This window comes from Carex rostrata, chromosome 2, assembly GCF_964058835.1.
Source record: "Carex rostrata chromosome 2, lpCarRost1.2, whole genome shotgun sequence".
Lineage (NCBI taxonomy): Eukaryota > Viridiplantae > Streptophyta > Magnoliopsida > Poales > Cyperaceae > Carex > Carex rostrata.
In genome coordinates, this window is record NC_135919.1 from 15,871,518 (window position 1) to 15,942,302 (window position 70,785).

General features: G+C 32.9%; 7 protein-coding genes, 1 long non-coding RNA gene and 2 other non-coding genes across 14 annotated transcripts in view; 6 read left to right on the plus strand and 4 right to left on the minus strand.

The window, feature by feature from the left end:
* Positions 1-10,779: 10,779 nt before the first annotated feature.
* LOC144545288 (NAD(P)-binding Rossmann-fold superfamily protein) lies at positions 10,780-14,734 on the plus strand. 3 transcript variants are annotated; one of them, XM_078293878.1, is made up of 12 exons: positions 10,780-10,925; positions 11,033-11,088; positions 11,201-11,234; positions 11,607-11,705; positions 12,551-12,699; positions 12,802-12,840; positions 12,928-13,020; positions 13,283-13,381; positions 13,764-13,841; positions 13,971-14,054; positions 14,334-14,399; positions 14,485-14,734. In XM_078293878.1, the coding sequence occupies exons 1-12, from the start codon at positions 10,850-10,852 to the stop codon at positions 14,569-14,571; spliced, it is 960 nt and encodes a 319-aa protein (XP_078150004.1). In that variant the 5' UTR covers positions 10,780-10,849; the 3' UTR covers positions 14,572-14,734. The 3 variants fall into 3 exon arrangements, with proteins under 3 accessions (XP_078150004.1, XP_078150011.1, XP_078150018.1); XM_078293885.1 differs by having other exon boundaries at positions 13,974-14,054; XM_078293892.1 differs by lacking the exons at positions 12,802-12,840; positions 12,928-13,020.
* A 1,347-nt stretch (positions 14,735-16,081) lies between these two features.
* On the minus strand, positions 16,082-20,188 carry LOC144545308 (uncharacterized). Of its 2 annotated transcripts, none has more exons than XM_078293910.1 (11): positions 19,895-20,188; positions 19,611-19,807; positions 19,183-19,243; positions 18,933-18,981; positions 18,771-18,825; positions 18,250-18,337; positions 17,827-17,945; positions 17,545-17,670; positions 17,161-17,254; positions 16,477-16,631; positions 16,082-16,345 (listed from the first exon to the last, which is right to left on the minus strand). In XM_078293910.1, the coding sequence occupies exons 1-11, from the start codon at positions 20,100-20,102 to the stop codon at positions 16,286-16,288; spliced, it is 1,212 nt and encodes a 403-aa protein (XP_078150036.1). In that variant the 5' UTR covers positions 20,103-20,188; the 3' UTR covers positions 16,082-16,285. The 2 variants fall into 2 exon arrangements, with proteins under 2 accessions (XP_078150036.1, XP_078150029.1); XM_078293903.1 differs by having other exon boundaries at positions 17,155-17,254.
* A 489-nt stretch (positions 20,189-20,677) lies between these two features.
* LOC144550721 (small nucleolar RNA snoR86) lies at positions 20,678-20,801 on the plus strand. Its single transcript, XR_013510563.1, has one exon. It is a non-coding gene; the product is annotated as a small nucleolar RNA snoR86 (small nucleolar RNA).
* Positions 20,802-20,950: 149 nt separating this feature from the next.
* Positions 20,951-21,074, plus strand: LOC144550722 (small nucleolar RNA snoR86). The gene has a single exon (XR_013510564.1). It is a non-coding gene; the product is annotated as a small nucleolar RNA snoR86 (small nucleolar RNA).
* Positions 21,075-32,043: 10,969 nt separating this feature from the next.
* On the plus strand, positions 32,044-35,500 carry LOC144545325 (gamma-secretase subunit APH1-like protein). Its single transcript, XM_078293917.1, has 6 exons — positions 32,044-32,260; positions 32,938-33,093; positions 33,428-33,513; positions 34,085-34,210; positions 34,688-34,815; positions 35,173-35,500. The coding sequence occupies exons 1-6, from the start codon at positions 32,148-32,150 to the stop codon at positions 35,311-35,313; spliced, it is 750 nt and encodes a 249-aa protein (XP_078150043.1). The 5' UTR covers positions 32,044-32,147; the 3' UTR covers positions 35,314-35,500.
* Positions 35,501-36,152: 652 nt separating this feature from the next.
* Positions 36,153-38,580, minus strand: LOC144550576 (uncharacterized). The gene is made up of 3 exons (XM_078298578.1): positions 38,443-38,580; positions 37,123-37,382; positions 36,153-37,026 (listed from the first exon to the last, which is right to left on the minus strand). Exons 2-3 carry the CDS (start codon positions 37,358-37,360, stop codon positions 36,293-36,295), a joined length of 972 nt encoding a protein of 323 aa, XP_078154704.1. The 5' UTR covers positions 37,361-37,382; positions 38,443-38,580; the 3' UTR covers positions 36,153-36,292.
* Positions 38,581-42,160: 3,580 nt separating this feature from the next.
* LOC144566927 (uncharacterized) lies at positions 42,161-43,723 on the minus strand. Its single transcript, XR_013515309.1, has 3 exons — positions 43,201-43,723; positions 42,791-42,868; positions 42,161-42,430 (listed from the first exon to the last, which is right to left on the minus strand). It is a non-coding gene; the product is annotated as an uncharacterized LOC144566927 (long non-coding RNA).
* Positions 43,724-43,797: 74 nt separating this feature from the next.
* LOC144545438 (pfkB-like carbohydrate kinase family protein) lies at positions 43,798-48,223 on the minus strand. Of its 2 annotated transcripts, XM_078294018.1 has the most exons (11): positions 47,957-48,223; positions 47,792-47,868; positions 47,323-47,432; positions 46,671-46,785; positions 46,206-46,268; positions 45,636-45,799; positions 45,302-45,363; positions 45,072-45,138; positions 44,731-44,796; positions 44,498-44,623; positions 43,798-43,981 (listed from the first exon to the last, which is right to left on the minus strand). In XM_078294018.1, exons 1-11 carry the CDS (start codon positions 48,210-48,212, stop codon positions 43,954-43,956), a joined length of 1,134 nt encoding a protein of 377 aa, XP_078150144.1. In that variant the 5' UTR covers positions 48,213-48,223; the 3' UTR covers positions 43,798-43,953. The 2 variants fall into 2 exon arrangements, with proteins under 2 accessions (XP_078150144.1, XP_078150150.1); XM_078294024.1 differs by lacking the exon at positions 47,792-47,868 and having other exon boundaries at positions 47,323-47,455.
* An 11,291-nt stretch (positions 48,224-59,514) lies between these two features.
* On the plus strand, positions 59,515-61,637 carry LOC144545336 (uncharacterized). Its single transcript, XM_078293927.1, has 2 exons — positions 59,515-60,134; positions 61,225-61,637. Exons 1-2 carry the CDS (start codon positions 59,708-59,710, stop codon positions 61,311-61,313), a joined length of 516 nt encoding a protein of 171 aa, XP_078150053.1. The 5' UTR covers positions 59,515-59,707; the 3' UTR covers positions 61,314-61,637.
* Positions 61,638-66,883: 5,246 nt separating this feature from the next.
* Positions 66,884-70,785, plus strand: part of LOC144545521 (protein NRT1/ PTR FAMILY 4.5-like) — a 7,257-nt gene continuing 3,355 nt past the window's right edge. Inside the window, exons 1-3 of the mRNA XM_078294090.1 lie at positions 66,884-67,073; positions 67,332-67,549; positions 69,573-70,013. Coding sequence (XP_078150216.1) covers positions 66,986-67,073; positions 67,332-67,549; positions 69,573-70,013 — 747 coding nt within the window. The 5' untranslated portion in view covers positions 66,884-66,985. The remainder of the gene's footprint in view (positions 67,074-67,331; positions 67,550-69,572; positions 70,014-70,785) is intronic.

The window sequence follows — 70,785 nt, forward strand, 5'->3', positions numbered from 1 at the left end:
TGTCATTATCGGAAATAAAATCAATGATAAGATAGTTACCACAGTTCATTAGTCTTACAGTCACAATTAACATTTATCCAATATCCCCTATCCAACCGGTACTGGATTTAGTTGGGGCCATTCACCATATGCGCATAAGGGTACTGGAGTAAAGTCTAGTAGCTAGCTAGACTTTACGATATATTAATTCTTTTTCTCCACTATATGGAGGTTCAAGGATTACAGTATTTAATATTCATTCAATTCAATCACTATGGTCTCAATCAATCATTTGCAATAAGAATCATCCAATCGATACACAATATCAACATGACAGTCAATAGACTTACCTGTAATTCAGTTTCAATTTTATTGGGCTATGCATATGATGCAACAGTTCAATCAATGCAGTCAATCAAATATTCAAAATGCACAGCGAGTTACGATTTAATTCCTAGTCATGAATCTCAGACTAATCCAATAACCTCGCACCTGATATCGTAGGATCACGAGTGAGGTCACTAGCGATCTGTTCTTTCTGAATATTCCATCCCATCAATCTCTTTCGTAATTATGCCTACTTTAGAATAATATAAATACTATAATCAATATATGCAATATTTTCAGATAGTATAGCATTGCATATGTTTCAATATTAAAATCTTAATTTGAAGGCTTGACCTAAAAGAATTCAAACCCTATAGCATTTCTGTCAGGTTCCAAAGCACAATAAATTTTACTAACTATATTTACTTTCTAATGGGATGAAAGCCCAATTCAATTTATTTCTAAAATTTACTTATCAATCCGAAGGCATGTTAATCAATTCAATTTTTATTCTTCAAATTTCTAACTGATTTTGTATATGTCATTTTACCCTAAAACCCCTCTGACAAGGAATATTACCAACTCATAGGAACTTCATCAAATTGAACCTTCCATTCTATAGCTGATTATATACTTCATATTTTTTTTATTATTCACTTTAGTCCCTTTAACATGATTAATTTACCAATTTAGGAAACTTTACCATTTAGCCCACTAAATAGTGAACTATATCAAAACCGAGAATAAACATTGGTACTGAATGATACCAGTGTCGAGAGATGCCAAGTCATTAATTGATCAGTCTCAACTCTTTGGTTGGAGAGAAATCAGTACCAAAAAGGGCATCGGTACCAAGCTGAGGTTTAAACTCAATAAAGAAGATAATAAAAAGGAATAAGACTTTCAACCACTTGTGGAACTAAATTTACAGCAAGATAGCACTTGTGTGCTCCATTTCTCAAAGGTTATAATTAGAACCCTAATCTTGATAGAAAAAGCACAATCAAGATAAATTTAGAAAATTACCCAATAAGACAAGAACCGTATAGAGCTTAGAGTGCTACCATGGCTAGTGATTCATATCTCAAGAGCATGACCATTGACCAATAATGGAGAGAGAGATTTAACTCTTATATATATATATATATATATTTTTTTTTTTTTCCCTTTCTTTTTACAGGAGAGAGTAGACCCCAAATGAGGGGAATTTAAGGTGAGGTGATCACCCAACATGAGCCGTGGTTTTGGCCATTTGGTCAAAATTTTATTTATTTATTTATTTATTATTATGATTATTATGATTATTATTATTATTTTGAAAGATAAGATCAAGAAAAAGTAGAAGGGTGAATCATCCATCATGAGCCGTGGCTAGTAAGCCACATTGGCTATTTTATTTTTATTTTCTTCTTCTCTTTTTTTTTATTTTATTTATTTAAAATTGGCATTTTTATAATTTTTACCTTAATTTCTTTTAAACTTTATAAATCAGTCCCAAAACTTAAAAATAATATTATAATTATAACTATGTGGTTAATCCTCTATTCTATCTATTAATTTGTCTGAGTTTCGAATATTCGAACAATTTGGAATTTCAAATTAACAACATATAATTGAACAAAGAAACTTAAATACATCATGTTATGCTTTAAAATGATACTTAACACTAAAATGTGATTTATTCTATAAAACCACCTTTAACTATTTTGTATATTTCCTTAAATTATAAATTTTAAAATTTTATTTTGCATAGTGTTACACAAGTAATGCGTCTATATGCAAAGAAAAAAAGAAGTAAATTTTAGAATTAATTTTGTATAGAGTCAATATCAAATAAAGTTAAAAAAATGCATTAAAATTAATTTATAAACCTTTTAATTTTGATTGCTTGACTTTATACTAAATTAATTAAAAAGTTCAAAATTTTCACATGTAGACGCATCACTCGTAAAATAGATGGATTTTAACGGTCAGAATTTGTCATTTGAAGTCAGCCTGATTGTTTTTAGAGTTGTTTTAGAGTTGAGTTTATTAAGTGACTTGGTGAACTTAAGAACACATCTTCTACTCCTAAATAAATATTTATGAAAAATAAAAAATAATAAGATTTAATTATTATAAGGAAAAAAAGTATTTTAATTTAAAATAAAAATCAAATAATTTCAATTATTTCAATAAATATATGAACAATTCTCCGATTAAAATTCACCTCCGAAAACACCAACTCAAATCTTACACTTACACATTAATTCACAACTTTTTCTCGAGTAGTACAAGGCAGATCTAAGAAAATACAATAGAAATCAATTGACCCTATTTAATTTTAAAATGTTTATATTTATGTTTAATTTTTATATAATTTAGTAAAAAATATTATGGTGTAGTAAAATTAACTTTTATTTTTTTCAAAAAAAAATTATATATAATTAGTTCTACAGTTGGAAATTTTTACCATAGAAAACCTAACTCCCGTGAATATTACGCAACTCTTTCTCATCCTACCACCGTCCTCTCAGTATACAAAATGGCCGAAGGCAAATTCCTCGTCATAGCAACACAAAAATTCATTCCCTTGCACAAGTGAAGGGACTAACAGACGGAGTACTAAAATTAAATAATAAGACAACAACATATATATTGATTTCAACAGAACTGTAGTCTGTAGGCAACCCCACTGCATCATTTTAAAAGTCGATCCTCACGTCATCCGTGCAATCAGATTTGGCCCTGCCGATGTTAAAGTATTGTGTGCCAATTAACAATTTACCATCAATAGCTTAAACAAAGAGTAGGCCTTCGTTTTTCTGATCCAGGCTACCATGCTTTTTCGGGATAACAACATACACCACGCCAACACTACCGTTGGACGGTTGGAGCCATTTTCTGCATGCTATGACAAGCATGTCGATTTACTTTATTAAACAAACAGATAGTTGCTGGTAAAATTAAGAGCGAAAATACTGCAAGTTTATATCTTAAACCCAACAAAGAAATTTAATTATATGATCAAGGAATTTCTTTGCCCCAAAACATCTTGATGTGCCGTAACTGAGCATCACATCAAAACTATCATAGTTGAACAATAAACATCATGTAACTCTATTTCATAACAAAAATAATAATACTATTCTTAGAGCTAAAATCTCTTAACTTCATTCCGGGATGTGTACATCTCACACACACTACACGAATACGCATTAAGAAAGTAAATTCAGCACAACCAAATGTAAACGGAAGCAGAGTTACATTAAACTAAGGGGGAATTTCATGTATGTCCCTCAAAAACTTCAATATTACGTATTGCCCCCTCAAAAGTTTGTAATATCATATATGTTTTTCAAAATTACAAAAACTCGCATATTTATCCAATTCATTAATATTTTCATTAATTTTAAATCATTCTAACTTTCTAAATTCATAATTCTTATTTTACCCTTGTAAATAAAAAAAAAAACTTAAAGCAAGTTGTTGATGATTTCTGATTTGAGACAGTTTGGAATTGAAGCTGATAACAAGGCAAGGGCTTTGGAGGCGAGATCAAATCCTTTCTACTCTCCAAACCTCGAGCCTTAGGCTGTGCTCCATAATCCCTTCATTAAAGGAAAGGAACGGGAACAAAGGGGAAGAGGAGAAGATAGCGGGCTGCCCACGTCGCGACCCTGCTCCAGAGGACAATAATTGGAGAGAAAAGGAGAGGAATGCGCTACTGTAGCGAGAGTAAACTCCTGTGAAAAGCTACGGAATTTGTAACCCTCGATTTGGTGTGTAGGATTTACTATAGTGAGAAAAACGACGCTCTCCCTCTCCCTCTCCGTCCCTTTCCCTTCCTTTACAGAGGAGCCTTAGGACGTGCTCCAATTGAAGATACGCGGAGGGAAGGGAAGAGAAAAACACTGTGCGGAGGGGAAGAAAAGAGACTGTTGTGTTTTGTTTTAGCCAGATTTGTACCTCCGATTTGAGGTGTAAAAAACACTGTTCGGAGAGTAGGCCACCTCCGTCGCCCCTTCCTTTCCTTCCCTTTAATGAGGTGTTACCCTCCGCGCGTTATAGAGCACAACCTTAGCAAATTCACTCGCAACGGAGGTGGCGTGAAAAACAAATCCATTTCTAAATTTTTCAATGCTGGTCTCCTATTTCCAGTTGGATGCCTCAATCGGTACCTCAAGAAAGGCCAGTACACTAATCGCGTTAGTGTTGATCCCGTCTTTTCCTCCGTTGTGCTTGAGTACCTTGCTGCCAGGTGTTGAAAATGCCTAGGAGTGCTACACAGAATAACAAGAAAAATAGGATAATACCAAGGCACGTGCTTTTCAGCGGTAAAAAATGATGATGAGCTCTGGAGACTGGAAGCTTCTCAATGGAGTTACCATTGCATTAGTCGGAGAGTAATGCCTAATATCTGGTCGGAGCTTCTTCCAAAGAAGAAAACTGAGAATTCTTCGGAGGAGTCAAAAGTTACTGTTTGAGACTTATACCAAGTCTTTTACAAAATTTACAAACAGAGGATCGATGTGCTAGTTTTTGTATTTAGTTTTAGTTATTATGTCTATGTATTTACAAATAGATGATAGATGTGTTTTATGTTAGGTTGAGTTTGTGACAATTAGTAAATAAAGATGATCTTTAATTTCATAAGAAAAAAAGGCTTTGGAGGCAAAATTAGATTCGCAAAGGCTAGTTTTACTTTACCTACTCAATTATCGTTCAAAATTGCACGAGAAAATTCAAGAGATAGTTAAAAGTAATTTCTTTAGATGGAAAATCGGACGAAATTGAGCCACAACTAGTTCAATGTTCATGACAAAGGAAATTTATTCAGCTGAGAATTTGAAGGTTTTATTGGAAGGAGTAAAATCGGTATTTAGGTTGGAAGCAGCTAACAGTCTCCGGCCCTCAGTCCCCCGAAAATCTCTGGAGTTTTTACACTAATCATATAAACAAGTTCATTAGATCATGTAATACTATGACAACAATCCTATAAACAAGTTCAATGGATGTTCTGCGGATGAAACTGCGTGATCCCAGATGAAAACGCGTGACAGCTGTTGAAAACACGTGACAGCGGTTGAAAACGCGTGACAGCTGTTGGGGACCACCTTCTGTGAACATACACATAGTATCCTATAAACATACACATATTATCCTGTAAACATACACATATTATCCTGTAAAAATATACATATTATCATGTAAACATACATATTGTACTTGAAATTATGGCAGTTGTGGCAGTTGAAAGCGCGTCAGAACTAAGCTAAAAAGGGAAGACTTTTATATACGGAGATTTTCGGAGGACTGTAGCCTTGGGGACGTTACCTTTTTTCATTTAAGTTAGCTGGTGATGCTAGGGAAAAAGGGGAAAAATTGATGCGAGAAATTAATGGAGAGGTGAAAACTCTTCTCTTGTCAATGCATTGGTTGAATAGAAAAAACATATAGGTATACAATAGGTAAAATTATTGAAAGAGAGACGACTGCTTGGATTTTTTTTTTATTCTTACGAGGATAAAATGAGAATTTTGAGTTTAGAAGGCCGAATTTTTTTTCCTTACCACTCTAATAAATTAAAAATAAATCATTATCATCTGATTAATCGGATTTAAGATTCCACCACGAACGCATACTCAGTACGCGAATGGATCGGTGCGCGGACTGGGTATGAGTACCGAAATTAATTTTTTTAATATTTTTTTTGAATTTTTTATTAATCCGTCCGCATACCAAGTATCCGCACAAATTATTTTTTTATTTTTTATTCAGTTCCATTATGAATTGTTTGAAATTTTTTGACTAAATTTTTTTTTTCTGGAATGCGTTTATAATTTGCAGCATAAAACATTTATCAAATTGTGCGCGTAATTTGTAGCAATTTGTAAACCAACTTAGTACAAAATGCCGCTCAGATTGTGTATATAATTTGTTGTAGTAATTTTTAGTTCAAATTTAGTCAAAAAATGTATTTGTTAAATAAGTGCATTTTATTTTCTACAATTTCACCGTCAAATTTTATGTGTACATATAATTCTAAATACCACATAACGAAACATAATAAAATAGAAAAAAAAATTGGTCAAAAATTTTTAAACAATTCAAAACATAATTAAAACAAAATTCGTGCGCATACTGAGTATGGGAACGGATTAATAAAAAAATTTAAAAAAAATTTAAAAAAATAATTTTGGTACGCATACCCAGTCCACGCACCAAAAAAATCGGTACCCAATCCGCGCATGCGTTCGTGGTATAATTTAAAATATGGCTAATCGGTGGTAACCATTCAATTATGATTTATTAGGGTGGTAAATAAAAAAACGGTTTAGAAGGTATAAAATAATTTAAATTAATGAAAAAAAATAATGAATTGGATAAATATGTGAGTTTTTGCAATTTTGAAGGATAAATATGATATTACAAATTTTTGAGAGAGAAATACGTAACATTGAAGTTTTGGAGGGGGATACGTGAAATTCCCTCTTAAACTGATGGGGTTAATTGACCTCTTTTCATTTAAAAACAATATTTATGTATGAATTTCTATATAATTTAGAGTAAAATGTTATAAATACCGTAAAATTAACTCCTATTCGCATCATAAAATTTTTATATAATTGACACATTCACATTTGATTTTCATAGTTCAAAAATCTGATTCCGCTCTAGAATGTAGAGGAATCTTCATTTCCCAACAACAAAGTTTCACTAAATGCATATCTAATATGCACACTACTTTTATTTGATAAAAAAAAAACCTACCCCTTCAAAATAAAACAAGCTACACATTTCACAGAACGTAAGAAACTTGTATCCAGAAAGTAATTAAACAAACGAATAAGAAATTATACTTACAATTGCAAAGTAATATTTGTTATTTTTATACAGAAAGTAATTAAACACACGAAGAAGAAATTATACTTACAAAGTTACAATTGCAAAGTAATATTTGTTATTTTTATATTTAGAGCATTAGAAGTAACATCACTTTTGATAAATGTTCAAATCTAACAAGGTAACGACTCACAAGTCGCAAACAATACGTCTAGTGAGTTATATTTTAGACCTTGGACGCAATGAATTACTGCAAAGCTTATTTTAGACATTTTACAAGAAAATTGCTGCGAATTTAATTTTTTATTGTCTTAATGCCATATTAAAAAAATCGGTGATAACTGTTGAGTACGTTTCTAACCAGTCCAAAACCTCAGTTCTTAAGACCTAACCCAACCCAAGCTATAACCAGTTCAAACTTCGAAGGGGCGGGCGGAGTACGGAGCTGAATTTCTATATTTTTATTATGAATAGGTAGATAAGACCAATTACACTATTACAGTCAATTAAAGGGTCCCGACGACTTTGAAATATCCCGTCCAGCGACTTTAATAACCACCTGGGTTCTACAATAGCGCCGAATTTTTTATTAATAGAAATAAAATAAAAAAAATATCGAAATACGGGATTACTTTTGTTTTGTAATATAGGTACAACGGGTTGTGTAAACCCGTCCACCGGACGGATCTTATTATCCCGTCCGGATTATCGACTTTTTAATCAATCAATAAACTTAATCAACTTCGCACAAAAAAAAAAAAAAAAATTCCGGACGGGTTGTGGCGTCCCATCCCGGTGCAAAAAAAAAAAAAGCAGCAGCTCGGACGGGGAAACTAAACCCGTCCGACAATTTATACTGATATTATTATTATATTATATAATATTATATTATATTATTATTAGAGTTAGGCTGGGTGCTATGGATAGCATAGTGGCCGGCTCAATATTCGAGTTTTCAAAATCCAAACGGTCGATCCGAACCGTTCATCTTATTCTCCATATTAATATTTGCTTAGAGACCAAATTTTATAATTTTCTGAATTTTTTTACTATTTATTAAGCCACTTTGAAAATCGCTAATCCAACGGTTTTACTGTTTTGTGCAGCCACCGTTGGATCAACAATTTTGTAAAATACTTAATAAATAGTAAAAAAATTCAGAAAAATGTAAAATTTGGTCTCCAAGCAGATATTAATATGGAGAATAAGATGAACGGTTCGGATCGACCGTTTGGATTTTGAAAACTCAAATATTGAGCCGTAGCATAGAGGCCACTATGCTATCCATAGCACCCCAGCCTAACTCTTATTATTATATTATATTATATTATATTTTTTGTTTTTTATATTATATTATTATATTAATATACTTATAATATTAATATATTATATAATATAATATAATATAATATTATATTATATTATTATATTAATATACTTATAATATGAGATGGGCTACGGTGAGTTGCGAAGTAAAGCGACTATTTTACTTCATGCTCATATTTTGCGATTTTAAAGTTCAAAACGTCGATCCGAACCGTTCATCTTGTTCTCCATATTGAAATGTGCTTGGAGACAAAATTTTACATTTTTTGGAATTTTTTTACTATTTATTAAGCAATTTTGAAAGTCGCTGATTTGATGGTCCAGAAAATTTTACTGTTTTTACTGTTCACAGCAAAACAGCAATTTTCAAAAATGCTTAATAAATAGTAAAAATATTCCAAAAAATGTAAAATTTGGTCTCCAAGCACATTTCAATATGGATTAAACATCTAACGGTTCGGATCGGTCGTTTGGACTTTCAAAATAAAAATACAGCGTGAAGTAGAAACGCGTTTTTACTTCGCAACTCACCGTAGCCCATCTCCTTATAATATTATTATATTATTATATTATATTATGATTTTATATATATTATATTATTATATTGAGTAAAGCTATGGTGTGATGTGCTCACCAAGAGAATTTGGTGAGCACAACTCTAAAAGTTCATCGGATTGACTCCATACGCCGAATCCAAACCGTTGAAATCCATGTACTTCATGAGTGATGCATATACATGTAAAATTTTGAAAGTTTCGAGTTTATTTGCTATAAGGTCAAGCGGTCAAAAAAATAATAAAAATGGAATATATAAAATAACTTATAAAATGTTCATTTTTTTGACTGCTTGACCGTGTAGCAAATAAACTCGAAACTTTCAAAATTTTGCATGTATATGCATCACTCATGAAGTACATGGATTTCAACGGTTTGAATTCAGCGTAAGGAGTCAATCCGATGAACTTTTAGAGTTGTGCTCACTAAACTCTCTTGGTGAGCATATCACACCCTAGCTTTACTCAATATAATAATATAATATAAAAAATAATAATATAATATAATATATTAATATTATAAGTATATTAATATAATAATATAATATAAAAACAAAAAAATATAATATAATAATAATATCAGTATAAATTCTCGGACGGGTTTAGTTTCACCGTCCGAACTGCTGATTTTTTTTTGAATAATTATTTCAATCCCCACACTCCAGTACCCGCATTGTACCCCCATCTCTTAAACAGATTTTAACTTCCCATAAACTAACTTAACTAACTAGTTTAATTAAATTTATTCACAATACTGTGATCTTCCAAGTTTAATTAAATTCATGGGTATAAATACTTGGAAGATAATAAATTAATACTTGCAAATTAAGATATTAATACTTGCATGTCTAACTTGATATAACTATATAGAGAGACCACTCAAACTACATGGGAGAAGAATCATATACGTTTTTAGAGGTGGGTTTTTTTTTTCTTTTTTTCAATATCTTTCACATTTCTCACATTCTATAAGGAATTTTGCGAATCTAAAATCACGAATGTATTCTACGCAATTTTATCTTTCAAATGAGATCCCTGATGACGTACTTTCGGATTCATCGTCACACAAGTATTTATACCTCATTGTGCAAATATTTATACCTCATCGTGCAAGTATTTATACCTATATTTGTAAGTATTTATCCCCAATCGTGGACCCCGCATCTCCGCATCACATTTCTCTAATCGTCCTTGCATCAACCTTTCTCTAACAAAAATAGTTGACCACATAGGTATAAATATTTCCGTGCATAGGTATAAATACTTGTAATACTTGATATTAATACTTTTAAATGTCAGCAGTGTCATATGTGAAAAATACTAGGTATAAATACTTAAATGACGAGGTATAAATACTTGTGTGATGATGAGCTCGAAAGTATGTCATCATGGATCTCATTTGAAAGATAAAATTGCGTAGAAGAAGTTCGTAGTTTTAGATTCGCAAAATTCCTTATAAATCATGAGAAATGTGGATGAGATTGAACAAATAAAATTGGGGGGATAATGGGGGTATGAGAGTGCGGGTACTCATATCACGTCCCTTTTTTTTTTTTGTTGCACCGGAACGGGACGCCACAACCAGTCCGGATTTTTTTTTTTTTTTTGCGCAAAGTTGATTTAAGTTTTTTGATTGATTAAAAAGTCGATAATAAGACCCGTCCGGTGGGACGGGTTTACACAACTCGTTGTAACTATATTTCGAAAAAAAAACAAAAGTAATCCCGTATTTCGATATTTTTTATTTTATTTCTATTAATAAAAATAGCGATCATATTCACAGTCGTCAGAAAAAAGAAGAGAAGGAAAGAAGAGAAGGAAAAGAAGTCCAAAGAGAGATGCTAGCCGTACTCGTCTTCCTCCTCTCTCTCTCTGCCGTAGCAGCAATTCTCTTCAAGTTTGCCAAGGCCGACGGTACTTCTCCCATCTTTGCATTCTGCGCAATTCGATTCAGTTATTTTTTTTTATGGAAGGGATTAATTACGAACGTGTGATATTGAAATTTAATTTGATATTTTAAGGCGATTTTACGCTTCTATCCAAGGGTCCCGCAAAGCGCAAAGCTGTCGAGGGCAAGGTAATCAGTGGCTTTTTACATTTTATCCATTTTGCATTTTTTTTTTTAATTTTGCCTCTTGTAATTATAATCGTCTGGTTTATATTTTAATTTTGATTATTTTGATCAACAGGTGGTATGGATTACTGGCGCAAGCCGTGGCATTGGTCAGTTGACATTTTCCCCTTTCTGTTTGATAATTTGTTTCAGTGACAGTACTTTAATAGTGCTAAGTAAACTTGTTATTTTTTTGTTGCTGCACATGCTATTATAGTCTAGTAGTTATATTGATTTCATCAGCTTAATCAAATGTAACATTTTGCTGATTGAACTAGAACAGTAAGTTCATTTCTTATGAGAACTCCAACTGATACTTTTACCTTATTTGCAGTTAACACTTAACACAAATCAAATCTAATTCACATTGAAACATGCAAAAGAAAAAATAGAATAACAGCCGGTTTGCTACAATTTCATGTGACACATGTTCTCAGAAAATATCCCTGAGCATCTGAATATCTCCTTTTTTTTTATTCCAGGGGAGGTTCTTGCAACGCAATTTGCTGCTTTAGGAGCCAAGCTGATTCTTTCTGCTCGTAATAAAGAAGAACTTGAGAGGGTCAAATATGAAATAACCAGTAAGTTCAGATACTAGATTATCACGTGAGTTGATGCCAGTACATTATGGTCGGTATTCTGTACCCCAGTACAGTATGATTGCTTATTACTTGATTTTTGCTAGGTGTTTAGGATAGTTCAAGCGGAATTCTATGCAATGTGTGTGTTTTTTGCCCAATCAAAGAAAAAGGAAACATTACAGCACAAACCCTTTACTTTAATGACAAAGTGCAAACAACTGTGCTATTTTTTATATGTCCATGCATACACTTGCATTGTTGAAGAGTACAAATTTAGTTTATAGGCTTTAATTAGCATCCTGATGCCATTAGTACAGTTATATTTTTGACATTAACGAAGGATTGAGAATATTTATTGAAGAGAACAACTTCCATCAAAGGTACTATGACAACAATATAGCAACATCTTTACAAAACTATATCTAGTTTAACATACATCGGGATTGCTGCTTAGTTTTTTCATGAGATTACTTTTGTCATTATCTCCAGTAGTCTACAATGCTAATGTGCTAATGTGCTAAGGGCTAAGTAATCCAATTGATGAGAACTTTTTCTTTATACAAGTTCTTCAAATATAAGGCTCTTTTTCAAATATTGAAAAGGATAATATCTGCAGCTTATAGATATACGGAAAAAACTTCTGAAAGTTTCTGAAGCATACAACTATCACTTATTTTATAATAAAAGACAGCAATGTTGAAATTTTGACCAGTAAAATCACTATCGACCACAAAAGAGCGTTTGTATCCTTCAGTAGATCATAACTGGACTTCCTTTTCATGCCTTTTGCTTGTAATTGGCCTTTTTGATTAAATATTTTTAATCAACCTTTTGTTTGTGCCAAGGCAAGTATCCAGCTGCTGGGGTAGAAGTATTGCCTCTGGATTTGTCATCTGGAGAGGAAGTTTTGAAGAAAAGTGTGCAAGAGGCAGAATCTCTATTTTCCGATGCTGGTGTTGATTTTATGATCCACAATGCGGCATTTGAGCGTCCAGTAATTACAACTTTTCACCCTTTTCTTTTACCAGTAGCTTTCCTGTTAAATTTTATGATGTACTTCTAAGGCTTTCTGCTTACTGAGAAAAATTAACTACAGAAAAAGAGAGCATTGGAAGAAACCGAAGAAGGTACCGAGGTATTTTTCTTATCTCATTTCAATTTCCAATGCACTTCTTTGTCGCTTAGTTTGAGACCTTACTTTTTTTTTTCCCTGTTACTTTAGGTTACATTCAGAGTAAATGTGCTGGGAACTATAACACTCACGCGCCTTCTTGCACCGTATATGCTCGACAGAGGGAAGGGTCATTTTGTTGTGGTACATCAGAAAACTATAGTTAAATGAATATTTTTAAACTTTTAGGTTTCAATTGCAATTGTGCTTATTGTGTCATGAGGCCTCAATAACCTAGATGCCAATTGGTAACCGAGCCTCCATTTATCCCTCACCTGTTTGCTCGTGCTTCAAGTTAACCCGGTTGCTCTAAATTTACCAATGAGCACTGGCTGATACCTGTACTTAACTTCATTGAAACAGTACGGGAATCTGGTTTCCTAAATGTCTCTTTTATGGTTATCAGATGAGCAGTGCTGCTGGGAAGACACCTGCTCCTGGTCAGGCCTTATATTCAGCTTCTAAGCATGCTTTAAATGGATACTTCCACACACTACGTTCTGAGGTTTTCATCTTTTAATTATAATTTGTAATTATCTTTATGGTTGTATTTTTTTTTACGTAATTTTTACTATGTATTAGTTATAGTTTGCTTTTGTTGTTTTCTCTGTTGCTGTTTATATTGTTAGCTTAATATTCAACCATGTGATATTTACGGAAGTAATTTATTTATTTTGTTAGTTTTGGCGCCACACTTATTTTGAATTACTAGCATATGTTTGTGTAATTTACAGAAGCTTATGTTTTTTTGACAGGTTCTCCCTCTCATTTTCTTTTTTGTTTACTAATTTAGAATACAAGCATGTAATTTTGTAGCTTACATGTGTATAGGGATAACTGCTTTACAAATTATCTTTCTTTTAAGTACTGTACTTTTGGCATTTCAGTTGTGTCAGAAAGGCATCGGGGTTACTGTTATTTGCCCAGGGCCAATTCAAACAGAAAACTCTAGTGGTGGTTCAGAGGTTAGTTCCCCTACCCCCTTTTTTTATTCATTTATTTATTGTATTATTAAACTATTCTTATGACATATATCATCAGCAGTTCAGCACTATCTCTTAAACTTTTATTTTTGCATTTAATTTTATTGTCAGAAGCGTGTGCCATCAGAGCGATGTTGTGAACTGACAATTGTTGCTGCGACCCATGGTCTAAAAGAAGCTTGGATATCGTACCAGGTTTTTTCAGTGTTTCATTGCACCCTCTTTTATTACAAAATATTGGCTTTGTTACAAACCATTTACTTGGAAGAAGCGCATAGTTGATATTATGCCATTAAATGCTGGCTTGTTGGTGAGTCATTAGAGTTGGTGTCATATAATCCTTGGTTGAAAGAAATGATATCTCAACCCTCCTAAAACTTTACATACCTTTGTCAACTAATCTATTTTCTTTTTCTTGTATTATTTTTTTTTTAAGTTAGTTTTTCTTATAAATTTGTATGTTTTTTCTTACAGCCTGTACTGCTTGTGATGTATCTGGTACAGTACATGCCAACTGTTGGATATTGGTTAATGGATAAGGTATTCCATCTTAAGCTTTAAATTGCTCGTGTGATGTGCTGGCTTTCTTTCATTGTTCTTATAAATTAATTTCCTATTATTGTAGATTGGTGCTAATCGGATAGATGCTGCCGCAAAGAAGGGCAATGCGTACAGTTGGGACCTGTTATTCAAAAAGAAGAAATCGACATGAATAAATATACCTTCTGTAACTTCAAGGTCTTGCTGAGTGCAACTCACCTCACCCCCCATCACCTCTTTTTCAATGCCCTTGATGACTTGTATTAAACCGCATAAAATGTTTCTTTTTTGATGAATAAATGCCGCAATAAATGTGATACTAAATAAGTTGCTTTCTTTGCTGAAAGGCACTTCCGTTTGTCTAATCAATAGCATTCGGAAATTGTTATTGTTTTTGAGTGAGGCTATGGTATCATGCAAAACGTAGATTGGTCTGTACTATGGATTAATATCTTCATTTCCGAACTCCAAATAGTCAATTTGAACCGTTCAACCTGATCTCCATATAAAAATGTACTAGCTGACTAAATTTTACATTTTACATTTTAATTTTCTTTTTATCTTTTTACTATTTTGTTAGAGAGGTAAAAAAATCATTACTTTTGATGGCCTAGAATATTTAGATCAAGTGATTTCATTTTCTACATATTTAAAATAATAATAATAAAAAAAATGTAAAATTTGATCAACAAGTACATTTTCATATGGAGGTCATGCCAAACGGTTCAGATGTTGTTTGGACTTTGCAAATGAAGATACTGATCTGTAGTATGGACCAATATGCACGTAGTATGGACCAATATGCACTGTGGGTACCTTAGTCTCACTCATTGTTTTTTTCTTGCATCTGATTTTCAGAGTTCCATTTAAGATTTCTTCATATAAAAAATGCTGCAAGGTTTCACTAGTTAATGGTGGGGCAAAGAGCACCTGGTAATGAGTACTGTAGATTGTTTCAATATGTTACCTTGTTTGGATAAGATGGTACAGCCGTACAGGAAGGAATAATAGATTACTAGCTACTCAGATTTTTCTTCATTCTACCCTACGCTTTACCTTCTTTCGTATCATGTGAACCAAATAAGGTGTCGAGAATATACTATCGAAGGGTCACACACTTGTTTTTAAAGCGAGACACACGGTTTCTGTCAAGTTTGCATGATAACCCAATAATAAGGTGACGATTTTTGTGTCAGAATGCGAGCATGCATTCGGATCAGACAATTTTGGTTTATTTAGTGTTTTCCATTCTTTACCAAAACTGGTAGGAGAATCCTCATCTAATAGACGACAGTCGTGTATACGTGATCATGAAGTTCTGTTTTGTAAGATGCTCACCAACTCGTTTAAAAAACTTGTACTCGCGGACTTCTATATCAAAAGTGTAATTTATATACAAAATTTTAATTTATATAAAATCCATTCCTGTCGACAGGGGAGCCAGGATTTGAATTTGGGAGGCCGAGCCACCGAAAGAAGAAAGAACAACCTCATGGGGAGTGTCAATCGATATGCATCTGTAAAAAACCATATAAAAATAACCACCCAATAAGCAACTTCCGATTTTATGGATTTTATGGAGTACCTGACCCCTCTTTGGTTGTACCTAGTTCCATCCCCTGCCTGTCGAAATTGTACATAACTCACACGTGTAAAAAGAAATCGAGGATGCACGTGATAAATTTTAGCCGGACGAACAAAAATTATTTTAAATACATAAATCATAATGTTTTTTTCGCAAAACACAATCAGAATGTCGCATGGACTACTCAAACAAAATATTTAGCCAAAAATAGTTCATCCTCTAACCTGTTTCTCCATGCATTAGAATTAAGCAGACTCAAACCAAGCATTACAATACAAAATTAACATGAACCTCAACATCGCTAATGCTTCCACCCCTTTGAAAAGCCATCTGCTGTGTAGGGCTCCAAAAATCCGATGAACTGCAATGGAACAACAAATAAGCACATGTTAAGGTAGCAAACATAATAAGGTTTTAATTGAGAAATAACCTCTGGAAGTATGATGTGTAGAATATGAAGCCCTATTAACATGGAAAATAAAATATGTGAACCTTAGATCCATTATGAGACCATCTTGCACCATAACCTTCACGGACACGTATTTCAAAGACTGGACCGTATGGCTGGATTAGGTGGATGTTCATCCAACAGCAATCTTCTAACAGCCGATTTATTACTTCTGATGCCAGTTGGTTCTTGTTTGAGTCTGACATGGCAGAAGAAAGAAAAACTAATTAACAATTATCAAATTTTGCACAAACCTAAGAATTTTACACAAACCTCATAATACGACTACCCCTAAGGAAATACATCCTACATTCACCTCAGTGGGTAACCAGGTGGATAATTTTTTTGGGATGGGTCTGGGATACCAGTTTCCACGGGCTCAGGCGATTTAAATTAAATTCTCAAAATTCTTACTTTTGACCAGCTCTACAAGAAAATGTAGGAAATATTACATACTACCAAACATAAAAAACACAATGAAATGTCTCTTGATTCCAATTGTTCTACAGAAGACTATGTATTTAACCATCCATGTCCTTTTCTCTTAAAATAAGATAGGACAACACAGTTTAGTTACCTTTTTGAATAAATTGAGAGATGAAATACCGTAACTTGGAGGCATATCATTAGTCCCATTTTGCAGGGATAATTTGCTTTGTTTTTACAGCTTTCCATGTGAATATGTGAAAATGTTTGCCAAAAGAAGTAAATAAACACAAAACATGCACCGTTTCCTTGGAGGTGACCCCACCAACCCTCACAGCTCCTTTCAGCATGCTTGGCCAATGCCCTTGCTGCATCAGTCAAGGTACTACCTTTGACCTCCAATCAGATAAGGTCTCAGTTAGTGTCTTACTGTCAATTATGCCTGACTAGTAGCTATAACTACCGTGACAAAAGGGTAAAATACCACTGTGATCCTTTTCCTCAAGTGCCAGTTCAGAAAATGCTAGTGATTGAGAACTATAATTGGTTTTAACTAGGTTTACAAAATACTTTTAAAATGACAGGGCATTCCAATGAACTTTGGATTCTTGCCCATGCATGAGTTGTCCAACTTTAGAAATCACACTTCAAAACAGAAGCAAAATTAGAAAAAAATGATAACTTACATCTGGTTGATAAGATTTTGCTGCAGATGATGCCAGTACCAATCTGGAAGGAGGCAATGTGTCTAGGACAGTACCTGCAGTGCGGGCCATTCCGAGAAGTCTCCCAATGCCATCATAACCCAGTCCCTTCAAAGAAATGACAGTAAAACAGGAAACAGAAAAGGGAGCGCTCATAAGATAATTACAAAAACCTAAAGATCAGTCATGGAAACCTATTACTGGTATAAGCTCAGCAATAAGTTTTCATAAGCTCAGTAATAAGAAGAAACCCCCGACACTCACATTAAGTATTTCTTTCATGAAAACATAAGGTTGAAAGGTTGGCTTTGAAACAGAAATTGCCAAAACCCCATTAGATTTTTCCTTTTCCTCTGTGTAGAATTTCCTGTATATAGCAACACCTGAAATAGATTGCGACGAAGAGAAATTATATGTGGCATAGATTTGCATCTATCTATTAAATAATCATCAGAATATAAAGAATCCTGTCTATTTGATAGGGCAAATTAGCTAACATGTGACCATTTCTACTGGAAGACGATAATTTTTTTTTAAAGCATTGCAAACCGAATTTATAATTGATTCCCCTTTCTAATTGTTTTAAGCAATTAACTAGATATCTTTCCATGAAAATTCTAAAAGAAGAACATTTGCATTTGTAGCAACATTTGCAAGAACGTAAATTAACAAAAAAGAAATATTTGCCTTCTTCAATTGTAGCAATTCCAGGAAGCACATTTGCAAGTGTCTCCACCTGAAGCATCGCAAGAAATGATTGATATCTTGCAACTCGCTGCAGAAATTATTATGGCCACTTATGTTATATCAACTATACCGTGAACATACTTAAAGCAGATGCTACTTCTGTGAAAATGGAGTGCCAAAATTGGACTAAAGATTGAAATGCATTGTTGCAACAGGCATTACTAAATTGTTTGTAAAGATTCTTTAAGATGGTGTAATTGAAAAAAATATGCAGGTTTTTAGAAAGGATCTGAAGAGCAAGGTGAAGAAAGAACAGTAGCAAATGAGATGACAAAAGAACTACCAAAGAGATGCCCAAGTGAAATTTCACATTTGAGATGTCTAGGATGAATTGATTGTTCTGGCAATGGGTCTTTAATTCTCTTAAATAATTATTTGATAAATGAAATTAAAAATTTGCCCCTGTCAAGCTTTAAAAAAGAAGAAGAAGAAATTGAAAATTTGTCTGCATAAGGATTTACCTCAACTTTAAGCAAGAGGCATTTATTCAAGAGGAGGAGAGATCCTTGAGCAACACTGGTAAAATCAAAAGGTCAATCAATAAAATGTGAACTATATCATTGAAAAAGAATACTTGAATATGCATATCATTGTGAAAACAAAATGGTGATCGATTTGCTTACTTATTATAATAACCAACAGCCAATCTTCCTTCAACATTCTTCTTACCAGCTACAATAAACATGCATCTTTAAGTCATGAAAAAGTTAATTTTACCGAACTTTAGCCCCACAGGCTCATTTAAATAAGGAACGAAACAAAAACAGAGGTCATAAACACAAAGTTATGAAGGAAAACACTACAAAATAAATATCTCCTTTTAGCATGAAGTTATCAGCTAAATATTAACTGGTAAAAAAATTAATTTATTACCCTTGAGTTGTGAGAAGAATGGTTCTTGAACATTAAGCTCAAATTTAACATTTCCATACATCTGTCAAAAATTAGAATTAAGGATGTGTGCGAGAGAGAAAGAGTGCAGCAGATATCTGCAAAATGGCCCCTGATAAGCAAATTTCGAGCTGAAATATCCTCCAAGACAGTATGTCAAATTAGTAGAGAAATAACCAAAATTGCAGGTATTTGTATTCAGATCTGGTATCTGACTTGTAAGTTAACGATATTAAACACATATATCAATTAATTAAAATTCTTTGTGTATTCTGCACATCAGACTAAATAAAGATTATAGTGGACTGTGGAGGCTGTTTGGAACAAAATATCAGGAAGTAATGACTTTCCTAAAAATCTCGTAGAAAGGGTACAATGTAAATTTGCTGGGGAGCACATTCTGGACTTACACTACACAATTCAAATCCTGTCTTAGAAATCATCTTATCCCATTCTGTCTCTTTAATCTGAGGGCCATCGTCAGGAGGAAAGTTTGTTCCCATATCTTTTCTCCTAGGGAACAACCCTGCTTTAAATGACTTGTCTAACACTTTTGCTAAATGCTTGTACAAAGGATAACTCGGAACTCCTTTGCCAACTTCATTATCTGAATCATCACACGCATAGTATAATAGAAGACAATTATACAATATAATCATTCATGTATTGTAGAAATAGAGAGGAAGAGCGGAACCGTTGAAGTGAGGAGGCGTAGCTACGGTCGCGTTGTCAAGGAGTAGCAAACCAGAAGAGAAGTCAGATGAAAGAGCAAGGTCGGAAATATCGGAGTCACCGGAGAGGGTGGACGACAGGGTGAAGCGAAGGAGCTCGTCTATTGCGTCGGAGATGCTCACGACGCCGACACCCGGCGACGCTGCTCCCGATACCCCCTGTTTCTCCATTCGATCTGATCCAGAGTTGAGACTTGAGACTGATAGTCGTTGGCTCGTTGCTGACTTGCTGACTTGCTGTAAAACCTTTTGGGGACTTGCTGTTAAACCTTTGGCTAGCTGTAGCCCCGATCAAAACGAGACGGTTCGATACTTCCCTCGGTTAAAAATCGACCGTTGAGAATTTATCGACTCCGATCGAACAGTTCAATTAATCTGGGCTTGTTGGGCCACTTTGGTTAGAATTTATCGACTCTGGCCTGGACCAATCGAATCTAGCTTAATCAAAATAGACCCAGCCCATATTTTGGAAATCCGGCCCAGATATCTCTTTTCACCTTGTCTTCTCTTATATAAATGCCAATCTATTTCTAGGTAAAAGACGATCAGAATTCAGAAGTCGGCTCTTCTAGGGTTCATTACGGCGGTCGTATGAGTCCCAAACTTCTGCTAACTTATTTTTCAATAACTTAGTGTTTCTAGTGTTTATTTTCTTTTGCAACTGGATGCCATTTAGTTTTGTTATTTAGATCGAAATTGATTCAGTCTTGGCTTGTGTTATTTTCGAGCAAGGAAGCCAATTTGCAGAGCAAAGGCACATTATTAAAAGTTGTGATCTTTGCATTGAAGGTTGGCGAGAACAAATTATTGCATTTCTCCGTGCCGCTCAGATGTCTAATTTTGTGACGGCCTCGAACAAATTGCTACAATTTTCTTTGGTTGAACCCATTGTTTTTTTTATCCCCTTGCCCACTTTTGGGCTTTTCTCTTGGTTTCTTTTTTTCTGTGCTTGGAGTAAAGTGAAAATCTATTTCAGTTCCACACAGTTTTTCTTTCAGAAAAAAACAAGCCAATTTGCAGAGCAAAGACACATGATATTATAGTAGTGATCTTCGCATTGAAGGTTGGCAAAAGTTAATGTAGTTCTCCGTGCCTAACAAATTATTTCAGTTTTGTTCATGGCCTCGAACAAGCTTCTACAGTTATTTTCCCTACAATTTCCAGTAAATTGGTCGTGTATATTTCTTGCACTTGATGGATACCAAAAAAAAAAAATCCATTTTTGGGATTTGTTACCTGTTGTGTTATCGGGACTAAATTACCTCCTTTCTCAGATCTGATTTTTAGGTGTACTATATCGAGGCGGTCTCATTTCGGATCACTTTGGTAGGGTTAGGTAGTTTCGGTTTAGACTGTTGTGCGAGGTTTAGACTGAATAAATTTGTTGAATAAATAAAATTAGATAAATGCAGATAGACAACTTAAGATCTAAATAATGATTTTTACGATCACACCTTATAAATTTCCGGTGCTTTGATTTGTAATTTGAAGTTTGTTTCTATTTCCTTTATGATTTGATAAAGACATCTGAAGCATGTTGTGTTTTATTCTAATAAATATATTCATTTTTTAGACAAATTAGGTCAATCAATTTTCTAAAGAGAAATTTGGATATATACCCATCACAACTTCTTTAATTAGATATTTACCCATCCAAAATTGAAAATTAGATATTTTCCCATCTAAACATGACCTATTTATTAATATACCCATTACCAATTTTTTTCACTAAAAAATGTAAATCAATATTAATAAAATATTTAAAAGACTTTTTTGCCCTTCAAAAAAAGTTGAGTGCCCATTTTCTTCTTTTGTCGGTATTTTTGATTGAAGAAAAACAAAGGTCTACATCTTTAGATTACATTTCGCTACTAAAAAATTATCAAAGCAAGAAATCAACAAAATTAAATCAGTGAAAACCAAAATAATTCCAACCTTTACTCTAAACCTGGAATTGCATATCTCCGGGTGCCACACCCTTTTCTTTTTGTAATACTCAACCAGCTAGGGGCCAAAGTGCAAAAATATCAGTTCTTCATTTCTAACTTCTCCCACACCTTACCAGTATCCAAACGAGCTTACCAAATGCTGGTATGAAACCATCCTTGCACTCATCATTCTTTGCTCGTATTAAATTTCCTATTGGTTACTCTGTACCAAATGCTGGTATGAGACCATTACATGTGTTCTCTTTCTCACCGACTTCAACTTCTTATGAGCTGTTTCGTCTTGGTTGCTCAAAACATTGTTGGACTGATCAGTATTAGAATTGATAATCAACGAAGAAAATGGATCAATACTGTTCCAATCTTCCTCCATTGCAAACAATTTTTTTGTGAGAGGAAGAAGAAAGGGTAAAATTGGATGGATGAAGGCTTGCCTCTGACAGAGGAGGGTATTGAGGGTGGAAGAGAAAGGGTGAGGCAAGATGGAGAATCGCACGAGATGGAGGAGGGTTTGCGCGGGATGGAGGGCAGCACTGGGAGAGGATGGGTCGATCGGAAGAATAGCAGGAGATGGAAAGTGAAGCAGGTTTTTAGTGCTCAATTTTTTGAAGGGCAAAATAGTCTCTTAAATATTTTATTAATATTGATTTACTTTTTTTATTGAGAAAAATTGAAAATGGGTATATTAATAAATAAATGATGTTTAGATGGGGAAATATCTAATTTTTAATTTTGAATGGGTAAATATCTAATTAAAGAAGTTGTCATGGGTATATATCCAAATTTCTCTTTTCTAAAAACATGAGCATGTAAAAAAGCAAGAGTCGTGCTAAAAATGTGCATTCAATTGGTGAAAATATGCAGTCCAACTTTAAAAAATGTGAGTATTATTTTATTGCCCTACATCATATCAAATGTGTGAGATTTTATGCTATTAGTTTGTCTTCATAGCTAATCAAATTCATGCAAAAAATTTATCTTAATATTTAGGCTTCTAATTTGATATAAAAAATTAATAAATTTTAATGTCATAAAAAAATTAATTTGATGACACTTTTCAATTGGTCCAGAGCGAGAGAACCCAATGAAAACCTAGAACCAGTCGCCACCCTCCTTTCTCTCCTCCCAGAAATAGGATCAGCTGCTCTTTAAATTCCTGCTATTCTTTGCTCTTTTGTCTGTTTCTCTCCTCTTTTTCTGTCTCCTCTTTAAAGTGAGAGATAGAGAGTAAAAATGATAGCAGGTTCAGGAAAAGTAGTGGATGCTGATTCCCTCCTCCCAAACTCACATTTTATATTCATTCGTTATTTTTACTACTTGTAGATCTCATTTCCGATGCATCATGTTCTTCTCTCTCTTTTGCTCGGTAAGATAATGAGAGAGAGGAGAGAACCGAACAGAGCTGATCGGAGCCGAGAGCACGGTATCAGCAGAGTTCGGAGCGTAGAGTGCTCATCTTGATCAGAGTGTGACGGTTAGTAGACTCGGTTGTCGGAGTGCGACGGTGGTTGGAAGAGCGGATTTGGTCGTGGAGTGAGATGAAGATTAAGGTATTAGAGCGATTATGAGTGTATATATGTAAGACAAGTAATTGTGCCCGTGCATAGCAACGGGAGCAAATTATGTAGTTGAAAAACATTAAGCTCCTTAATAAAGAGGAGATAATTTAAATCAAATTTGTAGAGAAAAATAGTTAAATACTATATTTATCTACAAGATAACACATGTGAACTCTAGTGTAGCGTGGTTCAGAGGCGCGGTCCACGGGTGCGGCGCGCGGTCTACGGGCACTGGGATCATATGCGGCGCGATCAATGCATACTTAAGTGTTGAAGCTCATAATTTGAAAAATTTATTTATGTGCGATCTGGAAATTCAACGGCTGAGCATCATTCCGAAAAAAAAAAAGTAAATCAGGACTCTTGCAGGATCTAGACATTAAGCTCCTTAATAAGGATGAGAGATTAGAAGAGTAGATCTCGTTAAAAGTAGATCTAAGAATTTAGAGGGTGATTAAGAACGATTAGAGTTTTTGAGTAATTTAGAGGATTTCGTGAGAATAAAGGAATAAATTTAGGAATTAGAATCGCTTGACTCATTGTAAATACATTTTTTATCAATCGAATTGTTAGTAGGCATTAAAGTTGCTAACCTTCAAATTTTTTTTTTTGTCAAATTGTAGATCATTTAAAAAAATGACTCGTGATGACAGAAACAAAGAATTCATTGTAAATATGCTTTGTTAACAAAACTGTTAGTAAACATTTAAAAGGCCACTAATTAAAAAAAAACAATTTTTTTGTCATTTGTATTTATCCTTTTAAATGGGCTGTTGCACTGACCTCTGGACTGGTTTATTGGTTTCTTCAATAACATGGCAGTTAAAAACATTGCTGGGTTTAATCTTTTATTAACAAGCAATCTTATGCTAAGCATAAGTACATAGTGTCTTATTTCTAAGATTATATATGTTCTTGTTAATATAGATGATATGTATATTGTGTTATAGGAATGAATCTTTGTCATGAACAATTGCGTCTTTAATTTCTTATTATATTTGTGGCTTCTTGATGGTATTTAACTATTTATCATAATAAGATGATCATAGGGGATAGTATGTCTTTAAGAGACTAAAAAGGAAGTTTTTAATGAACGAGCTTTTCGATCTTTGAGTACTTCTATTAGTCAATGGGTTTATAAACCTTCTATTGGTGCCTCAGGGGGCTTACTTTTTGGATTTAATAATTCCTTATTTTCTTTAATTGGATCTGATATTAGACATTACTCTATTACCTTGCATTTTAGAAATATGACTGATAATTTTGAATGGCACTTCACCACTGTATATGGTCCTTTAACACCTGATTCTAGAAGAGCTTTCTTTCAGGAATTAAATGATGTTAATATTTTAGGAGTAGATGCATGGCTGACTATGGGTGATTTTAATATGATTCGAAGAAGGAATGAAAGAGCTGGACCAGCTTTTAATCATGTTTTGAGTAATCGTTTTAATGGATTCATTAGAGACAACCAATTAATGGAACTCTCTTTAGTAGATAGGAAAGTTACATGGGCTAGATCGTTAAATTCAACTTCTCAGGCCTTACTAGATAGGGTCTTTTGTACTACCTCGTGGAATGCTCATTTTAGTTTATCCAAACTTTATTCGTTATCTAGAGCATATTCTGATCATAATCCCATTATTTTAGATACCCAGGCAATACTTTTTCCATCTTCCAAAATTATTCGATTTGACAAATCTTGGTCAGAATATGACGGCTTTTTTGATTTAGTTGCATCTTGGTTGAAAGTAGAGATTTGCTCTCGGGTAGGGTACAGGTACCTCGGGTAAACCCGGGACAAGTAACGGGTAGGGCGGGTAACAGGTAGGACGGGTACTCGGGTAGAACGGGTACGGGTAGGCGGGTTTTTTTTTCAAAACATCTACCCTACCCGTTTCATATCCATGCCCATCTCGGGTAGGGGTAACAGGTACCTCGGGTACGGGTAATGGGTATCTCGGGTAGGGTCCGGGTTTTTTTTTCTGTATTATTTATGCTTTGAGATTTGTGCCAAGTTAAAGGACAGATCCTGGACCATCCATTTCAATTTTACTCAGTTAGGTAACCTGAGTATTATTAAAGGGGGCTAGTATTATTTATGCTTTGAGATTTTTGCCAAGTTAAAAGACAGATCCTGGACCGTCCATTTCAATTGTACTCAGTCAGGTAACCTGAGGGATGTGAACCGGCGGCAAAATTTAAAAAAATTTGAAATTCAAATTTTTAACGGGTAACAGATACGGGTACAACTGGTAAAGTAGGCGGGTACAACGGGTAAAAGGGTGCGGGTACACGGGTGCGGGTAGGCGGTTTTGGGTACAACGGTTTTTTTTTTCAAAATGCTCTGTCCGGTCCGTCTCATGTTAGTTTGTAATAATCTAGAAGTCAATAATACGATAATTTATCATAAAGTTTTGTTCATGAATTAAATGTTTAATTATATATCATTTTGTTGCCTTGAATATTATTGAATTATGGATCATTTCGAGTTCATGACTGGAATTGTGAAACTCCATAATTAAGATGATATATATTCTTAAGAAGTCACTAACCGAGGTAATTAGCAGGAACACTAATTAACCGTTACTAGGTTAGTATGTGGATTAAAAGATGGTTAAGTTTTACAAACCATAGACACGAGATGTCATTTTAATCACATAGATACATGTTCTAGGAACATGGTATTTGACAGACATTGAATGAAACATTGAATAGAATTGTGTTCGTGTCATTAATGTTTTCATTCAGTGTAAAGTTTTACAGTATGAGGTATTCATCATTCCAGCTAAGAGATGTGTATGTGTGAGTGTTATCTAATGCTGTCCGTAAAAAGCAGTCATAACGGTAGCACTTCTATATGTATAGCTTAGCTAAGGAAGTGATGGTTTACCAAAAGTACTATTGTCCCTCGTATTTTTGTACGAGCTATAGCATCACTGGGCCCCTTGGTAGAGTTAGATTATCTGCATGCGATATAATTACAAGAGTAATTATATTGGATAATCTACTCAAGATCAAGAAAAGATTAAGTTAACAAGGATGACACACACATCTACCTTGAAACTAATCTGATAGCTATGTGACAAAAGAACTGACACAAGTAAATTGTTTACTGGATCGTGATATTGTACAGTACAGCATCATCTGTGTAATTGGATGGTCATGATGTATACTGCCAAATGCCGCTCATGATTATAGAAGTTAAAACATTTTTAACTCTATTTACCAACATAACACAGATCCTATTGGGTCACACCATATAGGAGCTATTCGGAGAATCTTACTGATTAATTATAAATTGATTGTAATTAATATTAAAATGATTATAATTAATTATACGTGTTATAATTAAATTATATTTGTCATGTAAAAATGACAAAGCAAAAACTAATGGTTATAATTAGTTATACATGGTATAATTAATTATAATTAATTATACGTCATTTAGAATGACAAACAGAAACACTGGTTAGTTTATAAACGTGTTTGACATGTTGTATAAAAATTACCAAACGAAAATCGCAGACGAATATAATTGTCATGACAGTTATACATATTTGATTTGGATATTTACTATTCATAATGGGTTTGGGTTAATGGGTTTAGAATCCATGAAACTAATCTAACCAATATGAAGTTGCAAAATCAAATTTGAATGCCTCTCCAAAACCGCCACAAAAGGGCATTATGGTAATTTTGGCAACTTCAGGGGCATTTCGGTCTTTTTGCGAACCTCCTCGAATGCCTATAAATAGAGGGGCATAGGTGAAAGAGAAAATTCACTAATTCACGTGTTAATCTGATTACTTTGTTAATTGGAATTCTCTCTTTCTCGGTTTACGATTTTTCGGATCAGTGAATTGTGTTTTACCGAATTTTCGCGGTATTTCAGATTTGGTTTATTTAGTGAATCTGATTAAACGAAAATTTTTGGTGAATAGTGTTTTTGCTATATATCGCGGTTTATAGTATTTCTGGCAAAAGAAATAAACCGCTCTCTGGTTAGTCCTGATGGATAACCAATAGATGTATCACACGTGTGATACTCCGAGTCGATTTCTTCCCTGGTGTAGCTCTTCTCGCTCGGTCTGCATTCTAACTGTGATTTGGAAACAAGGTATAAACTGTTATATTAATCTATTTAATTGGTAAATAGATTTAAAGCTTTAGAAAATCAATTATGGAGTAGATCTGTAAATATGATTAAACGGATCTTCTTGATTCATTTAATCCATAGCTTAAGTTAGATGTAAAAATTATTGTTTTACTCTTTCCTCACCTTAAGCAAATAAATGGGTTTGAACCGTCAAAACCCCAACATACTTAATCAATGGGTTTGAACCGTCAAAACCCAACATCTCAAACCCGTACCCGTCTACCCATTTACCCGCTTGTACCCGGACACGGGTACGAATACCTCGGGTAACGGGTATGGGCCGGGCAAAACGGGTACTACCCGTTCGGGTATAAGCAAATCTCTAGTTGAAAGAGTGTCCTTTAACATCTAATTTGGGTTTAAGTTGAAAATTGAGAATGCAATTTTTGTGACGAAAATTACGAGGTTGGAACTCAAATGTAAGGGGTGAAAAGAAACGAATGAAATCTGTTTTGTTAAATAAGTTAGGTATTTATGAACAACAATTAGAGGATAATTGTTTAACTGATCTTAATTTAGATGATTGGAAACTTTGCCAAACAGATTTACATAAGATATACTTAGAAGAGGAACAATATTGGCACCAAAGATCTAGATTAAAGTGGCTACTAGAGGGAGACCTTAATACAATTTTTTTTCATGTAGTAGCTTCGGCAAGGAAAAAGAAAAACACAATTTGTTGTTTAGAGATTGATGGGGTTATGTCATATGATCAGTCCATTATTTTGCGACATATTACAGATTATTATACGAGTCTCATGGGAACTTCGGTTCCACGATTAATATCTTGACATTCTGATTTATGGTCAAATTCACCTAATTTATCATTCGATCAATGCTGTTTTTTAGAGGCACCTTTTACTTTAGATGAAATTAAAAAAATAGTTTTTGCATGTAATCCAACTAAGGCACCTGGTCCCGATGACATGTCTTTTCTTTTTTATCAGACCTTTTGGGACATTCTTAAGGATGATTTACTTCGTTTATTTACATCATTCTATAATCATGAGTTGGATGTAGCCAAATTTAATTTAGCATCAATAACTTTACTTCCAAAGAAAGAGGATGCCATTACAGTATGTAATTTTAGACCTATTAGTTTAATTAATTGTAGTTATAAACTTATTACTAAACTTCTTGCCGATAGGATTTCGATTGTTATGAATTCCATAATTGATTCATCACAAACAACTTATATTTTTTTTTTTTTGATAAAAGTGGTATGTACCACCTGTTTCATTAGAAACGGAGTTTTTTTTACAAAAAGAGGCCCTTGGAGGCTAGTTCGTGGATCTAATATCCAACATTTCACCACAGTAAACAGAACAACTAAGAGACAGATAGGAAGTAGTAATAACTAAAGTTTGCTACGGAGATATTATACAAAACAAGATAATTGCCAAACAACAAAATGTCAGTAGGCAGAACTTTTATTTTTTAAGCAAATATTCTTTTAAGCAAACTTAATTCAATTTTGATACTTGAAAGTCTAGCACAATAATAAAAATATTTTTTTACAATATTTTAAGAGGCCGTTTGATTTTATGCTTTATTTATTACATTTTTCTGTTTGTTTAATGGAGGAATATTGATGAGTTGGCAATTTCATTCAGACAAGAGACCGAAAAATTTGAATTACTCGGTTTCAAGTACGAAACTCATGAAGATCTACTTTCAAGTACGAAATTCGTGAAAATATTGATGAGTCGGCAATTAGAGCATTTTACTCGGCTAAAGAATACGCATTATCTATTTGTGGTTCAAAACCAGATAAATATATAGTTTTACAATGTCATAGAGGTGATCAATATCTCGAGTGTTAACCATATGACTCGATCTGAAATGTCGTCTAAACAAATCCTTTCTAAAAACTATGTGACAGAGGTGATCAATATTGAGAATGTTAACCATATGACTCGATCTGAAATGTCGTCTAAATAAATCCTCTCTTCTTTATATATTATAAATGAGAAAAGAAATATTCAGATTCTTAAAGTGAGATAAACTTTAATAAAATACAATTGTGTGGCTCAAAATCATTGAACTGTAAAAAAATAAAAATAACTGTTAAAACAAATGTAAAAATAATTAGTTGAAAGTGTAAGAAGAAATAAAAAGAAAAAAAATATAATGTAATTACGAACTTGTCTATAAAAAAACTTTTCATGTCAAATAACAAATTTTGTAATTATTAATATTGTTTTAAGATCTTTTGTACTCAGTAAGTTAGTATTTTTATATAGTTTGTTTACAACAGATGTTTTTTTATTTGAGTAAACAACAGGGGTCAAGCTCCAATTTTCATTAACCGTGATTGGTTACATAGTTAGAGTTTCTGAGAAAAAACCTGGGTTTAAAACAAAGTATTTATGATAAAATAGAGAAACGAAAAATAACAAATATGAAAATACAATAGGTGCAACTAAGTCCTAATTCTCACGATTATTGCTATTCATCTCTCTTCTGGCTGTGCGTCCCACGGTTCGCCAAATTTCGAATATATCTTGAATTAAGTCTTCCTGATTCTTTTGTTTTTCTTTAAATACTCGATTGCACCGTTCTTGCCATATTACAAAGTGAGATAGCACCAACAAGGACTTTCCTTTTTTGCTCATGCTGCCTTCGATGGTCGCTCTAATGCCATGCAGTTGCAATGATGCTATTTGTATGTTTCCCCTTCGCATTACACTCATGTAAATCCCGTTGCTGTAGGTACACCCACTAAACAAATGCTCGACCGGCTCATCGCTCGCTTGACACATATAGCATATACCGGCCACCTGTGTACCGTTTTTTATTTGATAGTATGCCGATTTAACAGTGAATTTGCTTTCGCTATCCGGCTTCCATCGCACCTCATCCAACATCGATGTTTGGTGGTTACTATATTCTTCCCTCAGTTCGCAGCCCCGTCAGCTTGTCTAATGCTTGCAATGACAGGACCGGGATAAAAGATAAAATATCTTTTGTAGTGAAAACGAATTCAATAAAATAACGGTCAACCTCTCAAGCTAAAAAGGAAGTTGTTAAAGAACTGATTTCCAACTTATGTCCCAAGTTTATCTCACTTTGAGGAAGCTACTAATGAGTTTCAATTCATAAATCAACAATGACTTCTTCACAAAAAGAAAGCTGCTAAAGAATTGATTCTCAATTTTATGTTCAATTTTGAATTGATACTTGAATCAAAAGTTTAATGCAACAGGCACGAGCTTTGACGATTAAAAAAAAAATTAAATTCTACCAAACAAGATCCATCTAGATTTGAATTTGTAGAAGCATCGAAAAAACACAAGTCATGCATCAACAATAAAATCCCTCAAGCCAATGAAGCGGGGAATGAAAATGAAGATCATATTTAAGTTAAATGAATTTTCTAGTTTTTAAATTTTTAGTTTTATTGTTAGTATAATAATAAAATCTTTATCGAAAACTCTATTCGAATTATTATTGTTAAAATAAAGTTTTTAGGAATAATAATTTTTATTTTTATGCCATTATGTTATAGATTGTAACGGCTCAAAATATGTATGTAATATGTTGGTTGATATATTGTTAAACTCATTCTTGATATAAAAAAAAGACTCGTTTGGTAGAACTGATTCTTGAGAGAATAGTTTCATCAAGAGAAAGAGACGTACAGTCCTAAAAATTATTTTTGAAATCAACTTATTTACTTCATAATCTACTTACATGCATATCTTCAATAATTAATTATGTAGTTCACAAAATTAAAAAGAAAACACAAAAAAACAGTACCAATTTGAAATTTTGAAATATATATAAAAATCGGACTTGTTGTATGATGTTGAAAAAAAAATAACGACAAAAATAAGACAAATAAAATTCAAATACAGAAACCTAATATTTAATTTAAAATAAATTGGTTCATTTTTTTTAACAAAAGTAGTGTCGCTCCATTAATATTTATGGTGTACTAGTACTAGTATGCTGTATGTTAGTTTCTTTTTTTAAAGCATAGGCATAATGGTCTAAATAAAAAAAATTCTCTCACCCAAATTGCCGAGATTTTTATTTTTATTCAATTATTAGAATATTTTAATAAAAATAACTCTTAAAAATGTCCAAAACACAGAAAAATATTTTATTAAAATTTTCCTCAAACACTGATTATTTTTATTAATATTTTAATAATTGAGTAAAAATAAAAATCTCGGTCCAAATTACTACAGTAAGTCAATTTTTTACTGTTAAAATCCACACAAATTGTCACGTCCTAATCATCCATATATAACACCACATTAAGAAATAAAATAAAATATGTTGAAATGTTAAATACATATCATAATATAAAATTGGAAAAACATCTTTGGTTGAATATTATTTAAGAAAGAATTGCTACAAGTTACGTGAGATTATCTTTCCCTAGGATAATTTATCCTTTTAGATTTATATTTTTCTGAAGGACTGTTTGGCAAAAATAAGACTCCTTTCTCATCTCTCCCGTTTCTCGAGTCTTGACTCTCTGCGTGTGCTAAGTCTCTCGATTGAAGGAGGCGATAAGGGAAAGAGATCGAAGATCAGAGATACGATGACTGTGGCCGCTGGGCTGGGATATGTGCTCATCGCGCTGGGCCCCGCTCTATCTCTCTTCGCCTCCGTTATTGCAAAGAAGCCCTTCTTAATTCTCACTCTCCTCTCCAGGTCCAAACATCTCCATTTCCAAGTTACTTTCATTTTTCTGCTAGTCTACTTGAACCCTTTTCAAATCGTGGCCTTGTTTCAATGAAAATAACGAAATCCTTTTGTACCAGTAGGATTTTTTGTACCCTACATTGTGGAATTATATCATAATTTTTTCGTTCTGTACACCGTTATGTTAACGATCATGTGTCTGCCTTGACAGTGGTTCAGGTCCGGTTATTATTTACAATTCACTCTTTTTTGTTTTATAATGCGTCTGATATTTGCTTGTAGCACACAGTTAGCTTATGTTATTACCGTATCTGCAAACGCACGATTTTTTTTTTTCTGGTTTCTGCAATTCCAGCTTAGAAACTTTAATTTAGGCGCAACTATCATCCTATGGCTAAGCAGAGCAAAAATTGACATACGAAACTCTGACTTAAGAAACTTGCTTCACAATTGGATTATGTAAATCTGCTACCAAGCTTAGAAGGCACTGGACTTTCTAGACCATCATAGGCCCATCTGCAAGTTAGTTGGAAAAAAAAGGACTATTGATTTGCAAAGACCCTTTTTTGTTTCCGTGTTATTAAGCAAATTATAGCTCGTGTCTTTATCAATGGTTGTAACCATCTTTAATTTTATTTCAAACTGTTGTTAACTTTACTTTTATGTTGAAATTATGTTCGCCACAGCACATTGTTCTGGCTGATTAGTCTGATAATTCTTGCGGGAGTATGGAGGCCATTCCTTCCTGTAAAATCTACCGAGTTATGGCCGTATTCTATTCTTATCCTCACATCTGTCGGCTTTCAAGAAGGCATTCGCATTGGTTTCTGGAGGCTTTTCAAGTAGGCTCTCCTTTATTTTTCATAGAAGCTTTCTCATTCTCATTCCCCTCATTTGTGTTTGAATGGGTTTTGATTGTATGAAACGGGTCCTTATCTCTGTCAGCCACTGTACAGTACGGCCTATCTGGGTTCAGAAAGGTATCAAGCTTGCTTGAAGAAACCCGAAAAATATGTTAATGAAAATTAAAAGAAAATCACAAAGGACAAAAAAAGGTAATGGTTTGGTATTTAGACTACCAGGCTTTGTTTCACGGTGACTCTGCTCCCTGGTAGACTGTTATTGATATCTTGGGATAATGCATAACTGATATCGACAAACTATATTTTCTGGTAGGAAGATGGAAGATATGTTGAATGCCTTTGCTGATAGAGTGTCTAAGCCCCGTCTTTTCTTGACTGACAAGATGCTATTGGCACTGGGTACAATTAATTTATTAGCAGTTGTTTCTTTTCTTCTATGATTTTTGGGTGCACATATATTCATGGAAGCAAATAACGACACTTTACCTTAGAATCTGCAATTGAGCTGCAATATTTGATTGATATGAACTCTTATGCTTTACAATAGGCGTAAAAAAGGTCATAAACAACAAAGACATGGAAAAATATTTCAAATTAAATCAACGTAACTGGTTAATGTATTGTACATACAATCTGTATTATCACTATACCAGTCCGTACATATCAATCCATGCCAGTACTATATGAGTCATACTTTAAAATTCTCACCAGAACTGGAGCTTACAACAAAGTTACTGTACATGTTGGATCGGTTATCATGTTATCAGATAAATAACCCAGCTGTGATTTATGAAAGAGGATTTTATGTTGATTTCTTGAATTTTATCAGATAATAGAACCCAATTTTAATGATAAAAGAGGACTTTCTGTTAATTTCTTTAACCTTTTTTGTCATTTATTTTTCATTGGGCAAACCATCAATTCTTTGTAATTTATGTATTTGTCATAAATTGTTACTAAATTGTTTCAGCTGGGGGACTAGGACATGGATTGGCTCATGCTGTGTTTTTCTGTCTGAGCCTCCTTACTCCTGCTTTTGGTCCTGCGACATTTTATGTTGATAAGTGCTCCAACATTCCCTTTTTCCTCATCTCAGGTACTTATCAGTAAGGTTTCATTTTATTTTATTTTTTACATTCGAGAAAGTAGGCTTGGCCCACTTAGAATTTATTAATTATTAAAGAGAGAGTTACAAGGAATGGGTTATGTGGATAGAAAGAGGAAACAAAGTAAAACATAAAACAGAGAAGAAGAGAAAATAACGATATTAGAGTTACAGCACCTGCTAACTAGCGTATTCCCAAAGTACTAGAGAGTTTTTTTGGCTATGTCAATAATATAACTATAATAGTTAATATAAGGGAAGAGGGATGATTGGAAATTGAAGCATGTATTCTTAGTAAAATTGGAAGGTCCTTTATAAATTTTATTGTAATATAGGGTTTGCCTGGAAATCGGACATAGGATCTATTTAAGCATTTCTCAATGATAAGGCGTCAGTTTATACTAGATTGTTTATTTCAGCTTCTACTAACATTTGTATGTTTTAACTTTTTTTCTATCTGAGTGACAGCTATTATTGCTCTTGGATTTGTGATAATCCATACTTTTTCAATGGTTATTGCATTTAATGGGTACAACGAAGGGAAGAGAAGGGACCAGATTTTTGTTCCATTTGCTCACCTCATTGCTGCTTTGATAGTAAGCATTTTTAAAAGCTTAGAATTGGAAAATTTTCATTTTAGTTCCTACAAAACCAAAACTGTATGGAGAATACACCCATCATATTATAGGAATATCAGTTGTGCCCACATAATATCTGAAACATTGGTGTTCTTCCCATTACTATCTCTTGAAAATGCCCCAAGTATTTTTACTTTTTTTTTTTCAACTTACGAGGGAGATCCAAATAGTATTTATCTGTTATAATATCTTTTTTTTTTAAGGAACTGAGAAGAGGCTATATTATGTTTTCATGTTCCAAAAGGATATACAAATCCACTTGCGGTTTTAGTAATTATTCACTTTGACTCATTTTACTTGTTTCATAAAATCCAGACACTGATCAACCTTGTGCCTGGGGGTTGCAACATAGGCTTGCCACTGCTCTGCATCATGGCTGGTATGACCTTGTATTACAGCTGGCGGCTGGTATGGAGAAGATTAACTGAACATCAGACAACTCGGTCCAGTGATTAACTACACTTTAATTAGATGGTGCATTGAATAGAAATAATTTATTTTGGTCTTTCTTCCTGAGATTTTTATTTTTGCAATTTAGCAGATCTTTCATTAAGTTTTGCTCGATAAATGGTACTGTTAGATCTCAAAATTGTATAGACAGTGGTTTTCTGGTTTCATTCAAGTTGTCAAATTTGCGTGACGAGCTGTAAATGCATTTTAGCATAATAGTTTTACATTTGAAGCCTTTTTACAATTAAAACAAATAGACTCACGTCCAATTCCTCGATGATATTTCAAGGTTATATGTATATTTTGGGAATAAATTGTTTTGACTAAAGGTTGGATATCAAACCATCCAACTTTTTAATACCCACAAGGGATTCCTCCATCCGAATTTCGAACGTGCGACCTCTCACTACCAAATGTTGGTTCTCTATTTTAGGAATAAATGCATTCCAACATAATTGTTTGGACAAAAGTTGTTGTATTCGTTTTGATTTAGCTTAAATTGACTTATATTCAACTATTTGTGGATATTTTGAGATAATATTTAAGTTTTGTTCGTACAAGGATATTTTAATTAATTAAAACATGAACTAAAGTGAAAAACTTACACTAAATGTTTTCTAGCAAATTTGTCAAAATGTTTGTTTATATTTACTATTTAACTAAATAAATTTATGCATTAGCACACGACATGACTTAAAAAAAAAAATATTTATCAGTTGCAGTGGTCATAAAATTTGAAATGTATTAGGTGTTGATTAACGCGGTGTTGAAAGATGAGGTACCCAAGCCAAGATATGCGCCTTCATTTTAACTTGTAAACAATACCTATGTATTGAAAGAATAGCTGACAAAATCAATGATATCATATTATCCGCATGTCATAAAATGTAGCAAGAAAAAACAATCATAGGCATACTAGATCTAGAAGTAGTTCAATATTTGGCGGTTACAAATGAATTACAACCAAAACGGAATAATTGTTTCATTACAACATTTCAATTGTTCGCCTCTTTACTTTCTGTGCACCAATTTTCATCATGCTAGTAATCTGCCAAGGCGACCCGCAAAGAGGAATCTCATTATCAGCTCGAAGCTCTTCAATTCCTTCATGACCGTCAAATTCATGCAACCCAATTGATTTCTCAATGGAACCTTCTTTGAAAGTTCTCAGACCTATAAGATTTTTCAGAGGGGTCATGTGATTACTCCCTGTAGCACCATTGGTGTGAAGCGGGTTTTCATCTTTTAAGTCACTAGGCCCGTTACTCAATCTCCCGAGTCTTGAGGGCATATTGGGAATCTGTTGAGCTCGGATTGCAGTACATGCTAGACTTGGTTCAGAGTTTGGAATAATTTTTCTTTCGCATTCTGATATGCCTTTGAACCCATTGCTTTTCTGATGTAGTCTCACTCTGATTGGATCCAAACCAGATTTAACTGGTTTATTTGTGTGAAGCATATTTCTACGAGGTGATATGGACAGAAATTTATCAAGATCAGGACTTCTGTATGACTCATAATCAAAAGGCCAAAAGATGGGCTCCTCCGTGTCGGAATTTAGCACTGAGTTGTGCAATTCTTCCTTGCAAAAATTCTGGCAAGCTGACCTGGCATTGAAGGACGGGCTTGGAAAATAGGCATCAAAGCCATCATAATCTTGCTCTTCTTCTATTAACTCTGAATTTTCTTCATCGAGGTCTAATGGAGAAACCCAAATATCTACATTTTTGTCATGAAGCAAACACAAGCTGTTTTTAATAAGTGTTAATTTTTCACTTGAACTCTCATTTGATTTAGAGAGAGAGATAGAGTTACCTTCTCGAGATAGACAGAGATCTGAAGATAATCGGTCTGTAAGAGAGGAACACTCGGTATCTGAGCTGTCAAAACTAATACACGAAGGGGTCTTGCTAAAAACTGATTTCGGTGATGTATTTGTGACCTTAGTGTTCTCGATTTTATTTGGACTAGTGGTTTGACATTCCATCAGGCTCTTCTCATTTTGTGCTTCATATTGTCGTATCAATGATGCAATCCTACTGCCAGAACTCATTCTAAGTCCAAAGTCAATAAACCTGAAAGTAAAAAAACTTGGGCATGAGGAAAAAAAAGATTTTTTTTTTATGAAAAAAAAAAAGATAAAAGATTGAGCCAAACCAATTCTTTGTTTTTCAGACCTTTTGGAGTCTTAAATTTTTGTATTTTTTTGCTGCTAACAAATTTTGAAGATTACATTTGAAATTCAGCAACCAACACAGACATTTTCAGATTATGCTAGCAGTGCTTTTGACTCAGAAATCAGTCTGGGACAGAAGTCTATAGTTTTATATTTTTTTCTAACGGTTGATGCATATGTCAAGTTTATTTTTAACAAATTTATCCCAGGAAAAGATAGACTGGCATTATTGGAATTGCCTAGGACTTGGAAGTCAATAAAAAAAAGAATTTTTTATAGATTAGGTTTTGAAGAACAATTTGGATGAGAATCACATCTAACATTGTTAACTAACACACTGCTTTTCGTGTGGGGCATAGATATTGGAAATTCAGTTCTGACTGGGATTTATAAAAAGAAAAATTTGAGTTTGCAAAATAAAATCCCATAAAAATTAAATTGAAAATATAATTTCAAGGTAAGAAGTAACTAGCACAACTGTACAAGATAATAATAGATAAATTATACTCGGTACAAAATTTCCCTAACATTCTTAATGAAAGAATCATCTTGGGCGTTCTCTCTAATTTGAAAGGAAAATTGATTAGCAGAGAAATGAAAAGAAAAGAAAAAACATGATATCTAACTTACAAGCGATTAAGCAAAAAGAAAATATGTAATAATCAAAGCAAACTCTAAAGGCAAAAAGAAGTTGAATGAATACCCCCAGAAGGGCTTCTATTTCACCAAAGGGGAAGGACGAAGCTAAAAGTTTCTGTTTCTTCTCAAGTTGTATCATAATTAAATTGTTTCAGATCAGTAATTTGCACCATCTTATTTACAAAAGATCAAATTAAGATCGAATGAAAACAGGTTCTCTAAAAAAGGCAGTATAGAACAACACAATTTCACCACAATACACAAGATTAAAACGAAAATAATAATAGAGAGAAACCAGAAACCATATGCAGCAATCGTACCTCAAATGAAACGTTCTAATTTAAAACGGAGCTTCTTGCCAATCTCCGGCGACGACGAAGCTCTCTGTGCGTGTTTGCGTTTCTTCTGTTGTAAATATTGTTCATTTTTTGTGTTGGTTAAAAGACAGCACAACAAAGCCCAGTTAAGGAAAATGGAAGTTATCTATGGTCCCGGATTTTCAGATGTTATATATTTATATTATGTTTTATATGGATCTCCTGTTCAGTGGGTCCCGCAATCGCTGATCACAAACTAATGATTCGCCATACAGGTGCTTACATAGAAATGATTATAGAGAGATTAGACTCGTTTATTTCCCGCGTCACCTCGTTCTCTTTCATCCCACTAACTAAAATCGAATTACGGTTAAGAAGTTAGATAAATTATATTTTGATTAAAATAGATGATTTGAAAAAATGTAACTGCTTTTTCAAAAAAACGTGAACCATAAAAAATCAGTGAATATCAACTTGAATGGTTCAGATCAATGTTTTGAACTTTGGAATTGAAGATATAAACGTGAAGTAAAAAATTCGCTTTAGTTTGCGAAGCACCGTAGCACAACTCTGTATAATAATATTATTTGTTCACAACGTTACTTTTTTTTTTTACCTTTCATTTTGATTTTTCAACTTCTTTAATTTTGCGCTTCTCATTTTCAAATTATCTAATTATATATAATTATTCTCTACTTGAAGAAACAGTTTTACCCTACTCAAGTGTTTAATGTTTTCAGTTTACACGTCCCTGCGTCATAGAGAATTCGTTCGTCATATATATATTTGTTTTCTTAGAAGTCCATCCTCACGAAACAGTTTACACACACTGGTTTTATAGTGATGACACATTGACACTGGATTGATACAAATATTCATATATATTTTTTAAATTCATGCATTTGATTTCTGAAAAAGATACATTGCGTTTTGTCCTATTGAAATTATTATGAAGACGGAGGATTAGTTGAAATAAAAGAAGGCCAAAACATATACGCATTTAACGGGGATACCCACTAATGCTTTGCAGTTCGTACAGAACCGTGTAAAAATCAAGTCTGACTGGATTTTTGTAAAAGCAAAAGAATGTCACAGTTCGTCCGGTTTTGTCTTGTTTTGGAACTAAAATCAAGTTTTTGCACCGAACAGTTATGAAAACCGCGCTGAAAACGTAGCATCGAATGGGCCCGAAATGACCGCTGCCGTGGTGCGTTACACATCATGTAATATTGTCATGAACAGTTTGGGTTCGGATCGGTTATCATTTCGGGCTTGAGTTCGTTGAATTTTATTTTGTTGCATCTGATTTGTTTCGACTTAATATTCGCTATCAAGTTTTGCAAGTGGACCGTGAGATCAAAACTGAATTGCTCATATTACAAATATTCCTCCAAATATTCAAAGTAATAGCTCCTATTGTAAAAAATATTTGTAATAGGATAGTATCAATATCTCTCATCTCTCATTCTTATTAAGGAGCTTAATGTTTAGATCCTGCAAGGGTTCTGATTTACTGTTTTTTTTTCGGAATTATGCTCAGCCGTTGAATTTTCAGATCGCACATAGATGAATTTTCCAAATTATGAGCTTCAACACTTAAGTATGCATTGGTCGCACCGCATATGATCCCAGTGCCCATAGACCGCACGCCGCACCCATGGACCGCGCCTCTAAACCACGCACGGCACCTGCGGACCGAGCCTGTGCACCGCGCACGACACCTTTTTCTTTTTTTCTGCTGAAGGCGGGATTCGAACTCAGTTGGATTCTGTTGGTGCCAAAATTATTACCACTACACTAGAGTTCACATGTGTTATCTTGTAGATAAATATAGTATTTAACTATTTTTCTCTACAAATTTGATTTAAATTATCTCTCCTCCTTATTAAGGAGCTTAATGTTTTCTACTACATAATTTGCTCCCGTTGCTGTACACGGGCACGATTACTAGTCAAAGATTATGAATCAATGAAAATGGTAGCGGTCCCGGTACCCAACATTAATCTTCTTGATATTATGCATTTATTTGGATGCTAAGCTTAAAAATGGGTCTTCCTAGAGGACTGTTCGACAACATCTCTTAATCCGCATTAAGATTAAATCCAAAGGTTCAAGGAATCAATGCTTGATTGTCTTAATCCGTAAATAATAGTTAGAAAAGCTAAAGGAATGAGTAGAGGTATCTTAAAACTCGCGCAAAAGATTAAAATTCAAATAAAAAGAGGCTAAAAGAGATATCTTAATCCGTATTAAGGAACTAATATTTGACAGAATTAAATGATTAAAAAAAGCTAAAAAAGCCTTCTTTAATCTTAAAGAAGCTTAAGAAAGTTTGCCAAACAACTACAAAATTAAATATTGGGCTTAACACCCGCGAGGGTCTTCACTAATTAAATAATTAATGTCCTGTGCGGCTGTGCGGGTCAAAGATAATGCACATAGCTTATGGTAAATTCCAAAAGAAAGTTTAAAAAATACCAATAGCTAACTGATAAATGCTCATGCTCGAAAAAATCAAATTTAGAATTGCGTGCAATAACATTACAAATCAGTATTGTAAATAATAATATGCATTTATCAGACTAATGAAATACCATGAAGCAATTAATCAATATTCAGCTAATTAAAAGATAATTTTGCATTTTCATTAAAATTATGTATATATACTTATAATTATTAAAAATAATTAATTTAACGCATCAAACTTATCAAAAAAATTATCTTAACTTAATTTCATTATTAATTATTAAAATGTTATAAAATTATTATTTAAAAAATTAGATAAAACAAGACAAAGTATATCAAAAAAATATAGAAAAAAAGAATAGTAAAAATAACCAACTAATTGACAATGTAAACGTAAAATCATACAATTATTTATAATGATTTGATCACCGCCAATAACTACTTGATTAGTCAGGCTAAACGGTCGATTTTACAATACTGCTACAAACCAACGTTCTGACAAAATTAGGCGGTTGTAGGCCCAGGTTTAATATCTCAGCCCAAGAATCAGATCTGGCTGCTATTGTTTACGATAATCACAAGATAAACAAATTTGGGATATAACCATTGCACCTCCATTAAGTTTAGTGTAATATTTAAGGAAGCGTCTAATTGTCCACAGCCTTTTGTCCACCATTTGTCCACAGCTTTGACTTGCGCGAATACTGTAAAATTACTTCTACATGCTGTATAATTATACAATATATCACATAAAATATATCAGTTAATCACAAAACATTCAGCAACTATTTGAAGTGGTCCCATGATAGTTAGAAAAAGATTGCAACTTGCACAACAGGACAAAATAAATGTACTTTCAAACTGTACTTTCGGAAATTACAGTTATAGGAAGTTATTGGCAGTTAGAGTTAATTATTAGCGTCTGCACTGGGTTGAATCTTGTATACTGTAAAATTAAATCTTGTATACTGTAAAATTAAATCTTGTATACTGGAAAATTGAATCTTGTATACAATAAAATTTTCAATCGAATATTGTATACTGTAAAATTGAATCTTGTATACCGTAAAATTTTCACATAATACTGTAAATTTTCAATTGAATCTTGTATACTGTAAAATTTCTAAAACTAAACCATAAAATAATACCATCTATACTGTAAGATAAAATGTAACAAATGCTACATTTCAGTTTAAACTACAACCTACAAAGAATCATGTATACTGTAAAATTACAAAATATAAACCATAAAATAATACCATGTATACTCTAAAATTGCTAAATCTATACATACATTCATCATCACACAAAAAATCTGTTCACCACAAAACAACATATGTTCACCACAAACAACATCTGTTCAACACAAGATAAAAATATTCACCGCAACATTCAGAATAACATAATAGCAACAAAAAAACTATGGACAAATAACTTTTACATTAGAAACCTCTTGTGTTCATTGTTCGGATGAGTAAGAAGCCTCTCTATCATCTCTTTCCTCCAGATTTTCACAAGATGAATACTGTAAAATTACAAGATAAAAACTGTAAAATTAACAAATCATCTCTTTCTTCTAGATTTCCACAAGATGAATACTGTAAAATGACAAGATGAATACTGTAAAATTAACAAGGCAATACTGTAAAATTAACAGATTAATACTCCATATCGTCTCTCTATCATCTATTTCCTCCAGATTTTCACAAGATGAATACTGTAAAATGACAAGATGAATACTGTAAAATTAACGGGGCAATACAATAAAATTAACATATCAATACTCCATATCGCCTCTATCATCTCTTTCCTCCAGATTTCATTTGAAATGCTAGATCTGTTACTGCATACAACGAAAACAACAAATTCAACAGAAATAACTTACTAGATTTGAATTTTGCCGTTACGGCCGATCCAAATTATTCTTCTGATCCGATCCGATCATCTCTTTTCTTTTTTCACCCTACAGCAATGAGCAATTATGATAAGTTTCCACAACAATTCAGAACTAGGCTTTACTCAATCTGACAAAATGATTGCCGTAAAGTTCAAAATTGTCTGAACTTTTTAACTTATATCATATTTCAGTATCAGCAAGTCACGATGGTTAACTTTGGGAAGAAATTGATGGCCGACCAAATTGAAGAGTGGGAAAGGTATGTTTTTCTCAAGTCGCAGATGCCACTGGTGGAGGTACTTCCCTGTTGATATTGAACCAGACTTTTTGTTTGAAAATTCGAGTAGGTCAGAATCAGAGAAGAAGAGATCAATAACTAGGATTTTGAGATTTTGTACCTGACATCGACGATCGCCACGCGAGGACCTCCGACCGGTAAGTGAAATTAGGTCACAAGAGAGTAGATAGCTGGAGGCGACATCCGAGCCGATCGATGGCCTGATCTGTCTTCCTGATCACGAATCCAACGGAGTAGATCGCTTTGCCAAGACTCATTATGTCTCCGGCGGTAGACAACGAAAGTTTGACAGTGCACATCGAGAGGAGGTAGAATTTGGGGACGAGGTTTGTTCGATCGAGGGAGATCGAGATGGAGAATAACGAAGAGAAGAGCGATGCCTATCTGTTTGGGGATCAGACCATGGTAGCTCGATAATCATATCCGCCATTAAAGATAGCTTGAGCGAGGATTGAGAATGAGGGAGCTCTGATTTAGAATCTTGCTAACAGGAGAGAGAGAAAGCAAATATAGAAAGAGGAGACGATTTAGAAAGTCGTTAGGAATTTGACGATTAAATCGCCTTAATGAAGAAAGGGAGGTTTATTAAGTAGTTGTCGGACCGTTAAAATCCGTTAGAATTAGATAAAATTCATTAGTTGTGGACAGATGGTGGACAAAAGGCAGTGGACAGAAACCTTTTCTCAATATTTAATAGTATTACACTAGCAAAATTAAACTTTGTCATATAACATTTCCTTTTATGGTACATTATTATACAAAATCCTCAACTCGGAAAACAAAAACAAGAAACTGATAACTACAAATCCTACAAAACACATCTATTTGAAAACTATAATTTGGAAAAGGCACTTTAATCAGCTGGACTTATCTCCTCCAAGCTGGAATAATTTCATACAACAAATGAAACAACAATGAATTAAAATGTAAGTTTATCAATTTATACTTTAAAATCCTTTTCTTATTTGTATAGACAGGCCCAGATGAAAACTGTTAGAGCTATTGTAAGTAATGATGTTTTAATTTTTGCATGGCTATACAGAAAGTTAACAGAAGTTCATAAATTAATAAATGTACAACCGTAAGAAAGAGCTAAAAAAAAACTAGTTCTGTAACATCATGAAAGCAAAATATCATTTTAATTGGATTTACCAAAACCAACATCCCAGTACCTTAAATCTCATTTTTAGTTCAATTATAATTCGACCTTGGCATATTTTAATGAGAAGGTGGGTTCAAGACTAAGGGCCAAAAGTCCAATTCTGTTGCCCGTTATCATGATTGTGTGCTGTATATTAAATAATAATGTTCATGCAATGGTGCACTCATGGGTGTTATTTGCAAAAGACATTATTCAGATTTACTAAAATTTAGCAAAAACATCTTAAATTTTTTACCTATTGCCCAAAAACTCGATTATGTCAGTTGTCAGAGTGGCACGCTTTTTGCTCGCAAAAGCTGCGGTTGCTGCTTTTCTGAGAAGAATTGAACCCGCCACGCAACCAAGAATCAAGGGATTTAAACTGGTAAATTTATGCAGAACAATTCAGCAATTATCTGGGGGCACAAAAGGGAAAGCTGGGAACATAATTTTTTGGTCAATTCAAATGTAATACTGAAGAACAAGAACCTCTTTTCAGATGATGGCATGCTAGACATGACATAATTCCGCGCCCAAGATGTGAATACAGCAACACTGGAGCATCGAGGAACATCAAAATATTATATAATAAAACTCTATTAATATTGAACAGGACAATAATAAACCAAAGTGACTATTTGTCAAAAGGAACATCAGCCCCCATCTCTTCATTAAATGAGTGAACTCTAAACTTGTTTCTTTTCAGGATCAACTTTTTTTTAGATTTGAGTGTGCTTTAGCCCACCTGACAAATACCAGGGAGGAGGGACTTATTTTATTAATTATTTTTTCTCTTAGGATGGAAGAGGGGAGGGGAGCATTCCACAAACCTTCCAGAGAGTATATCGCCTTGACCTCCACAGCGCCTAGGGGATCCAAATGTGCTCACCTTGGTAACTTGAAAAAAGTACATTCAATTTTCACGTCAAATCTCAATTTAGATGAAGCAAGCTTTCATGTTTTAGATATCAAATGAACTAAGAAATGGATAAAACAGTTTATTAGTTACCCTAAACCTTAATCATTGATCTCACAGTAATAGTAATTAATATGGCAATACCTGTTTCAGCATCGCTGATAAGATCCTCTTTTCCTTTTCGCAAAATAGTGACCCCTCCAATTCTATTAAATTAACAGGAACAGAAACAGAAACAGAAGGAATAAATAAAAATATTAAACAAATAAGAACAAATGACAAAGTCAAATCTAGTTGGATTACTCTTGTGGTTTGATTTTGTAAAAGAACTTTTGACGCAAGGGATGAAACTTATCCATGCCCTGTTTTCCAATAATTCATAAAAAAAAGAACACTTGCAACAAAACTCAATCATTAAGCCTGCTATTAAGGGGTCTTTCTGAATATAACAAAATTGCAGGTAGGAAATAAAAACCACTTTTGAGAAAGAAGGCGCAGTTGCTCAGATGGGTTGTCCTCGCTAACATCAGAATTTAGAATTTTCTCCAATAAGCGTTTATACTCCATTTTGTTTGGTGTCAATATTGCCAGAGAATTGTCTTTCACCAGGTCAATGTTGTTTGTCACAAGAAATAGCCCATCCTACAAATCATGCACAGTTTTTCATTTTGTATATAATACATGAATATACTAATACATATTTATGAACAAAAATATTAGCATGCTAACTATAGCAAGATAATTTGAGGCTCAACCGACTAAATTTAATAATTTCAAATTCAAGGTAAATTATGGCATAATTGCATTAATAAAAAAGATGGTTAAAGTTCAATAAGGAAAAGTTGGGCTAACTTACGGCTCAATTGTACAACCAAGGTGTCATTGAGGTTTAACTTCCACATTTTAATACATTTGTGGAAGTAGTAATAACATACAATATTGCAATCGCACAAAAATCTGTCATTATCTCAACTTTTTATCTGAAATTGGATACATATTTTAGCAAACTAAATGTAATATTGTCCTATAGCTTAAGGAATAGTCTTACTGCATCAATTACAGTTGGTATATTCAACTGCCTTGCATGCCTCATGATGTCGCTGATGCAATTCTAAAACCAAAACAACAAAAGACTGAATTGCACTTTGGTTCATTTATTTATAACTATGAGAAAAGAAAGTAAGAACCATAATAATAAAACAGTAATAATAGACATAATACAAGTGCAATTACATATTTACTCTTTTCATAGCCAAGAACAAAATCAGAATAATATATTACTGTTGTATAATTGCAATTATTATTGTTCTTCTTAACTCATAAAAAAGAACTTCCATTTTTAAATAGTTTTGGCCAATTTCAGCAGTCAATCTTTCGGATAGGACCACAGATTGTACAAGAACTCACAAAAAAGTTATCAGAAAAGTAGCATAGAAAACACAATTTGTGTAAAGATAGCACATCAAGTTTGTATTGGTGCATATTTTTTCGAATAAATAATGCAACAGCATACAAGGAGAAATGGGTCTCTCCCGAGCCCTGGCCCGACAACTATGCAGTCAAACCTTTCCAACCACTTTCTGATTTCTGTGAGAATCTTATAAGATACAGTTTCTCTTTCATCTTCCCTGGAATAATTTGAAGGTCTATGATTAGTGCAGATCAAGGATCAATCTCAGGCAATACATACTTATATACTGAACCTGGCTAGTACAGTACTGGGATTTGTATGTTAAATGACCAGCTTTTGCACAGATACAGTGTTTCAAATTGAACGAGCCCAAATCAGTACCAACGAGTTCAGCAGCATACTTCAAATTTATCAAATATAAAGCCTCATTCTTCAGTTAAGTAAACAATAATCCCAAGCCTACAGTGATCCTAAATGTAACCAGACTTAGCCTGTCTACCCTAGATTGTATCAGAGTTTATATTGGTCGCTTTTTTAAGTTCTCCATTGTTCCCTTTTGAATTTTAATTGGTCCTATTCTATTATCTTCTCTTTGGTCTGAATTTTGAAAATACAAGGCTGGCATGTAACTGCTATGTGGATGGTTTGAAAAATCTTAGGTGTTACTTTTTTTTTTTTTTTTTTTTGCTTCAAAAGGTGTTACTTGACCATAAAGAAAAGAAGAAGAAATCTGTGAACTTTATTAGTTTATTACCTTATGCTGTACGACTCTTCTAAAATTGGGTGTACGATCAACTCAGGGCTATAACTTTTTATTACTGTTGCAGCATCTTTTGTACAAAACACATGTGACAGATCTGCACCCTGCATCACACCATCAAAACCTCCTGATCTCAGTAATATGCAGTACAAAGTGTTAGCTTTACAAAATTGAGAATAAAGGCCTTCATTTATATACAGTAAGCTGAAATTTTAGCTACTACATAACTATTACCAATGTTCACTGTTACACATGAACAACATGTATCAGAAGTTCAGAACCACAAGCCATTATTTCAAACCTGGATTAACCCTCAGCATTAAGCTTCAATTTATCCTGAATTTTGCAATTGTGTCTTAGATAGGTGTCAACCCATGTTGCTCTCAAATTACCTCAGTTGTTCAACATAATATATAACAACCTGAACAAAAACAGTAGACCTTGAGCTCAAGAAATAACTAACAATTTTTAAGGCGGATATAGCAGTAAAATAGGGAGCACCCGTGTACTCGCGGCATCCACCTATAATTGCAATCCTACCTACAAATGCAACAGTAACTCCAAGCTAAGAACTCCAGTAATCAAATTTTAGCTGTAAAGGAGGAGAACAATGATGAAATAAGAGTACCTGCTTGGCCTTTGTAGCGAGTTCGATCGAGAACTGGAGTTATCCTTCGGATGACGCCTTCAGCGTCGGCCTCGGGCGTGGAGATCGACGAACAGTGCGCTCTCTCCATTTGGGAGTAAGAGGTTCGCGAAGTGTACGAAGGGCCGAGAGTTCGGATCAAGAAGAGCTGCCTCCTGAGCACAGCGCACGAAGGAGAAGAAAGCCACATGTACTTCTCTATTCTTCCTGCCACGTCAAACCCACCGTTTATCTTCATTCGAAAATCCGACTTTTTAAAAAAAAAAAAAAATTATAAATTTCGACATCTGGAGTTTAGTAAATATATTGGAATTTTTTTTATAAACCATAATTAATTAAATTAATTTTAACAAAGCAGTGTGATTATTTATTTATTTTTTTACAAAAATCATAAGGACTGAATCTCCAATTCAGTCTTCAAATTTTATTTTTTTCTGAACCAAATTGGAAATTCGAACTCTCTTTATTTTGAACTTTTTGATGTGACCATGTGTGTAGAAACGTATTTTTCTTGGGACCGAATAGGTTATTCGTTCCCATGATTTTTTTTTTAACTATGATTTAGGTTTTTTTTAGTGTAATTTAAGTTTTTATAGTGTAATTATTAATTGTAATTTTTTTTAGTTTGCATGTAGAGTAATTTACCAATATTTTTACTAATATCCAACTTAAAATACAAATTATCAAATTTAAAATACATATATTGAATAATCATAGATAATTTCAATGATCTTTGAATAATAAATGAAAACATAATCCATTAAAAAATAAGCAAACACACACAATAAATAGTAAATGCATTTTAAAGTTATGAACATTTAGAGAGCATGGGTGCGTCATCGATATTTTGGCAATGAAACATCAATGCAGTTATGCCGTCGTTAAGCCGGGCATAAAGCATCGGTGTGTTATCGGTGTTTTTGCACAGAAGCATCATTGTTTTTTGAAAAAACTTTAAACAATCATAACTTTGGCTAGAAAAATCGTATTTGCGCGTATGAGCACAATTCAGAAAGGGAGGGACAAGACGGATCCGGATTTTGCTCAGGGGGAACCCTCGAGCATCAAAAGCATCAAAATTGCAAAAATACATCGCTTAGTGTCTCAAAAATTCAATTTAAGTTTTCTATCAACGGTAGACATACAACGACTGGTATTTTGTTTAGTATAATTTAGGTTTTTGTAGTGTAATTATTGATTGTATAACTTTTTAGTTTGCATGTAGAGTAATTTGGCTTTTTTGCATGTAGTATAAATTCATTGTTGAATGATTTAATTTTTTCGTGGAATTTTAAGTTTATGTAGTGTAATTATTAATTGTATAAATTTTTAGTTTGCATGTAGAGTAATTTAGCTTATTGCATGTAGTATAAATCAATTGTTGAATGATTTAATTTTTTTAGTGTAATTTAGATTTTTGTAGTGTAATTGTAGAATAATGTAGAGTAATAGAATGAATGTTAATATTTAATTGAGTTTACATAACATGCATGTTAATATTTTATTGGATTTGCATGTTAATATTTTTTTGGAGGGAGAAGAAGGATATTTATAAAATATATATATATAACAAGAAAAAAAGTAAAATTTGGAGATGAAATAGGCTATTCGGTCCTTATAGTTTTTGTAAAAGAAAAAAAAAGTAATTATGCTACTTTACTAAAATTAATTTAATTAATTATGATTTATAAAAAAAATAATATATTGACGGAGTAGTTTCTACTTAATGAAGCGGGGTTTTGACTTTGTTGTCTGTGCGTTGCTGAGACAAACACTACTCCGTCAATATCTTTACCCGCAAGGGAAATGGAATTTTTTTGTAACCATAATTAAGAAAATAATTTTTTACTAATCCAGCATGATTGCTTTTTTTTTTTTTTTTAAAAACCAGAAGAACCGGAGGAGCCCTCCGGTCTCAATATTATACTTTTCTCAAGACCGGAGGAGCCCTCCGGTCTCCCTATTTTTATTCATTTTATTGCGGAAGGGTTGCGGAAGTGTGGACTGCGCCGCAGAAGATCCCACTAGGCACAAGACCGGAGGGACGGTTCAGTCCCAAAATTTACCCAACTCAAGACCGGGGCCTTGGTCCGGTCTCTGCCCAAGATAGGTTTATGAAAAAGTGGTATACCCAACTAATACTCATTTTGCACAGTATGACAAGTAAATAAATGATTTCAAGGTGGTCAGTGTTCGTTCATTATTTTGTTCTATAATGATAGATTTCACTATTTATGTTTCTTTGGCATTTAGTACAAAGAAGGAAAATATCTCATGCAACAAAATTTACATGAGAAACAGAGATTTTATATTCAAAAAATAAATAAATTATTAAATATATAAATAAATATAGGTCATTTGGTTTCAAATTAATCTACAGGTGTAGGATTTTGGTAGAGTAACTGAACTTGATTTTATAAATTGTTAAATCAACCGTTGATATCATTTTTTATTTTACAACCTAAAATATGATAGTAATTGAAAAAAAAAACTCACTACAATCTTTAGATGAAAACTACCAACACAGTGAAGAGGCCAATCTGTAAAAACACAATATTTTGCTGGTGCTTGATTATCAGCTAAAAATGACGGAGAAGAAAAAATTTAAGTTTTCTGAGTTTATAAACATTCGAATTAGTTTAGTATAAAGTCAATCGGTCAAAATTAGAAGGTTAATAAATTAATTTTGGTGCATTCATTTTTTGAACGTTTTTTGACCACTTGACTTTATACTAAATTAATTCAAATGTTTAAAAATTTCATATGTAGACGCATCACATGTAAAGTAGGCGGATTTCAACGGTTCGGATTCGTCATTTGAAATCGATTTGATGGGTTTTAGAGTTAAGCTCACCAAACACTTTGGTGAGCTTAAGAGCACCCTAGTTCATGTTTCGGAATACGTGCACTCCACTTCCGATAGATTATCTCATATTCGAATCGAACAGTCCGATTTAAAACTCAAAGATTAAGTTACTTCACTAGATCTGAACTCCAACTATCATCCTACAAACTACCTCTGTTCCAACCCCCTAAAATATACAATAGATAATTTTTTAAAATATCCTTCATACTATTGTGTGTAGTTTCTTATTTATTTCTAAAAATTTCAATTTCTCTTATTTTTTCTTCAACTTTTGTGATACTTTCTTATTTATCCTTTAACTATTCCCACTCTTTTTTATTTACCCATCACGTAATTAATCTCGGATATAACTCTAATTAAATTACTAAAAAAACCTTAGTTTATCCTTAATTTATAATTACAAAGTCAAAATACCAGTTTGAAAAGAAAAAAAAAAAAACAGTAAAGAAAATTTCAGCATCAATTACGTAATCGAATATGAGCGTTGAATCCTATATTTTTACCAAACGTATACTAAATCTGAAAAAATAAATTTAGTAAAAATTTCACTATTAACATTATTGTGTCAGCATCAAGTGAATAGTTTTAACTTTATAATTATTAAGTAGCGGTAAACTAAGGTCTTTTAATAATTTAATTAGAATTAGTATGAGATTAATTATATGAGGATTAAATAAGAAAGAGTTTTAATACTCTCAAAATCTCTTGAGGTAAATAAGAAACTGCACACGTTTGTTTGAGGAGTACATAGAAAATTATGCCAAAAATATACATAAAGTTGGAACGATTATATATAGCTTCGGTTCAAAAAACTGTGAAGAGCTTTAGCATCCGGATCAGTTCAAATATCCGCTCCGTTTATGGGTCTACGGTATTATCTGTTTTTTGATTCAGATATTTTCTTCTTATCCAATAGATATCCAGATTCGAATCTGGACATGCAATTATTTGTTCTGCTTATTCGAATTTGGATCTGATTCAGATTTAGTCGGATAGTTTTGTTTACACCCTTAAAAACTAACGTCTTTTGAACTAGTTCGATTTGAGATGAATCGAAGGGGAATCACCATTCCTTTGACCGAAATTTTTAAAAATATCATACTAAAAATATATATATATAAATCAAATAATCATCTTTTAATGAAAATTTAAAAAATGTCATGGCAGCATCCCCATACTACGGATCTCTTTTTATTGATCACGTTTCCTAACTGCAGCCCCAAAAAGGGAGTCCCTTCTAGAGACTGAGGCCCCCTTTTTTTTTTCTCTTTTCTTTTTCCTTCTCTGGGAATGCGGCCGTGTCAAAATTAGAATTTTATTTCGGTCCCTTTGATATTGCTTTCATAGCTTGACAACGAGGGAGAAGAGTGAGCGAGAGTGAGAGTGGAGGAGTGTGTATCTCTGAGATATCTTATATTTTGCGTGACCGACATATCCAGTAGCACAGAGGCTTGTATTATTTGAGCTTTGAGATTCGTGCAAAACGTATTTGAACGTTGAGATTTTCCAAAAATCACGCAAAATATGAGATATCTCAGAGGATGTGAATTTGCGAGAGAGGGGTAGCAAACTAACGATAGTCGCTACTGAACTGTTCGTGAAACAATTTCGAACCGAGCCAGACCCGGTTCAAGTTCGAGTTCGAAACCAATTTCGAACTGAACTGGTTTGATTCGTTTCAAAACAAATTTCAATCAAACGAATTAATTGTAAACTTTTTTTGAATCGAATTCAGTCAAATCACGGATTACGAGCTTTTTTTATCAACCCTACATGTAAGTCTCTCTCCCTCTCGCTGTATTGAAATATATTATCAATAATTGAAATACATGCGAATGAGAATTAAATTATGTTATATGCAGTGTTTTAAAATGCGGCCGCATGGACCGCATATGCTTATGCAGTCGGCAGTTGTGCTTAGAATGCCATGCAGTCCCTCTCATGCAGTTTTGAGCATGCGGCCGCATATGCGGTCTGAGTATGTGAATTAAAAACGTAATATGCAACGCATGTAATTAAAAATTCATATGTATTATGCAGAGTTTTATCATCCCATCCCAAATTATTGTATTTTTTATATACAATAAGGCACACTTCATGCTGGTTATGTGAAAATAAATTCAACTATATGAACATGAATATATATATATATATATATATATATATCTGTGTGTGTGTGTGTGTGTGTGAATTTTTATTTTAAAATCCACATATATAAATTCGCATGAAAATCCACATATGCGTCCGCATACCGCTTATGCGGTATGTAGTGGGCTTCCGCATGTATGAACAAAATCGCATTTTAAAACATTGGTTATATGTTTTTATTTCAATAATAATAAAATATTTCTCACTCATTTATGTGTATACATATACTGAGATGGAAATAAAATTATGAAATTGAATTAAAACAGAGTTTTTAAACTATAAAATTAAAAATTTAATAACTCAATGATTACTAAGTTTTTTTTATTAAAAATAAATAAATGATAATAAGACCTCATCACTTAATATTCAGGCCGGGTAGCAAAGATAGAATGAATCGAATTTAAAATTTAAGAACGAATTGAAGCAGACCTCGAACTTAACATCAATCCAACCTGATAACTTTCGTATTTTATTTGTTCAATCTGCGGTGAAATTTGATGACTCTATGGAGAATTTCAATTGTGTTCATCTAGGCATGTGTTCATCACGTGCTGACACTTCGTACCAAATTATTACTCTGAGCAGATTCAATGGATCGTTTGGATTTTGGAGATCCAACATTGCCCCGAGACAGGCAGCTTTTTAACCTTTGTTTTGTTGCTATATCACCTCTCCGACACACAACAGACGATAATTGATTATACATATAGATAGTAAAATTAGAGTGTGATGGGTTCATCAAGTGAGTATATTTTTAAAAGATTATTGGATTGACTTTTAATGACGAATTCGAACTGTTAAAATTCATGTATTTCGCAAGTGATGTACGTATATGCAAATTTATTAAAGTTTCGAATTCATTTAGCACATGATCAAGCACTCAAAACAATGAACATTTTATAAGTATTTTAAATTTAAAATTATTTTATGTATTCATTTTTCATCAGTTTTTTACCACTTGATCATGTACTAAATAAATTCAAAACTTAAAAAAATTTGTATGTACATGCATCACTCACGAAGTACATGGATTTTAACAGTTTGGATTCGTCGTTGGAAGTCAGTTCGATAGCCTTTTGAAGGTGTGCTCACCAACCCCTCTTGGTGAGCACATCACACCCTAGTTTTCCGATAGCCTTTTGAAGGTGTGCTGCTCACCAACCCCTCTTGGTGAGCACATCAAATCCTAGTTTTGCTTATATATATATATATATATATATATATAGAGAGAGAGAGAGAGAGAGAGAGTTGGGCTACGGTGCTTCGCCAAGTAAAGCAAGTGTTTTACAGTTTTATTTCACATCTATATCTTCAATATCAAAGTTCAAAACGTTGATCTGAACAGTTCAAGTTGATTTCCATATTAAATTGTGCTTGGAAACTAAATTTTATATTTTTTGGAAACTTTTTACTGTTTTTTTAGAATTTTTGAAAATCACCTTTTTTTTCAACTATATATATATAATTATATATAGAGGAGGGTTCCAATATCTCATGCCTTTCATATCTCATCATACCTCATATTCTATATCTTCATTTTCAAATTGTCCATCCGAACCGTTCAACATAATATATATACTAAAATATGGTTAGGGATGGAATTAAAACACCATTTTTAATTCGCGAAGTAGCGTAGCCTTACTATATATATAGTGTAACGCTTGAGTGCTATAGATTGCATAAGGTCATCCATGCTACGGCCTCAAAAACTTATTGTATAAACTTAAAACTTCGATTTAAGTAGCTCAATAAATTGGAATTTGTAGAATACTAATTTTTACTTTTTTTTGAAATTTTTTTACTATTTTTTATGATTTATGAAAGATGACAAAAAATGACCTAAAATATTTACAATTTTGTATTATTTTAAAGTCATAATTTGTCATCTTTCATAAATCATAATAAATAGTAAAAAAAAAATTCAAAAACAGTAAAAATTGATATTCTACAAGTTCATTATATAACTAATTTACTGAGCTACTTAAATCGAAGTTTGAAGTTTATCGATAGATTTTTAAGATTGTAGCACAAATGACCTTATGCTATCCATAGCACCCAAGCCTTACTACGTACTCTATATAAGTAATCAACTTGAACGGTTCGGATCAACACACCATAGTAAAAAAATTCTAAAAATTGTAAAATTTGGTCTCCAAGCACAATTTAATATGGAGATGAACTTGAACGGTTCGGATCGACATTTTGAACTTTAAAATTAAAGATATAAACGTGAAGTAAAACACTCGTTTTACTTCGCAAAGTACCGTAGCCCATCTCTCTCTATATATAAATATTTACAGAAAAATAATATTTACAGTGATTTGAAGGCACAATTATTTGTGGAAATTACATTGAAGGCCCAATTAAAACTACAAATCGCTTCTTCAAATAAAAAAAAAAAAAAATCGCATCTTCTAGAAATTTCCAAAAAGGAAATATCAAAATGATATATTGTATGATATCTTGTCCCAATTAACTCCTAATATATGTTATGTAAACACCTGTTAAAGTCATGTTTGGTACGTGAAGTAATTGATAAAGAGACTGATGAAAAAAATTGTATCACTATTTTTTTTTATTGTATTGTTTTACTGAACATAATTTAATTTATTGTCAAAATTTTAGAAGCATATCATTTAAAAAGTTCAAAATGTGTAAATGCCTCTAAAAAATATACAAATATTGAACGGTTGACCTATCCGTTATCGTGAATGCTTACTCATAACCCAACGTTAATGCTAATTAATTTTATGGCATTTGTCTTTATATTTCTTACACAATAAAAATATGTTACCTTTTGTGGTGCATATATGACCAGCAATATATCATTTTTAATTGATCAAGTTATCTTATATGTAACTTAAAAAAATCAACATGCAAAATAAGAAAATTGCAACGGACACAAAAGTAATTCTTTTATATAATCTTTTCCTGCAAGATCGAAAGTCTGAAAATTCAAACGGACACAAAAGTGATGGTTCATTAATTGGACACGCATGTTAAATTTAGTTGAGAAGTCCACCATCATTCTCTATAGTTATCTCCAAAGCATCTCCCAAACTACCCTCCAAATGTCCGCAGAGCGAAAATTCGATGATATATATTGCAAAAGTTTGCATGCATAATTGAACGTACATTTGCATTTTTTTTAATATCGTCTTTATACTTATTGTATGGTCTATTTTATTAACTGGTCTTTCGGAAATGAAAAATATCAAATCCTATTATTTCCTAATAATAATTAATAGTCACTGGCGCTGTCCTTAGAATCGTCGTTTTTTTTTCCCCAAAAGCCAAAAACACGAAGAACTCGATGGAGGTCTCTTTTTCATAGTCAATGCGGTCTTATCAACTAATAACAACTAACGATCCATGCACTACCACCTGCATGCTTTCTCCGTATTAATTTCTCCTCTTATCATCTTATCTTGTTTCTAGCTTGAAAATATTGACCGGTGCAATTACTTCCGTACTTTTCCTTTCGAAAAAGATCTCTCTTCCTATCTTTTATCGATGAAACTTTTAGTGTCCTGCATGTACTTTTCTTAATCTAGTGCAGTGTTGTAAATAATAGTATATGATTGATGGACGGATAGAGTATTATCAAGCAATTAATTGAAAATAATTGAGAATAATCAGTCATAATCAGAAATAATCAGTCAATTAGTTAGAAAAATTCATGACGGTTTAGTCACCGCCAACGACTCAACGGCCGATTAATCGGCATAAACGGATGTTTTTTACAACACTAATCCAGTGAACTCACAATAAGTATAATTATTAATAGAAGGAAATGTGTTGAGTCAATTTTTTGAGCTTCCATCTCTAGTTATATTCCATAATTAGTTTGTTAATTTTAACATGTATAATATTTTATAAACAATTAGTTAACTACCTTTAATGCATGTGTGACGGCATGTTAATTTTTAATATTTAACATTTTTAATAATATATTTTTGGATAGACGTACACTAGCAATTTATTTTAACATTTTTATAATTCTATTAAACACTTGTACAGCTATATATTTTTTTCAAGACGTAACAGGTAATCGTAAGAAAGTATAGAATGATGACCAATCATGTTAAAAGAAACTAGTTAAATGTTTACGAGAATGATATTTGTAACTAGTTAATGTATGAATGTTAACTTTTAGCCCGATCCGAACGGGTGATTCAGATCTAACCAACGGTTAAATGAAATGGTGGGTCGAGTCAGAGAAAAAAAAAAAAATAATATTGACATGATCCGAACTTACCCATTGAAACCCTTAATTAATGTCAAAATACACAATCACACACACACACACACACACACACACACACACACATATATATATATATGCATTGTCGATGAATGCATTCAAGTGCAACAAATTTACTATAAGATAACTAAATATCTATATACATGCATTAGTAACATGTCTCTACATGCATGTAGTCGATCGAGTCGACTAGAAGGAAGAACTTAATCAATTGAAATTATTCTGAAATCTATCACGAGTACTAAAATCATAAATGATAGTCATAAATGGGCCCATTTTTCCTCAATTTTCTCTTATTGTCGAATCAATAATTGGGCATTCCTTCAATAAAACCGTTGCTTATTATGAAAGATTCACAAAACAGGCATCATTTTTCAAGCATTGATTTCTGAAAAATCAAGCTTCTAACCATTTCCAACTAGATCCAAAGCTCCCAGGAAAAAGACAAAATAAACAAAATAATTCTTTTTTCATATCTATGATGTAGACAGCTTTCATCAATCTGTGCCCCATTTAATTTCTAATAAATAACTCCAAAAATACAATTGAAAAATGAATAAAAAAAAACAATAAGCTAAATCATGTCACATGTACTTGCAGTTAGCGATCATTAAACACATATCAGTTAGACTGGAATTCAACATTACATCGGAATGCATAAAAAAAAAACTGAAAACCAATCAGAAACCTCCTGTACAAAATAAAAGCCATATATATGTGCTGAGATTACTTTGTTTATTTCTTCTTTATTTGTTCTTTTGTCTGTACAGCTAACGATCTACAGTTATGACCACGTGGGTCCGTGTTAAAATTAATGTCTCTCACTTGTCCCATCGGTTCACTAACGAATCACAAAATTTCCCTGCTATTTTAAAATTAAATAAAAACGGATTTTCCCTGCTGCAATTAATTGCAACCACATGAAGAATTTTCGTTAGGGGCAAAATCGTCATTTCAGGGAAGTATAGAATTGAAACTTTTTCTCTTTTCATTTCTCTCTGTTTTTTTTTTCTGTAAATTTCTGGAACAGTCCAAAAATCGGTAATTCCACGAGCCAGATCAGGTTTCCACGTGTCCTGCTTGTGCCGTCCACGTCACGTCCCCTTCCTCCTTCCATGTATATCCACCTAAAGAGATGGGTTCAAATGCCTCTATTTTTTTGTGCCTCCATCTCTCTCCATCATTTTCAAAGTTCAAACAGTCGATCCGAACCGCTCAATCTAACCTCCATACTAAAATATGTTTGGAGACCAAATTTTATATTTTTAAGAATTTTTTTACTATTTTTTTAGATAGATACAAAAATACTGTTTTTAGATGGTTCAGATTTACTGATTTTGTACCTATCTAAAAAAATAGTAAAAAAATTTTTAAAAATATAAAATTTGGTCTCCAAACATATTTTAGTATGGAGGTTAGGTTGAGCGGTTCGAATCGACTGTTTGAATTTTGAAAATGATGGAGAGAGATGGATGCACGATGAAAGCAAAAAAAACATAGTGGCATTTGAACCCTCCTCCCACCTAAATCATTTCCAGGATCAACACACTAACATGGCGCACTTGGGACACCAAAGTGGCTCCCCCATTTGTTAGTGATGACATCATGACGCAGCTAAGCAATCACTGGTATTAAATGTTAGAATATGGGAATATATCATATATTCATATATGATTATTTTTTGTACTCCCTACCTTTAAATGTTCTTTATTATTAGTGTTAGAGAATTTAATAAAATATTACTTTTGAAAGACTAAAGTATTGTTAGAAATTAAAAAATAAAATTTATTTAAATTAATGTTCATTACATTAGATTAATTGTGAAACAATTGATATTTTTTGGTTTAGTTTCCTTTGCCTTATAGTTGTTGATGACATTGTTTAATAATTAGAAGGTTTAAATAAAACTGAAGAAGTAGCAAATACATATTGGTCAAAATTATAGGATCATTTATGGTACAACAATAAATATCTTCTGTAAATTTTATCACTTGTCTTGCAAAATAATTATTGTAGAGAGATGTAATTTTTTAAATTAAATGAAGTAACTTCGATATTAAAATTGAAATTATATCTAAAGGGGCAACAATTCATGAAAATCTTCTTATTATAGATCATGAGACAACTTCTCTATTAGAAAATCATAGATTCATAAATATGTCCGTAACAAATTCATATGTGTGTGTGATTTTCGAAAATACATTTATTTGAAATTACCCCCGATAATAATATGCTGATGACATCAAGGTACAAACAGGAGTACAAGTTTGTGATGGCTTGCAAAGCTATTATCTCCAATCATCATCTCCCTCTCTTTTACAACAGTAATCATCTTCACCTCATTCAAATTTACTGCTCTCTCATTTAAAAAGCCCTGGAGTCCCCTCGAGCAACAGAGCTTGTGAGCGAGAGAGAGAGAGAGAGAGATATCAGTTCATAGAACAGAAAACCAATAATGTGGAGCTCTAGTTCAGAACCGGACTCCCCAGTTGCTAAATCCAGAAACTGGCATCCCAAAACACAAAACAAGAGATCAAAAAAGAAGCACGCAGAACGCGGGGTGGTGATGCTGGAGGGCTACGTGGAGTCACCAGACACTGCTGATCAGCGATCCGATGGCAATAGAGAGCCGGTCGCGGCTCGAACAAAGAGCTTGACGGATGATGACTTGGAGGAACTCAAAGGATGTGTCGATTTAGGGTTTGGGTTTAGCTATGAAGAGATACCAGAGCTCTGCAACACACTTCCTGCTCTGGAGTTGTGTTATTCTATGACTCAGAGATTTTTGGAAGAGAGTAGTAGGTCGGCCGGACCGGCACCGGTTTCTACTCCTCTTTCTTCTTCTCCTATTCCAGTTGCAAATTGGAAGATATCCAGCCCAGGTTAGTATAGATATCTCTAATGTGCTCTGTAATTATGCTCTGGTACTTAGCTCATAGCATCGGCTAACTGAGTGCATGTGTTCTGCATTTTTAGGATCTATATTGTAACAGTTTTACTTAAACAATTAATGTGTATAAATGTACTTGATGTTCTCTTTTGATTATTAGGTAATTTTAAATCAGTCTTTGGATTTGTGCTCTTAGTTATATTAGTTTGATGATCAAATTACAACTAAGAATTGCAACTGAATCCTGGTAGATAAAGAAGTATATATGTACTGTTTTTATTCTCCTGGCAACCACAAAAATGCCAAACTGGTTTGAAACTATCTTTTTCTTTGATTAATAAATATATTAAGGTATTGGTATGCATATCGAAAAACACTTTTGTGTACATATAATTTTTTTTTTCAATTAGTTAAATCGTTATTTGGATATATATATATATATATATATATATATATATAGAGAGAGAGATGGGCTATGGTGCATTGCAACATGAACCTCTTATGCATTGCACTATAAATCATGTATTTAAAGTCCAAACGACCAATCCGAACCGTTCATCTTGTTCTTCATATTAATATGTGCTTGGGGACCAAATTTTACATTTTTTGAAATTTTTTTACTATTTATTAAGCAATTTTGAAAGTCGCTGATCTGATGGTCCAGAAAATTTTACTGTTTTTTACTGTTCACAGCAAAACAGCAATTTTCAAAAATGCTTAATAAATAGTAAAAAAATTCCAAAAAATGTAAAATTTGGTCTCCAAGCACATTTCAATATGGATTAAACATCTAACGGTTCGGATCGGTTGTTTGGACTTTAAATCCGTGATTATAGAGCAATGCATAATGGGGTTCATGCATTGCAATGCACCATAGCCCATCTCTCTCTATATATATATATATATTATGCCAATCATCATAGAAAATTTGTAATTGTAGCTAGACTTAAAAGGATGTTAACAGTGACCTTTTTTTGTTGGACTGTTCTCTCGGCATCATTTGCTTTCATCTTGAATTTTTTTCTTATTGTACACAAAATTACGAGTGAAAAGAAGTTAATTTTAACATTCTTTTGTAACAGGGGATGATCCAGATGAGGTAAAAGCAAGGCTAAAATACTGGGCCCAGGCAGTTGCATGTACTGTCAAACTATGCAACTCAGGCAACTGAAAAATTATAATTTACCATGGTAAAAGATACCATTATTTCTGCGCAGCAGAGCAAGAGACCAGTACGTAGGAAAGCGCCACATTGCAAAGAAGACATTTCTCTGACGCCATGATTAACCATGGAATGAATACAATTTGAAAAACTAATGGAATTATCAGACAATGGCACAACCGCACAAGGGGGTGTATTAATCTGATAATGTTATTTGGAGGATGTACAATTGTAATTTTATGTTCTTTCTTTAGGTCTAGTAGAATAAAATGTTCTTGTTCATGTACAAGTTTCTTTAATAATCAAACTGATTTTGATCTTTTGTATTTGCAATCCATCTTCAATCCTTAGATAAGATATTATGGAGAAAATTCAGTCTGAAATAATTATGGGACACTAGTATAATAGACCATAAGATATTAGTGTGTAACTGATTTTGTGGAATAGTGCTGTACACATGAACAATATTTTCATATACAACACGAAACTATGATTAATATTTTTGGTGCCAGTTGGTTCTGACTTGGTGATCTTGATAGTTGAGAAATTATTAAATCATCCCAACTGGCAACTGTACTTCAAATTTTAAATTAAACAGGGTATAATTATAAAATAGCCAGCTAGGAATGGACAGTCCTAATGATTAATGAATCTCAGATACAAGCTAATTAATAAAAAGTGTATGTTGCTATGTTATTTAAGAAATAAAAAGTTTTGACGTTCATGACACTTGATGCAAACGGCTAGAATTTTTTTTAATAATTAAATAGTAATAATGATGAATGCAGAATTTTTTTCTTGCGGTTACATATATAGTTTTTAATTCGAAAGCATTTATGAATAAAAATATAGATATATACATACAGAAATTTGGATGATTATATCTATATATATATATCTCCAGTATTTCTCCTTGGCAGGATTTTAATTATCTATCTTCAATTATAATCTCGTTATATTTTTACCAATTGTGGTGTTGGGTCATTTTCATCAATTAATTAATCTCGTTGGCAGGATTTTAATTATATTATTTAACAAATCTCGTAGGCAGATTTTAATTGAACAATTCAAAAGAACTATAATATATTTGTGTCATTAAACTTTTTTATACCAGATACGGACTATTATACCCATCGATTTCCTTACATGGCAAGCTACGCTCTTGATCTGACGGTGTTAAAATTTTAGCCACTCAAGAGGCCCATTATGTACAAAGGCCCGTACTGTATAGGCCCAAAACAGCTTGTTTATTGTTCAAACGTTTTTATTTCAGCCTATAAATCTAAAATAAAGGCTTTGCCCATCCATACTGTGGATTTTTTTTTTTTTAAGTAGAATTAGTTTTAATTATTTTAACAGAATCAGCCTTGAACGGATGAGAATTACAAAACTAGCGAGAAAAAAAATGCACTCCTACACCGATCCGTAGGATCAGTGGAGCAAGTTTTCTCTTATTTACGCATTTGGTACAACATTGCCATAGAAAATCCAAAGAAAATCAAAATTTTGCTTCATACCGATCCTACGGATCGGTGGAGGGTTGTTTTAATTCGGATTTCAACAAAGTGGTTTTAGGCTGTAAGCCCTTTTAGTTCGGATGGGACGTCAATAAAGAAGCCTAATAAACATGACCATACTTAGATCATGTATATATAACGACCTAGCATTAATTTGTTAATATATGTATAACAGGAACAATGACTTGACAACTTTCACAGCACTTTCTTAAAATAAGTTAAAAGAAAATTTAAAAACAGAAAAAATAATTATTGACATGTTGTTTGTCTTGTTGTTTGGTCCTGTAGTAATTTTAATGTTATAAAATATTATTTGATATATTGTTAAATGTATATTTGATTATGAATTTCCTGTAATTTAATGAATAGTAGAGCCTCAACAAATTATTTCTATCAATTTTCATTTATATTATCTAAATAAGTATTTATTAGATTTTAATCTTCATCAATTTTCATCATTTTTATGAATAAAGTACATATTACATTCTAATCGCTCGAATTTTACACTAAGTCATAACAATTAATTAATAACAGCTTTGTCTTAATATGTCATTTACATTTATTCTAAGTTAATCCGTCGTTATTAGATTTCAGCCCTATTTGTAGACTGTAATTGACAACAACTTTGTCTAAAAGGGCTTAAAGCCTAAAATTGAATTGATGTTTAAAACAACCCTCCACCTATTCTACGGATAGGTGCAACAAATTTTTGATTTTCTTTAGATTTTCTGTGACAATGCTGTACCAGGTGAGTAAATGGGGAAAAACTTGCTCTGCCGATCTGTAGGATCGATGTAGGGGTGCATTTTTTTTCTCCACCGATCCGTAGGATCGGTGGAGGCTAGTTTTGTAACTCTCATTCGTTCAAGGCTGGTTTTGTTAAAATAATTAAAACTAATTCTATTTAAAAAAAATCCATACTGTGAGTATGTGACATAGGAAAAAGATTGCAACTGTAAATATATTTATGAATGTATAAATAAATCAATTCCTTTTGTTTCAAAATTGTTCCATTGTATATATTTTTTATGCAACCCCCATTTTATTAGAGTCCACTTCTTAGGAAAGAATGAGCAAAGCCGCTCTATAATTATATTACATGGCACTGCAATTTAACAGCACTGTCATTCTGGATCGATTCTTCAAAAGATATCAGGAGCTGAGAAAAGCATACGAAGTAGACGTGCTGTATTTCCCGTATCACCCCAGGTCCTGAGGTGCAAGTAATAGATCCGGACCGTTCTTTTAACTTGGCACAAATTTCAAAGCAGTCCTCCTATAATTTCAATAGGCACCAAATAGGAGTTTGGCCCCACTAAAATTAATCTGAACCATCCGTTTTGTTAAAATTACACCTAAGGTACCTGGGGACAGGCTAATTTTTTAACATACCACTCTCATTAATGCACGTGTAACAAAGAGCCGTTTTTTTTTTTATTTCTTTTAATGAAGAAATTAGCTTTTTTTTAGCAATAGCTTTATTTATAATTTAAAAAATAAAAGTCCAGAATTTATAATCTGAAAAATTGTAGAACTAGAAAGATTGCAGCCCATCAAACAGAATACCACAAAAATCTTAAGTTGAGAAAACGCATGCGCTAATTGCGTGGTACAGCTGCTGGAAATAATTTTTGCAGCTCTTTATATATCGAGTGAGGGATTTTTAATGTACATTGGATTATATTTGATTTGGTGTTTGATGTAAACCGTTCAATTCATATTGAAATTCGTGCAAACAAATTTTAATCCGCTCCTTAAATTTAAACCGTTTGTCCGCAATAATTTCAGCGCAAATTTGAACCCTTTAGATCGGGTATCAAATCGAATTTGATCACGTAACTGAGAGATATATATATATATATATTTTTTTTTCTGGTGATACAGTGGAGCCCATTAATAAAAATCCACCTAGTTAGGTTAAGTGGAGCTCGCTAAGTATCCTATAAATTGAAATCGAACACACATCCGTCGAGTTGCGATGTCATAAACCGCACTAGCAGATTGAAACAGACTAGCAGGATAGTGATTCCGCCCCTAGGTAGATTCAAAGAGACGCATAATCTATTGCTGGGGTATGTATTTAAGATGAAAACTATTTTACATTTTTACTAATTATTACTAAAATTATATAAAAGTTGAAGGTCAATCCACACAACTATTTAATATTACAAGGATTCTTTCATCTGAATTTTCAACATGCAACATCTCACATGGAGAGCAATATCTTTATCACTAGACTAAATGTTTTTTTGAAAAGTTTTGACAGTGGCACTAGACTAAATGTTAATTCTCATTTTCTAGACAATAGTTAGCACTTCTCTTCCTGAAGTGAATGATAATGTATAAAAATAATTTTGTGATGAATCAATTTATTAAATAATGCTTTCTTATTATAATTAGAATTTAAACTAATTATAATATTTGATAGGATGACCAAGATTAATGACTGAACTCTAATCAATTGCGTTGCACCGAGAATAACTGTCCTTCTCCACAAAAACAAAAATGTCTGTAATTGATATATTGTTACGATTGCAACTAGCATGTCTTATTCTTTTAGTTAGTCAACAGAACTTGTCAAGTAATTACTAATGGAACACATAATTCAAACTATGTTGTTGTCATTGAATGATTATAATATGTGAAGGACAAGAAGATATATATCCCCTTTTCCATATCGCTATCTGTCTATCTTCATAAAAAGATTATGCAGAAAATTAAAAATAAATGATAAAATTAATATACCTCAATTATAATAAAAATTTGGCATGGTTTTGGACTATACCCTTCTGAGAAATCAACATAATTATGTATATAATAAAGCTCTTTTTTTCATATTAAAAGTCTTCATTTTTTTTCAAAAACCATAGCAACGTGCAGAATATATAAGAACGAAAGGAAACTTAAAAGTATTCAGACCACGGAATCTGAAAAAAAAAATGATGTAAAAGTGGAATAAAAGACAGAGCAACTACTCCTCCTTTGAGTGCCTTAATTTTACTTTATATATCCATGATAGATCGAGGCTACTGGATAATTTTTACTAAACAATTTAAATTACAAAATGGCTTGCATTGATTCAATAACAATTTCCTCTTTAATTAGTTTTCTAATTGAAAATTACTGCCATTGCCTCTTAATTAAAATCAGTATTCTAAATAGCGGCGCTATATCGTTTTTGGACCATAAACGCTAAGCTATGACATAATAACGCGCTATTTGAGCTACGGGTGCTATAGCGGTCCGCTATAGCGCATAGCATGTAGCGCAAATAGCGCCCGCTATGCAACATGAGTTGTTTTTATTTTCCTTTTCAATTTATATGGACTTTAAATAAATACTCAGATTGGATTTTAACCATGATTTTTTTTTTTGCAATTAACGTACTAAGCTTTATATTAAACTATTAAATATTTAATGAGAGATCCATCAAACGAAATCAAAATAAGGAAGCTACAGCAAGCTATGCAACATGTTGTTTTTTTTTTCCTTTTCAATTTATATGGACTTTAAATAAAGGCTTAGATTGAATATATTAAGATATTTCTTTAAGTAACAAAATGATACTTACTATATAATAGTTTAAATATTTTGAATTGATTAAGATAGTTAATTATGTCATGATATCTAAGTTATTTTGAAATTTAAATAAAAAAAAGATAGATTATGTCATGATGTTGAATATATTTTGAATAAAAAAATATCAATAGTTTATGATATTAGTATTACTATGGATATTTTGAGTCGCAATTTGGACTTTGTATTGGTTTAATATGAATATTATAATTTTTTAATCAATTTGATATTATTTATTGTTCTATAAGACTTAGATAGTGTTGATATTTAGTACAAATATATGATATAATTTTTATAAAAATAAAAAAACGCTATGTAGCATAGCTTTCGCTATAGCTTTCTTTGTATGCTTCCCACTATTTAGAACCTTGATTAAAACTGATGTGGAGGCTGTCGCTAAATAGTCAATAAAAAGTTGATGAAAGTTTTGTCACAGAGTTGTTGGCAGCATACTGGTCTCCTTTTCCGCTGTTAAAACAGCGCTACTTCTCTGCTTAGTTGGTTGTAACGTTAACATTCTGAGTCCTATGTAATACCATTTAAAAGAGAAAGCCAAGTTTATCAGTTAGTTAACTCAGAGAACACAACATGTCAGTTGAAGGTCTTGTGAGTTGGAGAGGGGATCCAGTTGACAAAACCAAGCACGGTGGAGTTAAGGCTACCCTTTTTCTCCATAGTACTCCTCTTTCTCTTTCTCTCTGATTCTTTTGCAGTAACCTTAACTTGCAACTTTCTTGATTTGATACCCTTTTTGTTCATATGTTGTCCTGGTATATAACAGATTTTATATTTAAAACATTTAGCCACTGTTACTTCCCTTTGATGTTTAGTTATCTATATCTTATTGAAACAGAGATTTTTTTTTCTTCCGAGGAAGCAACAATTGATCATTTATAATTAATATACAGCAATTAAACCTTGCTATTTGTAATAGCTTTGGTATGGCTCTCCAACACGGCGAACATCGCAAACATGCTGAACTTGGTGGTATATCTGCGCGGCACGTTGCACATGGGAGTTGCAAAGTCGTCGACCACCGTCACCAACTTCATCGGTGCTATATCTATGTTCTCTTTAGTTGGTGCTTTCATCTCTGACTCTTACATCAGGCGTTTCAACACCATCCTCATTTTTGGTCCCTTGGAGATCCTGGTAATTCTTTATTTATTTATTTATTTTTGTTTTAATTTTTTTTTAAAAGGATTTGTCAGCATTTTAATTATCCTCTCTAGTCAATGATGCAAGTAGATATTTTAGTTTGTAGGCAAACTATTGGTCCAGTCAAGTCTTAATGGCTGACGACACCGATTGATTCCTACTATCGAGTAAATATATTATATTTTATTCATGTTAGGTTGATTAGATATTTAGATAGAGCCTTATCAATTATCATAGGACATTTGAAAATGATAAAATTAATGCTTGTATAATGAATTAATTTTAGCCAATTTATAGAAGGTTGGTCACCTATCCCTTCAATTCAATTGATCCGCTTTCGATCTCCGTGTTTTTTGCCTTGCATTTAGCACAGCAAAATTATTGGAACAAAACAAATTCAATAAAGATTCGGGTAGTATCAAAATAATCAATTATATTATTCAAATCATAGGAAACTGTCTGTAAATGTATTCTGTCCTCCACGCACAAAAAACAATAGAGATCTCATCCAAATTATAATCCCTAATCACTTTTTAGGGCATGAAGAATTAATGGTCGACTACAATAGTTCAGGGTTTATCATTCGTCCAAATTATTATCGGTAATCTCGTCCAACGGAATATATTGAAATAATATTTAGAAATGAAATTTGGATAATTATTTGGCCCCAATATTGCTTGAGGAATTTCTGCTAATTGGAATAAGTTTTCGTTTAGCTTACTTATATTTGATAAAAAAAAAAAAAAAAAAAAGTTATCCAACGACTAGCAAGATCTTTTAGTTCACACAATTAATCGAAAGAAATAAAGGAAAAATGGAATGATTATGACAAGCTGTAATTAAATGTAGCAACGAATATATGTTATGTTACTTCATTCAAAAGATTTAACCCATTAACTGCCGAATAAAACAAGAGGAGGGTTCAAATGCCTCCATGTTTGTGTGCCTCCATCATGCCTCCATCTTTCTCCATCATTTTCAAAGTTCAAACAGTCGATCCGAACCGCTCAACCCAACCTCCATACTAAAATATGTTTGGAGACCAAATTTTATATTTTTAGAAATTTTTTTACTATTTTTCTAGATAGGTACAAAAATACTGTTTTTAGATGGTTCAGATTTACTGATTTTATACCTATCTAAAAAATAGTAAAAAAATTCCTAAAAATATAAAATTTGGTCTCCAAACATATTTTAGTATGGAGGTTAGGTTGAGCGGTTCGGATCGACTGTTTGAACTTTGAAAATGATGGAGAGAAATGGAGGCATGATGGAGACACAAAAACATGGAGGCATTTGAACCCTCCTCATAAAACAAATAGGGATCACTATCTGATTCTCTAACGGACCGGGCCAACAACAACAGCATAAATGAGTTGATGAAAATCTTGTTTGCTAATTTTTTATGAACTATAGTTCATTTGATAAATAAAAAATATATATATATGAATTGAAGAAGACTAACAACTACAAATAAAAAAGTTAAATATGTAATCATTTATGGCATCCAAATAACAAATTTATCGAATGAAATTTTGAGTTTTCTAAATACACGTTTCCAAAAAAAAAAAAAATCTTCATGTCCAATTTTACACAGGCACGCTTACAGTTTAATTTTCGTCTTTTATCCAAAATGGAGAGCATAGACTATTTAATATTTGAACTTATAATTTGTTGATATTTAATCATTTCATTATAACACCTTCAGAGAATAATTACTTGGCATTTCTTAGTGGATTATGTGATTAATGTCTGCAAATTATGTTGTTAATTTGTTTTCCGCAAAATTTCTAATGCCTCCCGTCAAAAAAGTTGTTGCCATCCAAGTATCCAATGCCACAAATCTATTGTAGCAACAGAACATTTCAGGCGATTTAAGTCTCTAACTAACTATTGAATTACACTAAACTTAGTTAGTTTTACAAGCTACTTCTGCAACTCAAGCTAAAACTAAGACATTTTTTTTTTTCCAAGATGCACATTCTTATTATCTAATTCATCAATTTAACAACTACAGGGATATGGACTGCTTGCCTTACAAGCACACCTCCCCTCACTACGTCCACCGTCATGCAACATTGATCGGATACCAAACAACTGCAAAGCGATTGACGGCTCGAACGCTGCTCTCTTCTTCACCAGCCTCTACATAATCACATTGGGTGATGGCTGCCTCCGTGCTTCGATTGCCTCGCTTGGGGGTGACCAATTTGATGCAGATGACCCAAAAGAGGTGCATGCGAAAATCAGCTATTTCAATTGGTACACATTTTCAGTATCCCTAGGAGCCTTCACCGGATTAATTGTGGTGGTCTGGATTGAAAACAACAGGGGGTTTGATGTCGGCTTTGCTGTTTGCGCTCTTCTCGTCTTGGCTGGACTGGTGATTGTGGCTTCCGGTCTCCCATTTTACCGCAATCAGATTCCGTCTGGAAGCCCACTTACCAGAATTTTGCAGGTAACATGTTTGTTTGAATTATGTTAAATTTGTAAGTTCTTCAGATTCATAGATATGTAATATGTAGTGCTATTAGTTCACTTTCCAATACATGTAAATCAGTGACTTGGAGTCTAAGCTGGGAAATCACACAATTTTGAGATACATGGGTAATATTTTTTTTCCTAAGGAGTAGGCTTAGCCTATTAAAAGTTCATTAACAAAAAAGATAAAACACTACATGGAAAAAAAAAAACAACAAAAAGATGTACAAGCACATTGAATTTTTTAAAACAATATAAAGGAGTTTAGTTCAATAAAAAAATTTGTACAATGGAGTCTAGTACACAGGTAATATTAGTTCACTACAAATTGTGGGGCAATTTTACAAACTACAAAATTTAAAGTATTTTCTCTTTCAAAATCTACAATAATATATTTATCCTCCTAAATTACAATAACTCAAAAAATTATCCAATACAATTTTAACTTATATTAAATATATCACACAAATCAGGTTAGTCTTATTCACTTTTTAAAAACTATAATTAAACACGTAATCAATAAAATATAGACGAAATTTGCTCCTTTCTCTTCTCTTCTGTCTTTCATTCCTAAATAGAGTACCGGTTTTTTTTTTTGCTACCTATTTTCTGAATTATAGTTTTTGAAATATTAAACATGATTAACCAAAGTTTTTGATATTATATTAAAATTTTATTGCGTAAATATCAAGGTTCTAAATAGAGATTATCGCGTCACCGCAGAAAGTCTAAAAAAAAAGCTATAGCTA

Bases quoted from the DNA above. Each gene is read 5' to 3' on its own strand.
- LOC144545288 (XM_078293878.1), top strand. From the start codon at position 10,850: ATGCTAGCCGTACTCGTCTTCCTCCTCTCTCTCTCTGCCGTAGCAGCA. The intron at 10,926-11,032 runs GTACTTCTCCCA...TGATATTTTAAG, and splicing joins CAAGTTTGCCAAGGCCGACG to GCGATTTTACGCTTCTATCC. The intron at 13,021-13,282 runs GTACATCAGAAA...TATGGTTATCAG, and splicing joins GGAAGGGTCATTTTGTTGTG to ATGAGCAGTGCTGCTGGGAA.
- LOC144545308 (XM_078293903.1), bottom strand. From the start codon at position 20,102: ATGGAGAAACAGGGGGTATCGGGAGCAGCGTCGCCGGGTGTCGGCGTC. The intron at 19,244-19,610 runs GTAAGTCCAGAA...AATTTTTGACAG, and splicing joins CAGGATTTGAATTGTGTAGT to ATGTATGGAAATGTTAAATT. The intron at 16,346-16,476 runs GTTCACATATTT...GTTCCATTGCAG, and splicing joins GGTCTCATAATGGATCTAAG to TTCATCGGATTTTTGGAGCC.
- LOC144545325 (XM_078293917.1), top strand. From the start codon at position 32,148: ATGACTGTGGCCGCTGGGCTGGGATATGTGCTCATCGCGCTGGGCCCC. The intron at 32,261-32,937 runs GTCCAAACATCT...TGTTCGCCACAG, and splicing joins ATTCTCACTCTCCTCTCCAG to CACATTGTTCTGGCTGATTA. The intron at 34,211-34,687 runs GTACTTATCAGT...TCTGAGTGACAG, and splicing joins TCCCTTTTTCCTCATCTCAG to CTATTATTGCTCTTGGATTT.
- LOC144550576 (XM_078298578.1), bottom strand. From the start codon at position 37,360: ATGAGTTCTGGCAGTAGGATTGCATCATTGATACGACAATATGAAGCA. The intron at 37,027-37,122 runs GTAACTCTATCT...ACAAAAATGTAG, and splicing joins TCTCTGTCTATCTCGAGAAG to ATATTTGGGTTTCTCCATTA.
- LOC144545438 (XM_078294018.1), bottom strand. From the start codon at position 48,212: ATGAAGATAAACGGTGGGTTTGACGTGGCAGGAAGAATAGAGAAGTAC. The intron at 47,869-47,956 runs GTACTCTTATTT...TTGCATTTGTAG, and splicing joins TCGCTACAAAGGCCAAGCAG to GTAGGATTGCAATTATAGGT. The intron at 43,982-44,497 runs GTAAAAAATTTA...AAATTATTCCAG, and splicing joins ATCGAGTTTTTGGGCAATAG to CTTGGAGGAGATAAGTCCAG.
- LOC144545336 (XM_078293927.1), top strand. From the start codon at position 59,708: ATGTGGAGCTCTAGTTCAGAACCGGACTCCCCAGTTGCTAAATCCAGA. The intron at 60,135-61,224 runs GTTAGTATAGAT...CTTTTGTAACAG, and splicing joins TTGGAAGATATCCAGCCCAG to GGGATGATCCAGATGAGGTA.